We start from the raw sequence: 72,089 nt of genomic DNA, 5'->3' as shown, positions 1-72,089 counted from the left end.
GGTATTTTCTCAAATCATTATAAAACACTAGAAACTTTTTAGAATTTTCGCGATTTTCAATTAATGGGTGAACCCAATATTTCTTTTCCGATGACTCGTCTAATAGGCCGGCTTCGTCTGCTAACCACAGCACTTCTAAAATCTTCGATTTTTGCATTGTAAATTTCAAAAATTAGAAATCAAAATGTACACATCACATGAAAATAAATGATAGGACTGATGTAAATTGTAATAACCTAAAATTGCCAAGGTAAACAAAATTATTTTGTTTTGGTGGGAAATAAACCGGAGTAGTGTGGTCAAATAAAGATGTCTGGTTGGCCCGGACGATATATTACCGCTGTGGTTGAAACTGGACAGTGTGTTCCCAGCCTAAGAAATACTATTCATTATGAACATTTAGATTAGGTCATTATTATCTACGTTTTGATAAATATGCATATAGTATATTATATTTAATGTATGAGACATCAGAGCACGTTTCACTATCATGAACAATAACCGGAAAAAATAGTCCAAGGAAAAAAAATTACTTTACTTTACTCTACTGTAGTGTGTAATGTATACAATACTTGTTCAATTGTATTTATTTTTTATTATTTATTACCAGGACTCGGGACTTAAAGCATTTGCCTATTTTTATGGATTGACTTAAAATGTAGCAGAGTGCTATGGAAGTGTTTTTCGTGTTACAACACGTTCAATCATGAAATTTGAAAGTGCTTTTTTAACGATTTTTCAAAAAGATGCTTATTTCCAGTTTTTCTGTTTTTCTGTTTTTTGTTTATTTTTGCTTTTTTGACGAGTTTTTCTACTTATTATGTGTTTTCATGCAATGTTGTTTATGCATTTATGATAGATTTTAAATAAAAAATAATTTTTATTTTATCTATGTTATCGCGTAGTCCATCGTCGTCGGCGGTATCATTTCAGGATTAACAAAAATATTCCAACGCTCAAAATAGTACTAGATATAATTGAGTTCATATTTATTATGATGGGAGAGTGGCATAGGCGCAATTTGGGGGGTGCTTAGGGGTGCTTAGCACCCCCAAATGTTAATAGAATAATTGAATTTTTATTGGTACCATAGTTTGAGAACCGCTAATATAGATTATGTTATATAAAAATACCTAGGTATATAATATAATATTATAGATTTATAGGTAATTAATTGTTAATATTAAAATATGAGAAGATTTTATAGGACGATAGTCGATAACGATTACGGCATTACGCAGAATGCAGAAACGTCTATCGAGTATCGACTATTCGTCTATTCATATCTCACGATAGAAAGCGTGCCAGTAGCTCGTTACAGCTTATCAAGTTCTTTCGCTAATCAGTAATCTGGTAAATAGAAAACCCTTCTAAAAATAGAACGCATGCAAACAATTGTCGATCCGATGTGATCATTCCGATTGCATTTTTTCTACGAAAACACACAGGTCCCACTCGGCACACTCGCACCAACAGTCTTTTAACCCCAACAGTCTATTATATTATCTTAACCGTCAAGTCCGTACGTCGTACATTAGTTTATTATGGAAAATACTAAAAAGATTTTTAGTATTTTCAATTTTGAAAAAAAGTCAAAGAATGATAAACACCAAGAAGTAAGTTTTGATATTTATTAAATAAAGAAAAAACTATCTTTTTAATCATAATTTTAATTCTTATTATATTTTTACATTTTTGTAGTTAAATTCTGAGGTCGTTGATGACCCTAATAATAAAATTATAGAGAAAGATGTTACAGTTAATCAAACTGAGGCTAATTTTGTTGAAACATTACCGTCATTACCATCTCAACATTCTCAACACAACAAAAATGAACTCCAACATTCTGATTTAGGAGATCTTGCAACTGGACCTTACCGTCCGATTTTAAAAGTAAGTTAACACTAGATAGAAACCTAGTATAGATACTAATAATAAAATTTATTAGTATATTTAATATACCTAATTTAATAACAATATTACTAACACTGTTGAGTAATTTTCAGTAGGTGATATTATTTTTATTTATTTATTCATTTTACATATTAAATATTTATTTATTTTACTGGAAGGACCCATTTTACAATTATATAGTAAGTATTATTTATTAGGTATACTTGTTATTTATAGTAGCTAGTAGATATTAATATTATTCATTTAATATTCTAATACCTATATATTTAAAATACTTATATTTGTATGTATTTTAATATAATCATACTATCATGTAGGTGTATAAACAAAGTAGATTTGGTTCCCAAAACAGATCGTTTTGTAGCGATTGGTATAAACAATATACTTGGTTGGAGTATAGTATAAAAAGCAACGCAGCATTTTGTTATGCATGTAGAATGTTTGCTGATAAACTTGATGACGAGGTTTGGACAAAAAAAGGATTTTCGAACTGGCAAAAAGTAAGTATATGTTTTGAACTATTTTTAACAATATTACTGAGAAAAATATAACCTAGGTATTTATTGAAACTTTATATTTCATAAATTATGCACTTAATTTTTTGTTTATTTAGCTTAATGAAAAACTGAAAAAACATGATAAAACAAAGCGACATTTAGTTTGTCTATCTAAAATGTCTGGGTACTTGGCTTGTAAGGAATCTGGTTCTGTTATGGTAAAGCAGTGTAGCTACTATAAGGAACAAGTGGCCAAAAACCGTACCTACATTGGTACGCTTATTGATATCATATTATTTTTGGGGAAACAAGGTATTGCCTATCGAGGTCACCGAGAAGATAAAAATTCTCTAAACCAAGGTAGTTCTTAAATTTATTTTTAATTAAGTTTATTTTTTCAAGAGTATTTTTATATACATTATAATTTTCAGGCAATTTTAAGGAATTATGTAAATTGTTATCAAACTATCAGCCAGATTTTAAAAACAAATTTGATGAAACAACAAATTATACTAGCTGGTCTATTCAAGATCAATTAATTAAATTGTGTGCAGAGGATATCAGAGAAACTATTGTTAAAGAAATTGAAAAGATTGGATTTTTTGCTTTAATGTGTGACGAAGCTAGGTTTGTTTTATGCATTATTTTTATAAAACTCATATTTTTTAATGGTTCAAATTAATTAAATTTTTATTCAATTGTAGATGCTATAGAGAAGAGCAATTGTCAATTTGTGTAAGATATACCGTTGACTTGGATGTTTATGAAAGGTTTTTATGTTTTGTTGATGTTTCAAAAGGACAAACATCCAACCATATTATAACTGCACTGTTTGAATGTTTTGAAAAACAAAAACTGACCATGTCCAAAATTAAAATAATTGCACAGTCCTATGATGGCGCCAGTGTTATGTCCGGACACTTGCATGGTGTTCAATCAAGAATTAAAGAACACTATCCATTCGCTATATACACTCACTGTATGGCACACCGCCTTAATTTGGTAGTTGTAGATACATGTAAGACAATAAAGGTAATATTAAAACTTAGAAAAATCATCAAATTAATAAACTTGTAGATATTCTTTTATGTGTTATTATATTTTTCAGAATGCAAAACATGTTTTTAATATGCTTGAAGCAATATATGTACATTTTTCACAACCATCAAAAATAAAAAATTATGTGAAATGCAGGCAATTTAGGACTAAATAAAGGAAATTTATTAGAATATGTGATACAAGATGGGTGTGCAGATATAAAAATGTTGTTTGCAATGTTGAAAAATTATTCCAGTATTCTTAATATTCTTAACGATGAAATGAGGAACAAACAGATAAAGATGTTGTAGCACGTGCATTAGGTATTGTTATAGAACTTCATTTAATAAATTTTTTTTTAATATATAGGTGCATTTATAAACTAATAAAATAATAACAATGTTCACTGTTCTGATTGTAGGTATTTTAAGTTCTATTAAAAAATTAGAATTTATAATAGTTCTTCACATACTGAATAAGTGTTATCCATTATAATGTATTAAGCAATCAATTCAATCTAAATCTGCTACCTTAGGAACATCAAGTAGTATGATTCAAAGTGTGATTTCTACTTTTGAAAATCAGAGAGAACGAAGATGGTTTTTTAAAGCTTTGGGAACAAATTAAGGAATTTGCACAGGTTAACCAAATAACATTGGAATACAAAAACCTGGTAAGAATTATAATTTAAAATGTGTCAAAAAATAAGATGTTTTGTATTGTGATACCAATTATTAATGGTTTTACTATTATCTCCTTAAAACAAAATCTAAACGTAACGCCAAGACCCACGTCACTTGCAGAGTTATAATCTCGAGACCTTAACTGCTCACAAAGTGAGACAGAATGTAGAACAATTGGAAAAGAGCATTGGAAAATCATTTATTTTCAAATAATTGATGCTGTTCTTGTAAATTAAAATACCGTTTTTCGGGTGAAAGTTTAGTTTTAGCTAACTCGTTAGACCATTTCATAAAAATGGATTTTGAAAAAGGTTCATATTTTCATCAATCATTATAAGGTAAGTAAGTTATTGGACCTACCTGGTTAATTAATTTATTAATAAATTATAAATACCTAACAAAATATAAGTAACCATGTATATAAATATTTTGTTATTAAATGTAATGTATGTTAATTTTGTGAATAAAAATAATCATGTAAAGATGATATAATTCAGGATGTTGTTAAGTATTGATTTAATATCATTGAAAGCAGAAATGTTGCTGACAAAAAATTGTATTCAAAATAGAAATTTGGATTTTGATATAATTGGAATTAAGAAAGTGGTGACTAAAGATGTTTTTCCTAACTTGTTTAAACTTATTCAAGTAGGATTAACTATTCCAATAAGCTCAGCTACGTGCGAAAGGTCTTTTTCGTCTATGCGCCGAATAAAGAATTGGCTTAGGACAAGCATGGAACAAGCTAAATTTACAGATTTATCAATTATTAATATAGAAAGAGATCTAAGTAATACAATTTGACAAAAATAAAATAATAAATAATTTTGCATTATCTCAAAAGACGTATATCTTTAATATAAATAAAATAAAAATTATATTTACCTGTACACTATGTTGTTTTTTTTTTATTTTTTGTATTATTTTATTACAAACTTAATAATATAGATAATAAGTTAAATTATAGATGAATGAATGAATGGTGTTGTAAGGGGGGGTGTGGGGGCCAAGCCCCCACGGTCACGTTAGTCCAACATACATTTAGCACCCCCATAAATTTAGCCCAAATGCGCCTATGGAGAGTGGTTATTTTCATTTTATTTCATGTCAAAATGTTTATAATGTTTATATTGTCATTTGTCGTCGTTGTCGGTCCGAATCGTCGGTCGATGCACGCCGATAACGTACACAAAATAATATAATAAAAAACAGATCGAATTGTGAAAATATTAAAAATAGATTGTAAACATAGAATAATAATATAATAATGTCGTGGGTTACAGGTGTGATAAATACAAATGTTTTGATATCTAAGTTTAATAGTCGGTTATTTTTCACATTCGTCGCGTTGTTTTCATTACCGTATTTTTTTCGTTGTTGTGTGTGTCCGGATACTTCTGATATTCATCATATTGTTTTCATTTCTATACATTTTTCGTCATCGTTTGTATTCGAGTATTAAAATTCATTTAGAAAAGAAAAAACATAAAACTTGTGCTTCTCTAAAAAGATACATTTCTGAATTTGGATCTGATAATTTTTCCACAGACAGACATGTCTTATATTGTAAAATAAAATGTAATATATCCTAACATTTAAAAACTGATTAATATCAAAAGAGTATCAAACGTCAGAATGATCAAAAACAGAGAAAATTACAGCAACTACTAACTAACCAAGTTCAGCAAAATCTGATTTATATACGAATTTATATCAAGCAATGGTATCTGCTAATATTCCTTTAAAAAAGCTTTCTAACAATACATTTCGAATATTTTTAGAAAAATATACTGGTAAAAATATTCCTATGGAAGCAACATTACGGAAGGGTTATATTGATATTATTTTTAATATTAATATGGATAAAATGAAAATGAGTATAAGGGAAAATAAAATTTGGGTATCGATTGACGAGACATGCGACGTAGAAGGCCAGATTATTGCCAATGTTATAGTTAAAATTCTAAGAACTGATTATCCAGGACGTATGTTTTTACTGCATTCAAAAGAACTAGAAAAAGCAAATCATTCAACCATCTGCAAGCTGTTTGAAAAAGTTATGGGCATTATATGGCCTGGTGATATAGTGTAAAATAATGTCTTGTTATTTTTATCTGACGCCGCTCCCTGTATAGTGAAGGCAGTAACTGTTTTGAAAATTATTTATACAAAAACGATACACGTAACTTGTGCTCATGGATTTCATAGAATCGCTGAAGAAATTCGTGGACAATTTGGTACAGTAGACGAACTAATATCTAATATGAAAATAATATTTCGAAAAGCTACTTATCGTGTTGAAATGTTTATATCTGAGGCTCCTGGTATAAAATTACCCCCTGAACTAGTAATTTCCCGTTTTATTTTTATTTTTTTTTTCAGTAAAAAATTTGTTTTTATCATTTTGTTTTAAATAATTTTTTTTTTTTATTAAATATTTGTTCAAATTCAAGTTTTTTAAATGCTTATTTGAATGCTTATAATGATGTTTTTAAGAGCTTTTTTAAGCGCTTATTTTAATGATTCCCGAGCCCTGTTTATTACCAAGTAACAAGTACCTATAAAGGTATTCAATATTGCAGTTAATAATTCAAAAATATAACAATAATATTGTGTGTGATAAAAATATTTTACTCAATTATTGTATAATTGCATAAAACATAATAAATAAACAAAAAATATTTGTATTAATAAAAAATAATAGAATTTAAAAAAAATGCATCACCTACATTTAGCATGTATTTGTGAACAGTATAAAAATAATAGTTATTATAGTAATACTAGTATTATTTGTTTGTATATATAATAATATATAAAAATGCAAGTATAAATTGTAAAGTAATCACACCTATGCTGTTGAATAAAACAAAATTGATTCACTATAATATGATGAACTAATCACAATATTGGAATCATATTTAAGGGACTGGACGAGCCAAGAACATAAAATAATATGTACATCCGAACACCAACTTATTGCCCACCACCAACACCTAGAACCTTGATACTATATATGACACTAGAATAACTGGGTATATAGTGATGTTAATAGCTCGAACAGCAGTGGTCGGAATTACCGAGCAAATACTGTTGAGCTATGTAATACTTGTTATGTAAGATATATAAATGTATAAGTGTGTGTAAGACTTAAAACACCCCTGTGGGTGGGGGTTAGAATTCATTTTCGGTTGTTCATGCCTGTCCTAAGATGGACCTAGGAATGGGCAGCAGCGCTTCTAGTACTAAATGTAGATAAACAAGGTTTACTATGCTCACCAATCCCTAGAAATATGGATTGGACTGCGATGTGGAAGGCAAGGGGAAACCATCACATTACCATCCCTGGTTAGGTAACCAATATTCTGTCTTCTAATATGGATTCTCGCAGTGTAAAAAATTTGTCCGGCCGTAAAATTGCTCCCCATTAGGATGTCCGGATGGGAGCTACCATGTGATAAGAACAAAATGCAGAGAATAGGAACGTGGAATGTACGAACAATGCTGAAAACAGGAAAGCTGGAAAATAGAAAAATAGAAATGAAAAGACTAGATATAAACATATTAGGATTATGCGAAATACGTTTGCCAGATAATGGTAATTTTTGGTCAGACGATATCAGAGTTATTCTTACAAATAGTACAAAAGGACAAGCAGGTGTTGGAATCGCTCTCAATAATGATCTATAGTAGCAGACTATGTTTGGTTAAAGTGGAATCAACACCAAACAACCTCGCAATTATACAAGTTTATATACCAACGACAAAAGCAAATGATGAAGAAGTGGAAGAAGTGTATGTAGGCATTGAAGGGGTATTGAAACATACTAAACCACACGATAATGTAATTATCATGGGAGATTTAAATGCTATAGTTGGTGAAAACAGGGAAGGTAGAGAAGTCGGAGACTTTTGCTTAGGTAAGAGAAATGAAAGAATAGAAAGAGTAGTGGAGTTCTGCAGAGAAAATCGGATGATTATAACTTCTACCAGATTTCAAAACCCTAAGAGAAGAATATATACATGGAAAATACCAGGCGATATTGCCCGTTACCAAATAGATTATATACTGGTGAAAAATAGATTTAAGAACCAAGTTACATTCTGTAAAGCATACCTGAGCGCTGATTGCGACAGTGATCACAATTTAGTGATAGCGAAATGCGAACTCAGATATACAAAACCACAAAGACCAAAAGTACACCAAGAAAAATATAGTGTCAGATTACCTAAGAGAGCAGAGGTTGTGGAACAATATGGACGATACATGGATATCGAATACCAAAAAGAAAAATGTAGATGACCCTTAGAATAAAAAAATGGGAAAACATAAAATGAGCTATCAAAAAAGCAACGGATACTGTGTTGACAAAAAAAGAAAAGAAAAAACCTAGAAGAGCATGGATTAACAAAGAAATAGTAAAACTTATTGATGAAAGACGAAAATATAAAAACAATAACACAAGAGAAGGACAACAAAAGTATCGCCAACTAAGGAATCAGGTTAACCGAGAAGCAAGAAAAGCCAAAGAAGAATGAATGGCTGGAGCAGCAGTGTAGCGAAATTGACGAACTATTCAAAGTTGACAAAATAGATTATGCGTATCACAAGATCCAAGAATTCGTGGGAAAAAGAAAACGTAATTGCGCTAATACCAGAGATAAAAATGGCCAATTATTAGTTGATGATTAGAATATAATAAAAATATGGAAACCATCTTCTTATATTGAAGAGCTTTATGAGGGAGAAAAATTGAAGGCGTCCGTGCAAAAACCGGACAACTCCATTTTTTTTTCAAAATTGGGTTTTAATTGAATTTGATAAAGCAAAAAATTACGAGTTTATCGGTTCAAGAACGGACAAATCCCAACAGTATAGGAAATATAACGTATTTGGAGCTGTCTTGTTTTTTTTTCCGTCGAAGAAAAAGGTAGCTCCGGAGCTATCTGGTTTTTGCCATGAACTTTTGTCACGTTGTCTACACTGCATAATATTATCCTGTTGACGGTACTATCATTATAACTAATATCATAATATTGTTCTATATTGTATGATAAATGATTATATAATATAATTCGTTATTTTGTTGATAGGTACGTATTAATTTTTAAGTATAAGCATTATTTAGTATTATGTTTTAGTATTAACTACTAACTAGTCATTTTTAAGAAATTATAAACATGAACGAAGAGACGCGTATTAACGATATTATATTTGACTTGGATTCATCAACGTCGTCAGATGATTTCGATGATGACATTGCCGATCCAAATTTTGAAATTGTGAATAATAATGATTCCGATTTAGATGGCATTCTTTGTCTTAATAGTGATGATGAAGATGAACATACCAATGTCGACTTGAATGGTCCAAATATCATAGAAGATTCAAACGATGAAATGGATAATATTAGCGAACCATCAATGTCAACTGGCATTAAAAGAAAACAATGTAACCGTACATTGTGGAACCGAAACGTTGAAAAAAAGAAAAGAACTGAAGGTATTGAATTTATTGGTAATTATAAAAATAAAGTAGTAAAAAAAAGACAAACTGGAGTAGATTGTAAATGTCCACTAAATTGTTTTTCAAAATTTAACGAGGAAGAAAAAAATAATACGATTGATATTTTAAACACTATGGGTAGTAAGGAAAAACAAGATACCTATTTATGTGCTCTCATTACTGTTAATAACATTGTAAGGCGTAGACCAAAGACTGGAGATGGACCTACAAGGTCTTGCTCATGTAAATTCAAAATACGCATTAATATCAGAGAAGTCAATGTTTGTAAAAAAGCATTTTGCTCGCTGCTTGGTATTGGGAAATCTAGAGTAGACAGGTAAATCAAAAAAATAAAAATAAATGAATTTAGTCCCGTAGATTTACGCGGTAAACACATGAACCGTCCAAATAAGATACCCGAAGATTTAATTTTTAAAATACATTCACACATTGCCAGTTTTCCGAAAAGATCATCACATTATAGTAGGAGTGATAATTCTAACACACAATACTTGTCATCAGATCTTAATATTTCTAAAATGTACAAATTGTTTTTGCAATTGCATGATAAAGATACATATGATAAATTAGAAAATGGTGATTTAACATGCAAATCTATCGTAAAATATAAATATTATGAAAAATATATAAAAGAAAACTTTAATTTATCCTTCAGCTATCCTAGGACAGATACCTGCCAAACGTGTGATAGGTTGAAAATCCTAGTTGAGCATGAAATTGACTCAGAAATAAAACAACAGTTGGAAGTTGAAAAAGAAGTTCACTTACGTAAAGCAGAGGTTTTTTACACTAATTTAAAGTTATATTGTGAAAAGGCTAAAGCAGATGAATTTGTAGAAACATTAACTTTTGATTTTGAGCAAAATTTTCCACTCCCACATATCCCGAGTGGCGATGTGTATTATAAACGCCAACTGTGGTCATACAATTTCTGTATACTCTCGGGTAAAACAGGAAAATCGTATCACTTTATGTACGACGAAACAATTGAAAAAAAAAGAAAAATGATGTCATTAGTTTTATAAACTATTTTTTGAAAAATCTCATATCGCCTAATGTTAAAGAAATATACCTTTTTTTCCGACAACTGCAGTGGTCAGAATAAGAACAATGCATTGTTTCAATATTTATATACTATTGTGAAATCAAATTTATATGGGATAAAGCAGATAATACATAGGTACCCGGAGCCAGGGCACAGTTTTTTACCTAATGATCGATGCTTCGGACGAATAGAAAAAAATAGAAAACGTTTAGAACGAGTTTTTTTGCCTGAAACATATCATGAACTAGTTCGCAATACGTCGAAAAACTTTAAAGTGATTAAAGTTACACAAGATATAATTTTTAACTTTTCTGACAATTTAAAAACTATATTTAAAAAAACTGTATCTGGTGTTGACAAAAATAGCAAATTTTCCATTATGGCTTACAGATATATGGAGTATAACGCAGAAGGTCTATATTGTAGTATATCAGGTCATTCTACTGCGAAAGAAAAATTTGTACTTGAAAAAAAAGGACAAGAAGTAAAATTACCAGAAAATTTACCAAAATTATACAATGCAGTGTTAGGAATAAAGTCAGCAAAGTATACTGATGTTCAACTCTTAGCATCAAAATATGTCCCACCAGATTGTATTTAATTTTATAGAAATCTAGTTGAAGAAAATACCAACAGTGATGAAATATTATGTATGTCAGGTGATGATGATTAAAATATAATTTTTTGTTTTTGTTATGTACTTAATATTATTTTAAAAAATTGTTATTAATTACTAACTCTATATTATTTATGTTTGTAATACAATATTTTAGAGTATAAAATAATATCTTTGCTCAAAGTTATCAAGTTGATGCATTTATTAATATTATTACATTTTGTTTGGTTTGGTTTTTTGTTATGTACTTAATATTTAAAAAAATTATTATTAATTACTAATTATATAATATTTTACAGTAAAAATAATAATATGTGTGCTCAAAGTTATCAAGTTGATGAATTTATTAATATTATTACATTTTGTTTTGTTTGGTTTTTTGTTATTTACATTATATTTTTAAAAAATATTAATAATTATTACTTTTTATATATTATTATGTTTGTATACAATATTTTAGAGTACAAAATAATAATATGTTTGCTCAAAGTTATCAAGTTGATGAATTTATTAATATTATTACATTTTGTTTTGTTTGGTTTTTTGTTATGCACTTAATATTTAAAAAAAATTGTTATTAATTACTAATTATATAATATTTTACAGTAAAAATAATAATATGTTTGCTCAAAGTTATCAAGTTGAATTTATTAAAATTATTACATTTTGTTTTGTTTGGTTTTTTGTTATTTACATAAAATTTAAAAAAAATTTTAATAATAGTTATTATAGGTGGGTAAACATTTAAATGGTACAAGTTATAAAGAGTAAAAACATATATATTTTTACATTCAAGGTAGGAATTTAGTTTTATTATGTTATATTATTTTTGAATAGATGAAAAAGAATGTAATATTGAACATAATATTTTGAGATAAATCATTTATTCAATATTGAACATAATATTTTGAAATAAATCATTTATTCAATATTGTACTTGCAAATTTCTATTCTTTCTCTCTTAATTTACTACATTTCACTATGTTTAAGAAAATGAAACTAAGTTTGATATAATTAGAGTTAATAATATTAAAATATAATTATATATATAAATTTTAACAAAAAATTCTGGAGAAAAACCCAGGTAACTCCAAAAATTTTAGGATAGTATTAGCCCTCATTTCAAATCAAAAACGAAAATCGAATCACCTACTGTGGCATATTTTTCATCGTGGTCTAACATATCTAAATTGATATCAACATTATTTTTATCTTAAACTCAATATTTTTAAAATGGTTTTTTATGGCTCCTGAACAATTACTAAAAATGGAGCTGTCTGGTTTTTGCACGGATGCCTTTAATTGGAGGAAATTACAAAATATGAAGAAGAAACGAAGTAACTCATTTTAAAATCAGAATTTGAGTTAGTGCTCCATGATTAAAAACAAAACAAAGCTCCTGGGATTGATAACACTACATCAGAATTATTGCAATGTGCAAGTACAAAGATAAAGGACGCTTTATATCAACTTACTCAGGAAATATATGAGAAAGGAGATGTGCCAGATGATTACCGTAAAAGCATAATTGTAACTATACCAAAGAAAAGTGGAACAAATTTCTGTAAACAGTTTAGAACACTGACCTTACTGACACAATCTCAAAAATCCTAACAAAAGTAATAAATCGAAGAATAGAAGGAAAAGTGGAGCAGTACTTAAAAAATGATCAATATGGATTTAGAAGACAAAAAGGCACATGAGAAGCCATTATAGGACTGCGAGTACTAATTGAAAAACAGATCGATAGAAATAAAGCTACATATTCGGCCTTCATAGACCTGGAGAAGGCCTTCGATAAAGTAAATTGGAACAAAATGCTACTCGTACTATGAGAAATAGGTGTTGACTAACGAGACCTAAGAATTATCCACAGTCTGTATAAGAATCATACAGCTTGCATTAAAAAAGGAGAATTCACAACTAACGCTCAAATAAAAAAAGGAGTTCGACAAGGATGTACGTTATCACCACCACTGTTTAACTGCTACATCAAAAAAGTTATAAATACAGTAAAAGCAAAACTAACAAGACTAAATATTGGAATCAAAATTGGTGGAGAAATCGTTTCAATGACACGATTGGCCGATGACATTGTGGTAATAGCAGAAAATGAAGGGGGCATACAGCATGCAGTTGAAGAAATGAATGAAATGATCAGAACAACAGAAATTAAAATAAATAGTACAAAGACGAAGATTTAAGTCTGCGCCAGAGACTCGAAAGTAAAAGCTGATGTATACATAGGTAGTCAAAAACTAGAATAAGTAGAAGAAATGTTATACCTAGGGAGCAAAATCACATCAGATGGCAAGAGTGTCCACGAGATAAAACAACGCATAGCATTAGCAAAAACTTCCTTTAGTAAAAAACATAAGTTACTCACATTAAAAAAGATACATCTCAATATCAAGAAGAGACTTATCAAAACATATGTGTGGAGTGTTGCAACATACGGATGTGAAACTTGGGTAATAAATACCGAAAAGGAAAAACTAGAAGCCCTCGAGATGTGGTGTTGGAGACGTATGGAAAGGATAAGCTGGATAGAGCGGAAAACGAATGGAGAAATACTTAGAACAGTGGGAGAAAAACGTACATTCATAGATGCGATTAGAGAAAGACGATGGAAAATGGTAGGATATTCCATGAGACACCCAGAAGAATTGCATAGTATAATATTAGAAGGTATGATAGAAGGAAAGAAAACTTCAAGAACCCTCCGTAACTCCTATATAGGACAAATTAAATGTGATGTAAAAGTTAAAACCTTTAAGGAACTCAAACAAAAGGCGCGTAATCAGTTATAATAGAGAATTGGAGTTGTTAACCAACCTTCAAGTTAAAAAAAAAAGACTTAAAAACTATAGAACACGGGTAACTCAAATAATGGTAACGCAGATTGTAAATATGGTAAAAAATATATAACTTTAATATTTACGGACCTTTTGGCCCAACAATGAAAAATAATAATATAATAGTTGCTGGTTCGGCACAATCAATAATAAATAATAATGCATAATAAAATATCAATGGCACTACTATAAAAAATACAAATAAAATAATAATTTAGAGAAAAAAAAACTCATAATTGTTGGAGCTCGGCTGGCCAGCTGCTGCCTAATCTAGGCTATATAGTATATAATTAATAACACACACACAACAAAAATATAAATAATAAAATGCGGCGATTCGCGTCGTTTATATAATAATAAGAATGTGGCGATTAACGCACACAAATACATAAAAAAAAAAAACAATAAGGCGATTCGCGCCCTGCACTAATTAATCACCAAAACACTGGTGGTGATGATATAATAAATTTAAAAAGGTATGAAATTTTAACGAAACTAATTCGACGCACACCGGTGCCTACACGACGTACGGTACGATATCTTATTGAGACTGATTGAATTACGGCGGACATGCTAAATATTCGCGTTCCAGCCGGCCAAACGTCGGATGATAAGGCGTCCTTGCATAATATTATATGTTATATAACTCACACGACAGTAATAATGATTAAACAAAAATAAAATAATAAACAATGATGATGTGTGCGTGTGTGCGTGACCAGCTATTTCATTATACGTTATTAAAGTATATATTATAATATATATATATATATATATATATATATATTTTACGTATTTTATATTACATTTAATCCCTTATGGGGTCAGATAGGGACCATTAGCTCACTTTTATCCATTCAAATCGATTCATTTTAATGAGCTAAATCGCACGAATTAGTTCACCAAATGAATTGAAAGTACTCGTCACTAATATTAGTAATTTTGTTGGTGCCCTTTTTAAAGATGGTGGCTTGATTAGTATCTGACTTCAATTTTTTATCACAGTTAGCAATCTATCTTTTATTATAGTGTTGTATTATTTTAGATTTTCATTGATTATAAGATAACATAAAATCATACACACAGATCTCGGACTAAGATACACAGGACTGGATACGAAATGGTTGGAGGGTATGAGAGGTACGTCCACCTTAACGTATAGAATGAGCGGAGTACGGGGGGGCTTTGAGCTCTTGTCAACACTAGCGCTATCTAGGTATACATTAAAAGCAATTAATAAATCGACATACTAATTTTTATATTTATTTATATTTATCTGAAAATCACGAACCACGAACTAACTACTAAGATATTATACTTAGGTACATAGGTAGAAGGTAGTTACATCTTATTACTTAAATCTTAGTTCGTGGCGTTCGTGAAGATACACATAATTATGGGAAGGTGTTGTGTAATAAATTGTTCATCAAATACTCAAAAAAATAAAAAATTTTCATTATTCACTTTACCAAAAAATCCAATAATTTGTAAAGAATGGATTAACATACTATATAAAGTAAATGGTGAAGATATATTATTAACATCACGTGTGTGCGAGTTACATTTCAATCCATGTGATATATCTCGGACATATTCGTGTTGGAGCAATATCAGTTCTGAAACAACTCTAGAATCATCTGACACACTAGAAACTAAAGAAGTACAAATGAAACACTTATAATTGTTCTTATAATTTTGAGCTTACAGTAAAAAGTATTTATAATTTTCAGGATTGTTTATATAGGAGTATGAAGCCCAAACTAAAAATTAATGCCATTCCAACAATATTAAAACAGAAAATTCACAGACAGTGCCACAATCTTCGGAAGTTTGCTGTAAAAAACTTGATTGGTCTGATGAGCCACTTAAAATTAAACCACAAGCATTATTTTTAAATGAATCAGGTAATCACAATAAATCTAAAGAAGCTATAACGTGCCACGTACAAGCAATTGGATGATGTAGTATCGAATGGAATAATTGTAAAAAATGAAGACTGTGAAATATTTTCTAAGTGTTTTTTATTAGAAAAATATTCTAAGTCCAAATGATTTAATAAATTAAACTGTGAAAAATATTCTAAGTCCAGGAGACATAAAAATTGAACTGAGTGACGTGAAGGTGCTCGCTCTAACCCTGGTGGATCACGTCTAAAATGTGCCTAATCTGGGCCCCCTTATATATCATCCAGGGACTCCCGCCCCGCGGTACCTTCAGGTCCCTGATGGTCAGCGTTAGCTGCATCCGCTTCTACCCACGCTTTGCGTTATCTGAGCGACGCTGTGCGTCAATTATACATGTATAATATTCTACCGGGTGGGTAATTACGTACCTAGTATGTTCTACCGGGTGGTGATGTATTCATTACATGCCTCCGGCAGCAATCATATAAATCAATAGTTATTATATTCTAGCGGGTAAAAAGCATACGGGCGATGATACTTTTGATTAGTTTTTACCTTTTGTTTTTAGGTCCTAATTTATTATACTCAATCATTGCTTGCTTGGCTGCTCACCCTTAGGCCCGTTTCACATGGACGCGTATCGTACGCGCGCGTTTCGTACGTCGCGTTCCGAATTACGTTATTAATATTGACCGTTTCACATGGACGCGTATCAAACGCACGCGTACAGGCTATTACATGCAATGACAGGTTTCACATAGGCGCGTTTCATACGCGCGCTGATCAAATTTTGAAAATTGGTCAATTCATATTTTGTTGTACAAGTTCACCATCAAGTGCAGTTCTTCTTGACACAAGACCATACACCGAGAACTTATATACCTTTAATTAGACTTATTAGGATATTACTATGAACTCAATGGACACAGAGCTCATAATAATTGAGGTACAAAGTCGTCCCAATCTATGGAATCATGCTGATGAAACTTATAAAGATCGGGATTTAAAAATAAAAGCGTGAAGGAAGGTGTAACAAAAAAAATAGTGTCCACATATGATACCATGTCTAAATCAGATCAGAAAAGAGCAGGTAAGTAGAACAAAAATTATTCAAGTATTTGTTCCATACTAAGTAAAACATAATTAAATATTTAATCATTTATTATACAACTAATTATTTAAACTGAGTAAAAGACAATATCAATATAATATTATATACATGTAATATCACGCATTATACATTTTATATCAAGATAAGTTCATAAAAACAAAAGATCAAATAAAATTATAAAAAACAAAAATAAAGAAAAGTAAGTAATTAAATGTGATAATGTGTAATTTTATAATATATTTTATTATTGAACACCTACTTAGAACCTCAATATGTTAACTTTTTTATATTATTAACGATTTAAGAACATATCAAATATATTTTTATTCAAATTCGTTATAATAATCAGATCTTATTATAAATACATTTATCTTGCCATTCTATTTTTCCAGCATCACTTATAAAATAATTGGCAAACTTGTCTCTTATTGTATTACCACATCTAGTCACATTATTATTTTCTACATTAACTCATCATATTTTCTAACCTTCAATGCTAAGAGTGTTTTCAAAATTAAATCCATCTCTAACTCGTATAAAATTATACAGGATACAGCATGCTTTTACGATGCATACAGCCCAACTCAACATTCACATCATTGGTTTGTGAAAAATACGAAATTTATTAGATAATATTCCCAAAACTACATTCAATATTTCTCCTTGCACGCGATAAACGATAGATAGTTAAAAATTTTTTTTTTATAGTTTAAATTCTTTCGCGCATAAGGTCGTAAAATGTTTTTTGATAACCCGAAAGCTTCATCCGCAACTATTACAAATGGAAACTTTCATCATTATCGTTTCCAGTAAAAGGCATAGGGTTGGGAATATTTAAAGCATTAGTTTCAAGTTTGGTAAAATGTACTGTTTTTAAATACGCTTGAATCACAAAATTTTCCTTGCGCTCAACATCCACAAAAGTGAAACAATAATTTGCATCACATATGGCCATTAAAACAATTGAAAAATAATGTTTTTATAGTTAATAAACAACGAGCCACTTTTTGTTGGTTTTATAATCCTTACGTGTTTTCCGTCAAGGGCACCAATACAATTTGGAAAATTTGCTAATTTTTGATAACCATTTGCAATTTCTTTCCATTTATCTTCAGTAGGTTCATTCAACCATGCATTCAGTTTTAAGCTCCCAAATATTCTTACATACATCTTCAATGATACCACTTATTGTTGAGATACCCATACGATATGTGTAATGGAGATCAGTCATCGTATTTCCTGTTGCTAAATACCTAATCAATAAGTATTAAATAATTAACAAAAGGACGCATGTGGATTTAGAGTAAGTAATTTAAACAAAATACAATTAATAAAAATATAAGTAGTGATTTGATAAAGAATTACTCAAATCATATATAGTTCATAAAAAGTAAACATATATTAATAGTAATATATTCGCTTTTTTGCGTATAAAACGAATGAATATTTTTTTTCTTATACATTTTAATAAATCATAGAGGTTTTGAAATTAGTAAAATTATTTTTAGGATTATTTTATGATTTATGGTTTTATAAAGAATTTTTTAACTTTTAAATTTAGAAACTTATCATCAATTTTTAAACTAGGTACTAATTAGTAGTAATATTATATTAATTTTATCTAAATAATATTTTTAGAAGTAAATTCATCATTTAATTGTATTTTAATTGGTGAATTGCATGATCTATATCAACTCTTTTTTAAAAAAACAGTTGAAAAAGTCCAACAACGTTGGAAGAGTGCGAGAGACGCCAAAATGAGATCTATTGCCGCAAGAAAAAAAGTAAGATCAGGATCAGAAAGAAAAAAAATCAAAACTTATATGTTATGACCAGCAGCTACAGTTTTTGGAATCATTAACTGTACCCAAATGTATGTAAAATATCTTGTTATAATTTGTAATACACCATGTTTAAAATTTCCAATCCTTAGTTATAAAAATATTTATATACCTATTTTAACTAGGTACAAAATAATTGCTAATTTTCGTGATTTTGATGAGTTTTGTCAAAATACTAACATTTTAGACGATCATAAAAAAAATACTGTGCATTTGCTTAACTTTTTTTAAATTTCACGAATAATAATAAAAACTCACGATGAACGTTTCAAAAATACTTAAAATATATTTTAAATACATATAATTATTTTTTTATAAACACTTAACGTTCAAATGTTGATAAAATTCGTTAAAATTACGAAAATTAGTTAATTACTTTGTTGTTAATAATATATTTATAAAATGTTCAGTTTTTATAGCTGTGACTTTATATTACGTAAAATCGAATTATTTGTTTATTAAATATGTAATATACAAAATACAATTTTCAGGACGGAATCTAACTTTAGTCCAAATTTAAATCAAATTCTTGACAATTCGGACGTCGAAGATAACAATGAATTCAACGGCGAAGACGATCCTTTAGAAATTAATATAACTTCCGATGGAGATCCTTGGGCAAGGAAAAGAAAGAGTACTTCGACGCCAAAAAAAAAAAAAAATAATTTTGAAGAAGATTATTTTCTGGCAGCTATTCGACAGTCTTCAATGGAAGACGAGGATAGGTCTTTTTTTGAGTCTCTATTGCTAACAGTTCGCCAATTTAATACAGACCAAAAACTACTGTTTCGCTCACGTATTTTAGCGTTAACAATAGAAATAAAAAATAATGGTTCTAGTAAAACTCAAAATAATTATCCTTCAATATATCATAATAACTCTATAAATCCCAATGATCCGTTTTACTTTACACATCAGCAGCAATATTCTAATTTTTTACCAATACACTCACAAATACAATCTTCCACGTCTATGCCCGATACCTCCTCCAACTTTAATTACCAATCAAACCATTTACTACCTATATATTTTATAATTTGATTAATATTATGTCTATACAATTTAAATATTAATTGTTTATTTTTGAGTTTATTTTGGTTTTAGTTTAATTTCGATTTTATAGTCATAGGAAATGATAGTTTTTATTTTATTTTAATTATTATAAAAAGGATGTTTTGATTTGGTTAATAAAAAAAATTTGTTTTGATAATATAACACATAGCGTTTTATACAAGTTATAATAAATATAAACATTTTTTTCATGTATTATAATAAGTAATTTAAACCTACACGTAATTATTTGTATTGAGTAAGGTATATGTTAATTAAAAATTATACTTGACATTATTTTTATCAAAACTAAAATAGAGGTAATTCAAATTTAAAATAAGCTTACCTTAACGTTACACACAATCGTTCTGCAGGAGTTATTGGTTCTCTGATACAATATGAACGTTTTAAATTTTGTTCCAGTTTGTATAATAGTTCGTCAAAACTTCTGATAGACATCCGGAAATAATTAAAAAATTTGTCTTCGTGCTCTCGGAGGTCAAAAAACATTGTAGCAATGCTCCTTTTAAAGACCTTTGGGCTATCAAAGGATGAACCCAAAGTCTTTTTATACGATTTTTTTTAGCTATTTGTTTTTTTTTTTTTAATAATAATACCCCGTAAAAAGCACAAGCCTCTTTTCTCCTTTAATATTCATAATTAAATTTTAAGTTATAAGTATTATAAAGTGATGTGTTGTCTATACTGAAGTAAAACCTCAAATGACAATATTTCCACCTAGTAACTTTGATACGCGTATCGCGTTTGGTAGCGTACATGTGAATACAAAAGAGTGTCGCGTTTTGATACGCGTCGTTCTCGCGTTTTCATCAGCGCGCGTATGATACGCGTCCATGTGAAACGGGCCTTAGCATAATTATAAGGATGTTTGTTATGCCCCTAGTGTTATGGTTATTGTTGGCTACAGCATATAGTAATCTATATATTATATTTAATATAAGTGTCAGAGCACGTTGCAAGGCAAATTCGCAGGTAAGTATATTTTATCACACAAGTTTTGGTTTTTTATTTTAAATTATTTAATTCACCTTATATTTATTTGATCAGGTGGTTTTAATTGACACATTTAAAAAGTTGCTAGAAAATGTAAGTATCATACATTTGCCTGTTGGTTGGAATTGTTTTTTAGACTTATTATTTCTTAAAACATGAATGTATTCAAGAAGTAAAAGCTGTAATTTAAAGACAAATTGTTTTAACTTCAGAATCTCTTATACATTTTTATGCTTATAACAAATTAATTGATAAAGAACAACTTTTGTTCAATTTACTATATCCATTTAATTTATCAAACTTAGAAAGAGTTATGATTATGTTTTCTCAAAAGTTACTCTTTGTGGGTAGACCAAATGCACTAAATTATCCAGGTTAATAATAATACAAATATTTCTTAAGTTAATAAAAATAAGTATATATTGTGTGTGTAATTAAATATAATATAAATAATTGTATTGAAAGGTATCACAGATAGAAATTCTAGATTAGAAACTTACAATGTTTGGCATCTTTTAAATTGCCCCCGTATAATTTCTACGAAACGAAAAAGGAGTGTACAATGTCAAAAACTACTAGCAAAATTCGGGTAAATAATAGTAAATTAAAAAACTGTGCTAGAAAATGTACCAATAAATGAATTGGATGTTTGCTTACACTAAATAGAAGACATTTTTATAATGGTATTTTAAAAAGCAAAAGAAAAATAATTAAAACAAATATGTATGTAATATGTATATTGTATATCATTATGTAGCATAGGTTTATTACAACTTTTTCAAAATGCAAATTGATTATAATTTGAATCAAGATATTTGTCAAAAATTGTAGATCTTAATAACAAGCTTGGAACTTTACAAAATAAAATTAAATACATAACAGATGATTTTTTTGAGACCATAGTTAATGACAATAATTTAAATGAATCACAAAAAAATATAGTCAAAAAAATTTTTAAAACAAGTAAATTGAATAATTCCAAAAATAAAAGATATTCTAAAGACTGGATTTTGTTATGTATTCTTTTAAATATTAGGTTTGAAAATATATTTAATATTTTTTTTATTTAACATTTCATTATTTTTTCGTACTTGCTTTTAGATCACCTGCTGTTTATACATTCTTGAGAAAGCAAAACATTTTACCTCTCCCGTGTCCTCGAACAGTTCGACAATATTTATCACATATTAAGTCACCCTGTGGTTTTGATAAACAATTCTTTCAGCTTTTTAAAAAAAAAATTTCAATGCTATCTGAAAAACAAAAGCACGGAGTAGGTACTTGGAATTTATGAAATCATGCTTCGTGAAAGTTTAGGAGTAAATTCAAATACACTGACTTATACCGGTTTGGAAAATCTTAGCAATGAATTATCATCTGACTAGGCAGGTGAAAGCTAATCATGGATTAGTATTTGTATTTAAAAGTTTAGGAGTACATTTTTGTCAGCCAATAGGAGTTTTTGCTGCAAAAGGTTTAGTTAAAGGTATTTATATACTTAATAGTTGTGAAATTATGCAGGATTATCAGATCCAAATGTATTTTATGTATCATGTGCATCAGTGGCGGCTCGAACTTTTTCGACAGTGAGACAAAAAATGTTAGTTGCATCACACACCTCCCACCTAATGTACCTAATAATATATAAATTATTTGCACAGAGCCGTGGGAGGCTACGACCTCCACACACCCTATTATATTTCTATATCAAATTTAGCTTTTTAAAAATGCATCTTACGGGTACTACAATAAAAATAATTTGTATTAATTATATAAATACTGTTTTATTAATAAATCATTGAATGTACAATTAGGCGGCGAGCATCCTACCAATTAAAAATATTATCCAAACATTAATTCTTTTTTCAATACACTTGATGACAATCCAAATTTATTTATAACTTCATTGATATCAATGGGTATGTCTCTTTCACAAGATATAAACATTAAACTCTCCAACCTTTGTTGGGACATTGTCGACCTTAGTCTAGTTTTGATCAATTTAACCTAAATGCAACAAAGTTAGAATTCAAGCATAATTAGTTAACAGAAAAAAATGTAATGCAATTATTATACCTTTGAAAAGCTTCTTTCCGCTGAGGCTGATGAGGCTGGAATTGTACATAATGCTTTATAAGCACAATACAAATTTGGAAAGGCACACATAATGTCAAAACTTGAGAGAATGTTTATTATAGTTTCTAGTGTTATGTTCTGTTTTGGTTCGCTCATAATATTTTGATGTTCATCTTCAGAGTTAATATCAGATGATTCTTTGGATTGATTATCTGGGAATTTCATTCCAATAATCAATTCTTTTAAGCTTTTACTAAATAATGAATACTCAGTTTTAAGTTGATATGGATTAATATCAGTAATCCATGTAGCCAAATCTAAAAAGCATTTATCTGGAAGATCCATTTCAGATTTATGTTTGGCTTCAATTAACCGCTCTGTTGGTAGTAATGCAAGATCTTTCATTCTGTCTCTAGCACTACTAAATCTATTATCTATAGATAAAATTATTTGGTCTAAACATTTGTAATATGTGTTCACTCTAAACCTATAATAAAAGTTACATATTCAAGAATAAAATGATAGAATTATTTTAATGCTAAATAATTTACCAACCTGTCTGATGCTGAAGAACTGATTTCATCCTGTACATTTTCTCCAGGCATTCTTTTGGTTCCTCGTTCGGACTTTTTTAAAATCATTTTCACAGAGATTCTGTTCATTAGCAAATTGTTTGGTATTTTGTACAAGTTCTTGAAAATATTTGCCAGAACGCAATTCTAATAATCTTTTTTTAGTTTCATCTACCAATTTAATGGCTTGAATAAAATCAATGATTTTTGTTTGCAGATAACATGAAGTTGGTGTAGTTATTGTGAATATACTTTTCATTAGCTTAAGAACCAATACAAAATGAAACGAAGAAATTATTAATAAAAATGATTTTGCATTTGAAGCAGTTACTCTGTCTGGATTCTGATAGCAATTCTAAAGTATTTTTTAAAGCATCATACTTATCATGTATTACTGTTATAACACGATCATGGGACGTCCACCGTGTATCTGAGAAATTTTTGATTTTTCGAATTCTATCATTAGCTTTAGATCCAATGTTCAATTTTTTTTGGCATTCATAAAATGTTGCAGTTCTTTTCCTGGCTCGCATAAATGTTACAATTCCATGCAAGTCCCCAAAAAATATTTTTGTATCAGTTGTAGAATCTAATGTATCGACAATAACTAGGTTAAGCAAGTGTGCGAAACACCACACATAAATTGATTTGGGATTTTCATTCTGAATATATGTGCGTAATCCTGAGTACTCCCCTTGCATAGCTGCAGCACCATCGTATGATTGAGCGCATAATTTTGTTTTCCAATCAATCTGATACATTTCTGTAATAGTACAAAAAGTATTATACAGCCCTTTTCCTGTAGCATCTGACGCTGTAATCAAACTTAATAAACGTTCTTCGATGTTTCCTTCATGAACATATCGAACAATAAAAGAAAATTGTTCCAGTCTTGCCACATCGGTCGTTGTGTCAATGATAACAGAGAATAATCCAGCTGCATTGAGTTGTTTTACAATTACAGATCTAATAATTTCTGCAATAATTAATAATAATTTTTTTTGACTTTCATGAGACATGAAGGTAAGTCTATTATGGTTGCTTGAATTTATTTTTTCTAAATGGTACTGAAGTGTTGAGTTATGATGACTCATCAGCTTAATTAATTCCAAAAAAATACCACGATTTTTACTTGAAAAATTTTCATTGTGGCCCCGTAAAGCAATGTTTTTCCTAGCAGCGAAAATGATTACTTCAATATAACTCTCAACACTTCTCTATTTTCCGCGATATGTTGATTCTTAGAAAGACGCAGGTTCAAGTCAACTCTATTATTTTTTGAGAAAAGTCCACGGCTTATTTCAGACTGTAAGTGCTTAATAGTTTGTTCGCGAGTCTCTAAGTTACGTTTTAAATTTTGCCAGCTTTTTGTTCCTTTTTATGCTAAAATAGCCTTTTTAGCCTTAAGTAATCCAAATAATTTACAAGATACACAATATAACTTATTTTGGGAAGGTGAATATGATAACCAAGTTCGTCGCACTTGAATATTTTGTATAATTTTGTGATAGTAAGATTCGTGAAAACTTCTTGATACACCATTTGGATCCTTGCTTTTTGGAAAAATATTTGATGGTAGTTCTAATGGAGAAGGCTGACATGGTCCATATTGTATGAAATATGTCAACAGTTCACTTGACATTTCTTCAGGAAAATTTGCAGGATCGTTTGGATACAATTGAAAATCTAAAACGTGATTAAATTTTAAAATTATATTATAATTTAAATTATTGGTTATTATTACAATAAAAATGAATTATTAAAAGTACCTACTGCTAATACAAAATTACAAAATATTAAGAATATTCACCATGCATTCCAATTGAGATATCAACCGAGCGGGTAACTTTTGATGTTGATGGATTATCAAAAGCTGAAAAATAAAAATGATTGGTATTTTGACAAAAAAAAAAATAGAAACATGAATATTTATCATTTACCAATTTTTTCAATGTTCACCTGATGTTCTTGAACATTATCGGTGTTTTCTATTATTGATGTTGATGGATTATTAAAAACTAAAAAATTTTACAAAAATTCAAGCACATTCACACAGTATTGTTAAGATTAACCTTTTACAAAGCCGTTTGCGATATAGGAACTGGACCAATAAATGATTTACCACAGTTGGTAATTTAATGGATTTAAACATCAAAAGTAAACATTTTAAATTTTAAACTAATCAAGTAATATAGTTTTAGAAGCACTTCTTAATGGTGTATTTAATGATAAATGTTTAATATTTGTTACAATCAAAACTTGATATGTACCTACCTAGGTACGGAAAAAATACAATGAAACAAAAATGTAACTAATTACTAGTGGCCACAATGATATTTATAAAAAAGTTCAGTTTATAATAAGGCATTTGTTAAATATAAATACTTTTATACACCTATAAACATGTAATTTAATAAATAATCTAAAAACAATTAAATCAATAGTAAGTAACATTTTATGTAGGTTCTAAAAATATAATGTAATTGTTAATTTAAAATTACATAACAATAAGTTACAATTAATGGTGACAGTTTTGACTTTTGTAATTTGTTTTAAAGTCCAATTTAAAATTTAAAACCTTAAAAATACACCCGGGGATAAATCCCCGACTCCCTCCCCTCCCCACCACTAGATCCGGTCATGCATGTATTACAACTCAGTGGCATAGTAAACAATTTTAATAAATAAAGCAAAAAATATTTATTCAACATTTCAATCACCTATAAAACAACTTAAATACCATAATCGAAAATAATAAAACTAATTTATTAATAAATAACTGTTAGTGGAGAAATTTGTGTATTTTTAGCTGATTAAACTAAGTTTGTATAAATAGCCAAAATGTATAAATTTAATAAATTTCATTACTATATAATATTATAATATTGCAATATTGGAAAATTATATGTTTTCAATTTCAAATGGTTAATGGAGGCTAAATGTAGTTGGCTATTTATAATTTATTTATTTTTAATTTGAAGTTTCTATCAAATATTACATTTAACCAAAGATAGGCAGTAACTAGTAAAAAAGTTAAAAGTTACTTGTTTTGATAACTATTAACTTGCTAGTAACTGGTAACTAGTTAATATAACTAATGTACTAATTTTTAATAACAAATGCAACTGTTCATGTTATGATCATAATGTACTAGTTATTACTAAATATTAGCAAATAGCAATAGATTAATTTTGTACAGGGTTTTTATAAATAATTAATTTAAATAACCAACGATAATTACTAATTACAGTTTAAAAGTGTAAATATTTTTAACAGATTAAATGTAGTTTGCATCACAAAGTTACTTACTTGATTGTTCAAATTTTGGAAATTTTCCATCACGTTCTGTAGGTTTAAAAAAGTTTGAAATGGAACTTGAAGCACTTCTTTTAACAGACTTTATTTTTTTTTTACAAGATTCCTTGTGTCGAATCCAGTTGGTATTGTTCATTAAATCACGATTTTTTCCACAACTGGGACACAGTGAATTCATCTTTCAATAAGTAGTGAATTAACATTAACGGATGTGTTAATAAAATAACGTAGGTAATACGTAAATAAAATAATAATTATAAAAATGAATCCAAGTTTCTGCTTGAGAGTTGAGACTGCAATAATAACATTAATAACAGCAAAATACTGTATTACTGATAGAATGTGAACACAAGTCACCAACACACAGTCGCTATTCATAATTATTAATACTAATAAGTAATTGGACGTTTCGGGTAAACTGCGGAAAATACGTCAGATAAGCATTTGTTTTATTTATAAACTATGTTTATGTCTATATTCTATAGTCTATACTCTGTATAAATATGACTATTTATATATTTATTTATTTGATACGATGTGTCACTCAATATTTTTCAGAACTGACTATTCACTATACCCAGACACTCAGTACCCACCACCCCTTTTAGCTGTGAGACAATTGTCTCACAAAAACCCTCTCGCGCCGCCACTGATGTGCATTGTGTGGAGAAAAAATCTTACAATTTAATTGCTATCCTTATTAATTACAGTCCACAACTACAGTAAAACACCTATATTTGTTATGTGATATTATTTATTTGAAATAATTTACTAAGTTATTGATATTTGTTTAGTTTTTCGATTAATAATAATATATTTAGCTAAATGTCTAAATGTGATATTATATTTATTTATGTATAATGTGATATTTTGTAAGTAGTAATAGTTATATGTTCAAATAATAAAATTATATCGGTACTAAAATAAATAAAAAGATAAATGCTTGTGTTATTTTGTGTTATGTTTATGGTTTTGACAAGGTAATATTGAATAGCTTATGTAGTCAAATACGAAGTATGTTTTTAAGTATGATTTTAATCTTTAACTTAAATACCTTATTCAATTAATGTAACAATAAATAATTAATAATGTCTTGAATGACTTTGTATTTAATGTGATATTTGCATGTTTAAATAAGTTTCATTTGATGGTAAATAATAATGGAAAAGTAGTGTTAACATCATTCTTTAACCTGGTTTTAAAGGTGTAGTACTAGCTCAATTAGCAGTGCCACCACTACAATTTTGAAGCTCAGGTGCAAGCTAATTTTAGAGGCCTCTGTAGTAACCAGTGATGGCTGCTGCACGCTTCTTTTACGACGAAGGCACGTTCCGTCGTAGGTTGGAAAGAAGAGGTATAAAATGTAAGCAATAAATTAATAAGACAAATTGAAATCTTTTATTGACTGTTAAACACTAAATAAAGTCTTTCGATAGCTTAAGCACGTATGTACTTAACTACCGGAGAGCAAGTAATTAAAAACTGTGACTAAGTCTAACTGACTCTTAACTAACTCTAACTCTTACTCTAACTAGCTCTATGATGAGGACTTCTATTTATATGGGATATGCCGTGATGAGGAGAGGATAATTGACGTCCAAGGAATAGCGTGATGTGCCTAAGCCAATCAGGAGGCAGCATCAGTGGTCCGACTCGGTGGCATGATATAGTTCTAGACCACTGGACTTTGAACTTACGTGTTTATGTAAAAAACGTCGGTTTACTACATCCCTTATTGTCAGTGGAGTTACCGGCAATGTTAGGAAAATTATACATGTCCTGAAAATATCTTTGTAAATAAAGGCCACATCATTCTCCAATAGACATTGCCAAAGATTTTTTATGCTGTGGATTGTTTTAAGAGAATCTTTATATACATTTTTAATACATAACATTTGCCTAGTTATATCTGTAGTGATCTCATTTTTATAAGATAGTTGAAAGACATAAGTTGCTTTTATAATATCATGTTCACTTTAAAAGACTTTAAAATATTTTGAGGTACCAGAAAATTAAATTTTGTTGGTGACTTCGTATAAACCTATAAACCTTTCTTTAAGTTGGACGATCGTTATATCGACGAGTGGTAAAAATACTGTAATACGAAGATTTTCTTAATTTACATCAAGCCTCCTATCTCCATCTACGTCCCCAAAAAACCTTTTAGAATAAACACGACGATAAATAGTTGGTTGGATTGGTATGCCCCATTTATTGCATTGGTCAGTTGCAGATGAAATCAATTCTGCATACTGGTTTCTTAAATTTGACATTGAAACAGTAGTCCGCTTTAAAAATTTACATGCATCCTGGAGATGAGTATCTGCGCCTTGCAATTTTTTAGATACTAGTTGGAAATTCCTTAACACATTTTCCCATATTGTTAACAACAAAATAAATTGAAGTGATTCAATTTTTTTTTAGCCCAGCTGCCATTAATTTTTCATCAGATTTATTACTAGTTAGTGACATATTTGTTAATGATTTTAATACAGCTATAAATCTAATTTTTAGTGCATATATAGCTTTGTGTTTAGATTCCCATCTTGTAGTACAAACTTTTTTTAAAACTATTTTAGCAGTCACTTCCTAGAGCTAATGAAGCCCATGTAGGAGCTGACTTACTAAAGAATAAGAATACATCTTGCACGATTTCTCTTCGATCTAACTGGGACATTTTAGGCGTCGTTTTGGATAAATCACACAATACTAAATTTAAATTATGTGCTGTACAGTGAACATAAGAACCAGTTGGTATAATATCACAAATTCGTTTTTGGAAAACATAATAAATTCAGCTCATGACGGCAATGCTGTCATAGCCTTGCCCTCTATATTTATTGAAATCCAAATTGAACATATTTAAGACATATTTTATTAAATTAAAATGGCTTTCTGCTCTATGGTTATCTAACGTAAAGAATCCTAAAAACGACTCTTTTATTTGAAATGTTCTATCAATATGGTTCACAACTACATAGCGTAATATAAAACTAACTTGATCTGCTTTGGTTACATCTTGAGTTGAGTCCATAATAATGGCAAACATTGTGCAGACCTGATTTCATGGCATATAATTGTTCTCATATTTGTAGCTAATAAATCTATCAACTCATTTTGAATCTTCCAGCTTAAGTATTGGGTTCGAGATTCTTCTTTATACAATAATTTATTTAATACTGGATCAAAATCAGCTAATAATCTTACAGTTCGTAAAAAATTACCTTCATCTCCTGAATTTTCTGTTTTTCCTTCATTCCCACGAAGTGCAGTGTTTCCAGAAGTTAAAAAATAAAATAATCTTTATTAAACGTAAAAGAATATCTCTCCAATATCGTTCTTCATCGGAAATGTGTTCTATACTCCATTCCACGAGAGAGTGCGACCGCCACGCGCATCGAAACGAATTAGCTCTGACTGCCCGAGGCCAAATTTCTCCCACCATGTGGAGTCAAGCTTTGTGCATACAGCGGCTAAAGTAACACACCATAAACATGACAGCGAATAATTCGAAAAAAGTATTATTGGGATGATTTTTTTTTTAATTATTCAAATAAAAATTATTGAAATGATTTTTTTTAAATTGTTCAAATAAAAATAATTATAATAATTATTTATTCGAATAATACTGTTCGATATATTTGAATAATTTTCAAACATAAATACTAATACAAAATACAAATATACTCAAATTCTTTATTCTTCAGTTTCTTCTTTAGATAGTTCTTTTTTTATTTTTAGTGTTTTTCTATTTATTTAAAATAAAAGAAGATTTACAATCGTCAATTTATAATACAATGTTAACTATTGTTTTTTAATACGTAAATGTTTTAATTACCAAAATACCAACCATATACTAGCTAAGATAAAATTACTGAAAATTAATCGAATAATATTTGAATGAAATATTATATATATATACATCCAAGTAAAATTTTATTTGGATGATGTTCAACTCTAATATCAGTATAAAATTTATTATTATGAAACAATTTACAAGTATAATTTATCTTGAATATTACTTTTTTATTATTAAAACTAACAAAAAAAAAAAAAAATATTCGTCACATACAATTTAAAGTAAAATAAAATAGGTATATAAATAAATAATTTAAATATCTTCGTCGTCGGAATCTGAAGTAGTTTGGCCTGTAATTGTTAATACATGCTTTCCTGTTTCAGGTTCCACGTCAAAAACTTCATCAGACAGAAAATCGATTTTCCAAAATCTGTCCTCTTCTTTTATAACATGGCCAACAAAATTTGTCCACATTTGACTAGTTACGTTGTCCACGGCTTTTTTTAATAAATCATGCACATCGTTCAATTTAAATGTGGTATTTTTCATACGTACATAGTTTTTTATCCAAGACCGCGCTAGTTCTTTAAGATTTAGTTCACAGTGGTAAGGAGGCAACCGTAAGACTATAGTCTATTCAGTTTAAGTTGACCCACTTTCACGCATGCATACTGAGCCGCCGAAACAGTCAAACCCCTCTGGTCGGTGAATGGTGTTCTGTGATTGGCCGTTACCGTCGCCGATCATCGTTTACTATCGAAGTCGATGGCTTCCGCCGAGCATACGACAGCTGTCGTCGTGTATACAGAGTGTTAAAAAAATATCATGCTTTTATCTTTTATACATTTATTTTTCATAATATCTATAGTATCATTCTTTAATATACACATTTTTTACAATTTTAAAACATCGTCACATTTACATACATTTTACAGTTAATATTTGTTTACAAATTATATGATTTTAGTCAGACTTGGACTCAGAATCTGACGATAATGTATCCTCGGTAATTGTCATTCTCAAATTTGATATCTCCGCTGCCTACACTTCATCTACAATATTATCTATTTCCCAAAATTTTTTTTCCTCTTTTTTCGTATGCTCTATAAAGTTTTTCCACATTACTTGATCTACTCGTTCTATACCCTCTATCAATAAATTTTTTACGTCTGGTAATTTAAAAGTAGTGTTATTCATTTTTACGTGATTCTTGACGGATGACCATGCGAGTTCAATGGGATTGAGCTCGCAATGATAAGGAGGAAGCCTTAAAATTGTTTTATTAGTAGCTTTGGCGAGTTCGTCTATCACATACTTATTATGAAGTGGCTTAATTCTCTTAACAATGTCCAATAATTCTGGGATAACCATGGTATTGTCAACGACCTCGCCTTTATCTTCTAACCATTTTATTATATCGGCCTTCCTTGAGGACGATGTTGGCGATTTTTCTTTCTTTACCGAGTGATACGGCGCATTGTCCATCACTATAACGCAGTTGTCTCGCAGTTGAGGTAAAATGTTTTCCATTCATAAAATGTCTGGCCGTTCATTTCCATTTCATCATGATAATCACGTGAGTTTTTTTTTTTTTTGGATTCAAAACATAACAACCCACCGGGAACAAATCCATCTTCGGAACCGATGTGTAGAACAATAAGGCGTTTACCTTTGCCACTTGGATTCGGAGCACCGGTTGTGAGCCCCTTATGGAATGCATCACGTTGGGATTGTATTGCTGAATCGACCCATACCTTATTTGGGCATTCACCAGCATTAACCCATGTCTCGCCTAAATAATAAATGTGACGACCCTGTTCTCGGTATTCTCTTAATGTCCTTAAATATCGTCTACGCCATACAACAATTTCGTTTTTTCGGTTAGAGCACTATTACGACTGCGCTTACAATAATGGAAATCCAGATCTCTTATGAGTTTGTATAAATTGGTTCGCGATATAGCTGGTAAACTGTTATCATCAGACACTACTTTATGAATTTTATCAATGGTCGGAATTTCATGTCGAAACCAAATACTATGGACATGTCTACGGACTGCGTTTTTCGAAAAGTCATAGTATAAATGGAAAACATTTTCTCTTACCCTTTTGCGTTTCGGAGATGTCACTGTATTTGTCTCCTTGTATTCATTGATTGTTCTATGCACCGTTAACTCACCAATTCCCATATATTTTGAAATAATCTGTCTCATACTTCTCATGGACATGTTAGGATCTTCTCCAAATTTGCCTTATACATATTTATAATTCTTAAACGTTCAGAAGAACTTATTATCTAAAATAAAAATATTTTTATTTTTTAAATTTGTAGGTACGTTAACAATAGTTTAGGAAATAAATTGGAAAAACGTGTTGTATAAATTATACAAAAGATATAAAATAAAAAAAATAATAAAAAATAGGACTTAACATGTAATACCTAAATATATGTTGCATAATACTCACTTTTTCTCGTTTATTGTTTTTTATTGGTGACGGACCAGCAGTTTCTGTGTTGTCACTATTATCCATTGTTATAAATAAGTTGTAGAATAAAACAAAAATTAACAAAAAAATAGGTTAAAATGTTTAAACGAATCAGCGGAGTACATAGGTGTAAGAATACGTATACACGCGGAATAAACGCAAAAACATTGTGTTAATATAACACACGATGTATTGTGTCATATTCAACAGGTGGTAATGCGACATCCGACACTAGCGCTGCGAGGCATGCGTGAGCATAACCAGTTTTCGTCTGATGGGTGGGTCAACTTAAACTGAATAGACTATACTTTGTCATGTTCATTTGCTACTTCATCTATCACATACTTCTCGTGCGACGATTTATATTTTTGGGTGATTTCTAAAAGTTGAGATTTAACCATTGTCTGAGTAATTACCTCACCTTCCTTTTCTAGCCAATTAATTTTTTTTTGTTTTGTCCAAGACAGTTGGAAAAGGATTTTTTTTTTACTAAATGGTATGAGGCATTGTCCATTACAATGACGGCGTTTTCTTTTAGTGATGATAGGATTTTTATGAACCAATCGTAAGACGTGTCTCCGTTAATCTCGTCATGATAGCCCAACGTGTTTTTCTTCGATTCAAAAGATGGAAGGCCTCCAGGAACGAAGGCGTCAGATGACTCGATGTGTAATACAATTAATCGTTTGCCCTTCCCTAATGGTTCTTTTTGTCCAGTTGTAAATCCTCGAAGGAATGCGTTCCGGGGCGAAGCGATTGTTATGTCTATCCATGTTTTTGTGTTCGTTTCGCCAGCATTGACACAGGTTTCGTCAAGGTAGTAAATTGGTCTACCACTTAGTCTAAAATGCTTTATGTTGTTCAAATATGTCTGACGCCAACACACGATATCGTTACGTTCGGTAAGTGAACTATTCCGATTTTTTTTTATATATTGAAAGTCAAGGTGTTTTAAAATTCTATGTAGAGATGTCTTCGAAAAAATTGGCAAATTGATGTCTTCATTTACGGCAGCTAATATTTTATCTGAAGTAGGTATTTTGCGATTAAACCAAAAACTGTGAACCTTTTGAATCAAAATCGTCTGTTTTGTGAATTATTGTTTCTCTAAATTTTCTTTTATTCGGCGATGAAACTGTCCCTTTAGTTTTATATTCTGCCAACGTACGTTTTTAATCCAAGACCACTCATTTTTAAAGTTCTTTGGACTATCTTCTTATACTTCAGTTTCATATTTTCTTCTACGGATTGTTGTTCAAACATTAAATTTTTGTAAAAATTGATAATGATTTCTTTTTGACGTGAACCAACAAACTAAAAAAAATTACAAACAATTATTAATACAATAAATATTTAGAATAAAACAATTTATTTTAAATATGTTTGTTTTATAGACCGTTTTGAATACTATCTAATAGATAGATTATGTATTTTATGTAAGAAACAAATAATAATATCATCGTAAAATTAAGAAGATGAGTGATTTCCGACATCACAAAAAATTAAAACAATTTTTTTTGTAAAATATTATTTAATATAAACACTTACCTTTCCAGGACGATTCCGTTTTACATGTGAAATATCAGCAGTAGTATAAATATGGGGCATCTGGCTCCATTTTTCAGCGGAGATGAATAAGTTTGAGGGGGTATTGTCTTCTTGCAGTGTAAGGAATTCCCGCTGTAAAATGGAGCCAGTCGCCCCACGTTGTTTCAATTGTTTAAATGTTTAAAGCGGAATGTCCTTCTTTCAGTATAAAAAATCTCCCTATTACTTTTACTGAAAATAAAACAGGATTAGTTATTAGTTAAACGAATCATTTTCGTTTAAATTTCTGAAATAAATAAAAACATTTTTTTTTTTTTTTTTTATTATCATTTTGTTTATTTATTTTAAATTAATTAATAGTATTTAACATCAAGTATTTTAAATAAATCAGTTTTTTTAATATTATTCACACTAGTTTTCTTACTTCTCTAGTAAAAGGTACATATTCAACAATGCGATCATGAATTAATAAACAATAAGCAATTACACCTGTAAGAGATTCCGATGCTTTAATTTCCAATTGAACATCTACTGATGATGCTGTAGCCGAATCGTTCTGTTTTTAAGTATCGATAACTACAATTGGTGCGTTCGATAGAAAAGTAGAGGGACTTAATATGGGGTTTCGTATATTTTTTTCATAGTTCGATTCTTGAAACGATGTATACATATCATATAATAAGGTGAAATTATTTTTCGTAAAATCTAAATTCAAATTATCATATGGATAAGCTATTGAGTTAAGAAATACTTTAACGTTTGTTATATTACAGTGATCAAATATACTACAATCTTTTTCTAACGAATTTTTACGTCCTTTTTGTAATCCAATTTTGATAAATCGTGGTTTTTCTAATTTTGATGCTGTCTTCAAGTTCCACACTACTTTTTTTGTGGTTCCGAGTTCAGGATATTCAAAAGTTTCCAAAGATCTGAACGGGATAAACAAACTTTTTTCTTTTTCAATAAGTTTTAATAATTTTAACCTTTCTTCATCATCAACAGTAATATGTGTAACCTTCCAAACTATTTTATTCAAAACAACTTTTCCAGAATTTGTACTTGCACTGGTTATTACTTTTAGAGCGTTTAAATCGCTATGACATCGAGTTAATATTAGTTCTAATCTAGAATTAACTAATATCTTTTTAAAGTCTTCAAATAGACCTAACCAATATTTCAACGGAATGCATACACTAAATTCTCCATTATTATTTGCTGGGTTTGAACTATTTTTAAAAATCCAACCAGTATTTTCATAACAATTATAATTATCAGGTGTACCTGATGGTTAGATAACCTTTTAACGAACTGGTAATACCAAGTACACGTGTACTATCTACATTCTTCCATTGATTTCAAGTCGTATTTGTTCAAAGAGATAGGAAAACCCGTTATTAGTAAGTTTTACTTTTCCAGCATCTGATACTTGACCTTCTAAATATATAAAGCTTTCATTCAGATACGGATAAACATCTGTTTGTTGGATTGATATACGTATTTCACGGTCTTAGAAGATAAGGTCCGACGACTGTCTCCCTCCCGCCCATTATCCGGTATCCGCTTGTTGAGGCAGTTTTAGTTCCTATTTAACTCACTAGCGCTGCAGGTTATACTTATTTGAGGTTATGTATTTAATTATTAAAAACGATCATGTCATGGCCGGGCCGGCAGACCGCTGACAGCAGACACAGCAGTGCCGCAGTCCTCTAAAGAACTAAGAAGTAAAGTCTAAATTCTAATAGATCTAGTCGATCTAGATCTAATGTTTCTGAAAGTATGAACCGTCCAGTTTACTGTGAAATGTAATAATTTATTAAAAACATTTTAATAATTAATATTTTGAATAACGTGAACATATGAAAACATTAATATATAAAATAATAAAATATGCCATAAATACTACTACAGTTGTTTCTTATTATATAATTTTAAATAGGTTAGGTATGGTGTTTTAAGTTTTACAAAACTTCGCAACTTTTTTTTTATTTCTGTTATCTGTTTTTTTATTTTTATTTTCCTGGTAAGTGAATTGCCTCATTCTCATTCTCACGTAATAAATAACAGCAAATGAAATAATATTTTCTCCATGAGTGACACAAGGGAAATTTGTTATATACTTTTCATCAATCATATCATCAATTATAAGATCAAAAACATGAGTTGATGAACAATGTTTCATAAAACTTTTTTCAATTTTCTGAATAAAATTGAAAAAAAATATATTTGGATGAATTAATCGACCTTTGGTTTTCATATTGACCAGTGTTGCAGACAATTGCTGAGAATACACCTGTGGAGTGGCAAAAGCTGACTTACAAATTGTACAATCATTTATGTACTTCAACAGTTGTTTTGATAGGTAACCTGAAATAATTTTAAAACTTTTTATTTTGTGAATCAATTAAAATTGTTAATATGAATATAATATGACCTGTTAAATAATAAATTAAACAATCTATAATTTCCGGTTTAGTATAATCATGTTCAACAACATCATTGAATTCCCATTCTTTTTCTTCAATGATATTGTTTAATTTAGTTTTTAAATTTTCAACTAAGTTATAATTTTTAGGTTGATAAATATCTTTCAAATCTGTCATAGATATAATTGGTTTTAATGGAGAATCATCATGTACAGTACAATTTCCATTCTTGGGAGGCTTTAAAATGCTGTAAGTAGATAGTAGTTTATACAATTGGAAAAATTTGGGGTTGAAGGATGATCATTTTGGCCAGCAGCTTGCCGAATTGTTCCAAAAAACATCTAGGTAATGCATAATTTTTATTTAATATTAATGATTATAACTTCTTTCTGACTGTACTTACTTCAAGTTTGTCTTCCCTGTTAATAGATACTTAAAGTCCCAGCATGACTTTAAATAACTAGAAAGATCAAGAGTAGATTGAATTGTAATTCTTAACCCACAAGCAGTACTATCAGATAAAAATTCTGATTTTTTTACCTCACCATCTGTATATTGTTTTTGCCATTCATTCAACCAAACCAAAAATGATTGAAGAAACTATAAATTTTAAATTTAATTATTTAGGTATGCAAATGTATGTTAATCTAATTTTAGTATGAACATAATAAAATATTTATTTTTACCTGATAGTCTTTGCCGTTAACTCTTAGTCCTTCAGCACTAAATTTTCTGTTCAGTGCATCAAAACAATCATTGAACTTTTGACAAAATTCAGATGTTGGATCACAATCATTTAAGCCAGGAATATTATATTTTTTATAAAACATTAAGCCTTTAGCAACAGAATTACTCAATACCTGAATTATGTATAAAAACAAACCAAAAATCTATAAGTAATAAGTATTGTATATTTATTAAATATTTAAGTATTAATTATTATTTTATTATATAGATGAATTTAAAAAAAATGTATACTTGGGTAGCTAGCCGTACTCTCATTTTATCAGATACACTAAGATGTACATGGTTTCTGGATAATTTTGGACAAACCCTTAAATTTCCTGGTAATTTGCTATCTTGTTCGTATAAAATATTAATGTGATTCCAATGAATATATTGACCATTAATCTACATAAAGGAAGGTTAGTAGAATTAATTCATTTCCTTTTTTTATGTTTATTATTTAACATACATACCTTGGTACAAAATATAGCTCCCATTGATCATGCAAATTTAACAAATAAACACATATTAATATTAATTAGTTAAAACAAATATTTAAAATAATTACACACAAAGTTACACATTGCTATTTTCTATATTAAGTTATTTAACACCAATGAACAAATACATGTAAATCTATGTAGAATAATATATACAAAATGCACAGTGCTTCACATAAACTTAAATTTATTAGGATTAAAATTTTTTTTTTTTTTTTATTTCATAGGAATTCTTTAACTGGCTTTCAGCTAGTATGAAAGACAAAAATCATATTTTAAATAAATAAATATTAGACTAATTGTTAGCACTAAACAAAAAACGAGTTTCAGTATATAATTAAATAATACAAACTTACCTTCAATATTTTATCATTGTATAATTTATTTCTGACGTTCTTAAATAGATGAGGTGTATCAGAAAATGCATATATTTTCCGATCTTCATGAAGAGGGTGTTGAAACCAATTTTAAAAGGAATCAACTTGGCCACTAATTCCAAGCTCACACCACATTTTTCTGTTTGTCTGAGCTCCATCAGAGACAAATCCATGTATAATAGCACCTGCATGCTCTAAAAGAATTATACATTTCAACATAAGTTTTGCTAACTCTGTGCCGACTACAGGTCCTCTAGATGCAAATACGGCTACAGGTTGAGAATAAGTGGCTGCAAGTGGCTGGAACATAAATACTAAGCAACTTGTTGCTTTTTCAGTTATATCACTTGCTTTATAATCTTCACCAAAATCTACAAGGCCTTTATAAGTAAGACTTTTGGAGCATACAGTTAATGCTTCTCTTACTGATATCTCATCTACAAGAATAATACCATGTTTTTGCATGGTGGATTTATTTTCTAGGTGTTTTTTAAATAAAGCATAAAATTGTTTGTCAAATCCACAAGATGCATCTATTAACGAGAGATAACGCCTAATAGTACTAACATTAGGCAATGGCATTATATTGTTCTTCAAGCAAAAATTGTAACCACTTGGGGAACGTATATGAAACATTGAAACAACATACATAGGATCAGCCATTCATCAGAATACCGTCTACCTTTAGAGTTATTAACCTAGTTTACAAAACAAAAAAAATAATATATTAATATTCTGATGATATTTTAAATTAACATATTACTTTTGCTGCTGAAAATATTTCTTGAACAATTGTCTTTTGATTTATAGGGCAGTTAATTTCAATCAGTTTCTCTTCAATAGATTTTTGAGAAATATTACTATACTCAGATTGAAGGTTAAGTAAATTTTTTTTTAATAAACTAGCTTGTTTTTCAAAACGATTATTTTGTCTTCTGAGAACATTGTTTCTTTTTTGTAACATTACCAACTTTTTTCTACTTTTTGGTGTAGTTTTAAGGGAAATTCGTTTAGGAGATGATAGTAAAGTAGATCGAATTTGTTTTTGCTTTACATTTCGTATGGTTCTTGCACAGTATGAACAATGTAAATTATTTGAAATTAAGAACAAACATTCCTTATGTCGTTTCATTTGCATGGTATCGATTAAAATATTTTCAGAAATAGAAAAAAATGATTCATATCTATAATTGAGAAAAAAAATTTGAAATTATTTTATTGTAATTATTCTTAACTATTTTATTTGTTACTTTTTAGAACTTATTAAATCCAATCCTTTACAAATTTTGAATAAAGCCATTTCTTTAATTAAACTTTTTAACTTATCTATACTTTTGAGATTAGTATCGGCATTTACTAATTTATCATTGCATATATTTTTCCCCAAAATATTGCAAGTAATTTTTAAATTTTGATTTATAAATATACTTTTCTGTAAAAAGGAATTTAACTTGCCTTCTTTTTCTACAAAAATAATTTCAGATATGCCAAAGTACTTCTTTTCATAAGAAAAATATTTGTGCCAGTTAGGGGGTAAATGCAAGTCTAAAGTATTTAATTCATTAAATGAAATTGAATTACTTTGCTCTTTTATAGTTGTTGACATATTCTATAAATAAATTTAATTTCAAATTTTAAACTTAAGAAAGTAATTATTTATACATTAATATATTATTTTGATAATATCTATGTTTTAAATTTCTTACTTTTTGGCATATCATAGTTTTATTAACATTATACTTTGCAACGGAATCTTCTAATTGTAAATTATCATTAGGCTTAGCAAAATAATTATGATCTAACATTATATCCACTATATTTTTATCAGGATCACATTGGTAATTCTTAAAATGTAATGTTTAATTTAAACAAAATATAAAATTTTAATAATAAATGTATTATTTATCAATTTATAATTACTGTATCAGAAAATATAGGAACACTGGTTTCTGCAACTTTGCCACTACAAGGGTCCATCAATAATTCCTCTCCAGGGGTCTAATAAATATTAAAATGTAATACTTAATTATAAATATATGTATTTACATTTTTATAAATTACTTTACTTTTTCAGTATTATCATCAAACTTTAATTTTTTCCTTGCAGAAAACCTAAAAGGAACTGCATTAGGTAATAATCGAGGACGTAACAAAGGAACCTAAACAATCATTTTTCATCACTCATGAGATATACTTTCTAAATACTATGTGTAGTCTACATAATGTCATCTATAACTTACTGAGCATACAATATTCCCCACTTAATCAAATATATCTTTTTTTTTTTGTATTTGGTCTGTACGAAAATGTTTTTCACAGACAACATTATTATCATACAAATTTTGAACATCGAGGGATTTTAACCATTCGTTTTTTAAAAGTTTGTCTTTTGGAATGGAAAACACAGAAAGTTTTTTGTTGGTATTACAACCAAATAAACAAATATTGTTTGGCATAATTTATTCTTTAGTAACTAAAAACTAATTGTAATAAAATAGTGTGTACAATAGTGAATTACTCGGTGAATAGAAAAAATATTTTAATTATTTTCTATGGACTAAGTTCAATAGCTGAGTTTAGATTTTTGGCGGAATTTTGAACCATACCAAAATAAGAATAAATTAATAAGTTCATAACCTCAATAAGTATAACCTGCAGCGCTCGTGAGTAACGATTGAACTAAATCTGCTACAATAAGCGGACAACTGATAAATACAAGTCGTCGGACCTTATCTTCTAAGACCCTGACGTATTTCATCGTTATTATTAAATGAAGTTGTATACGGTGTATATGAATGATATTCGATTTTCGTAATTTTAGAATCGGTTTCAAACGGCGAACTTATATCTAAAATATCACTTTCAGGCATTCTGCTTTAATTTATAACCTAAAGCCTTTAAAATTGTTTTATTTTTCGTTGTTATTTTGTTTACTTTATTCGATGTTACCGGTACCGCTTTAGTCTTTTGACTAACAAGATTTATTTTATGTAATGGGCTTATATTAAATTTTAATCCCATATTAAGATCCGTAACGTTTAATATGTAGATTGATTGTTAATTTCTCACCTAAATTGTTTATCGGATTATGATCTTGATCAACTAATTGTATAGTTATTGAATCGATATTTGTTTTATTTAATTTGTAATATATTAGGTTATTTGGTGTTTGAATCAGCTTAGACCCTATGTTCTCACTAGGGGAAAACTCATAAATTGAATGACTTGACATGTGGTTGTTGAATGGACCTTGAGCTATATTACACATTACTTTTATTGAGTTAACACTGATTAAATTTGTCACTTTCTGTGATCGATGACCATCAATGTGCATATTGTGTGGTTCATAACTTTTTTTTTCAAACCCCAATAAAGGTCCTATACTGTTCTTTACGTTAAAACGTATTATACCATTACTGAATATGGTTGTTCTAAAATCTATTTGATCAATCCCGATATCAAAAGTCATTTTCTCTGTCGATTTTATTCTAAAGTAATCGTTATCATTATTAAAGTCATCTATTTGGGTCAAAATTTGATTTTTAATATCCTTAATATCGTAACACCCCTTTTTCAGTGTGATATAACAGATTGGAAATTTATTATTATTTAGTAAACGATCGGGGTTTTCTAAATATATTTCGAAGTTGTTATTAGTTTCGTTTATGTTTGCAAATGTATTATATGTTTGTAAATTTAACAAAGCAATTTCCGAGTCATCGTATACATCAATTGGTGGACAATAATGTACAGATAATGTGGTTGTATTACCAGATAAACTTAAAGTAACTGATTCTTGCATTGTAAAAAATTAAGACATAAATGTCCACAATTAAATGAATTAAAATCTTGATAATTTGTGTAGTTATATTTAATTTTGTTTCCTTTAAAATAGTTTTGTAGTTCAATCGGTGGAGGTAAATCACCGAAGCTATCAAAATATTCAACCTTATCTTTAATTTTATAAAACGCTACCCAATGACTTCCATTACCGGAAGATACGTCTAAGTTTAATATACCACATTCGATTGCGAGAGGTTTTTTAGGTAAGTTATCACGTGAAAATACTCCGCTGAAATGACTGATATTAAACTTTGTAACGTATTTTATAATATCTCTAGAAGTTAGTGGTCTGTTAGGTAGCGTATTCATCAGTTTTTTTTCCTTGATCCATTATTATTTAAATATAATCCATTACCTTTCTTTCTTTTTGAATTTTATATTGCATTATACACACTGGCACTTCCAGACATTAAACTACCAAGTGCTGATAATCCTGCAAAAATAGGTATTAAGGGAATTGCACCACCTGTCTGACCTGGTGTTAAAATCAACCTTTTACCAACATTTTTTTTTTAACGTTTTTTTTTTTCGCTAACATTATACCATTTATTTTTATTTTTGTAGTACGTTTCCGTTTACGTTTACAACCCATTCCTATTTTTCTTTTAGCTTTCATTGCGTTTATTACGGTGTACGCAACGATTTTCTATTTCTAGGTGTATCTTTTGCTTTAAATCTTTCCCAAGCCCGAAGTTCTAACACTTTATGTCTATCTTCTAAATGTTTTCTAGTTGCATGCAAAATATCGTGATCGTAACATGCAGTATCCAACGGGTTTATTCCTTTATCAACACAATCTAGTCACTTTTTTAATTTTGCACCATGTCAACAATACTAATAGTTTGAAATACGAGCTTCAAACGGATGACTATTTATAAGTGAGTTTACAAATCCTTTACCAGTCTTACCTGATTTACACTTACGAGTTGAACGTATCATTTATAACTGATTATAAAGTAAAAATGCATGAGTATTTATACGAAAAAATGAACTTGATTGAGCAGAAAGATAAATTAGATATTACAAATGTTGATGTTCAGATAGAAAAAAAACCATCAAAACATGGATCATTATTACCTGATACCATACGTGCTATATTAGTTGGTCCTAGTGGTTCAGGAAAAACAAATATAATGTATAATTTAATTACCCATGAAAACGGGTTAAGATTTGAAAATATTTATCTATACTCTAAAACCTCAAATCAAGAAAAATATGTTTTGTTAAAAAAAATAATAGATGATATAAAAGGTGCTAATTTTTTCATTTTTACAAGTGCTGATAAAATTATAAAACCAAACTTAACTAAAAAAAATTCCATTATCATTTTTGATGACGTCATATGTGGTCCGCAGTCAGTAATCAGAGAATACTTCTCAATTTGTAGACATTCAGGTGCTAGTTCAGTATTTTATTTAGCACAAACATATTCTAAAATACCAAAACAGTTAGTAAGAGATAACTCAAATTTTTTAATAAAACTAAAACAAGACGATACAAATTTACGACATATATTCAATGATCATTCGTCTACAGATATGGATTTTATTGAATTTCGGAAAATTTCCCATTTATATTGGAATCACAGTGATTATGGGTTTATGGTTATTGATAAAATTCGTGAAATGAATGAAGATATAGATGTGGTTTTCATACTTTTATTAAAATAAAATAAATGTAAGTATAAATATAAATATAAAGTATAACTAAAATTATATACATTGTGTTGTCAATAGTCATACGATACAGTTATATTCACATTATTATTTGAAATGATTAAAGAAAAAGTTTTATTGGAAAATTTAATAACCTCAAAAAAAAATATAAAACGAAAAATAATGGAAATGAAACGTGGTATCATAGATTCCGACAACTATTTTCGTGAAGCATTTAAACCAATAATAGAACCATTGAGCCCCAAACAGAAAAGAATACACAACCGGCTGATGAATAAAACCGAAACTTCAGACGTTAGTGATGATGATAATGATAACGAATTAATTCATCATTTTCAAATTTTTTCAATAAACGTCCTACATCAAAACCATATGATAAATCATATGGTATGTATTATGATAAAGCCAGTGATTCATATAAAATAGGAGCCACTCTGTAACTTTTAGTCATAGTAACTTACAGTTATTTAATAATACTATCCATGGACTGAAGGACTATGGTCTTAACTATCTGAGAAAGAACAAAAAAATACAACTCTACAAGATATGGAATCTTATTACGATATTTTAAAAACTTTCACGAGCTCATTTAAAAGCAGATGGGAAACCTAAAACCTCAAATTTCATAAATAGACGAATGTTGTAAAACCTCTATACGATAAATGAAAAATGAGGAAAAGCAATTAAACGAAAAAATAGATAAAATAAATAACTCAAGAACTCCTCGATTAAGTTTAGCACAAATTACCGATCATTTATCTAGATCTAACACTAACGTAGTAATATTCATAATAATACAACTATAACCAAATGATCCATTTGAATTTCGTCCAACAGCAACAGTTCTATGACTACAGATTCAAAGATGAAAAAATGTTTAATTTTACTGCAACCCCAAAGGTTAAAGAGGTTCTGGTTTATATAAAGATGTAATACCTCAAACAAACACATTAGTTTATTATGACGATCCGAATGAACTAGTAACTAGATTAAATCTTCTAACATCATCACAAAATGTTGGTAATACTGGTGTCAATAATGAAATTATATCAATTTAGAAGAATTACGCGAGAGAAATATTATAGTATAATGACAAATCTTACCAGTTTAGCTGAGGAGTTACATGGACCAGCGAGAAAAATTTCCCTAGACGAAGCGTAGTAACACGGTTTAAGATGATCTCTGGCAAGCTGATTTAATAGACATGCAACCACATTCTAGACAAAATAATGGTTTTAAATTCATTTTAATTATTATAGATACATTTACCAAGTATGTGTGGGGTAGAAGCACTAAAAAATAAAACAGCAAAGGAGTGAACAAAAGGTATAATAAAAATATTAAAAAAAATCCAACCAAAATTATTACAAACAGATAACGGAATAGAATTTTAATTACAATATGAATTCAAGTATAATGAATAAGTATCATGTTAGGCATTATTCAACATACAGCAGTATAAAGGCTGGTATGGTGAACACGTTATAAGAACAATAAAAAAAATTTACAATATTTTTACATCAACAGGTTCATGGAAGTGGATAAATTCAATTTTAAATAGTATTAATTATAATAATACAAAACATTCAACAATAAATGTCCCACCAAGCAGAATCAACCAGCTGGGTTACAATAAAAAGAAAAACATTACAATTAATACATCACATAAACTTAAATTTAAAATAATGACAAAGTAAGAATTGTAAGTACAAACATAATTTCAGTAAAGGTTATACACCAAATTGGTCAACAGAAGTGTACACTATTCTAAAATTTTAAATACAGATCCATTAACTATCAACTAAAAATAGTTCAAATAATAAAATATTAGGCTATTTTTATACACAGAATTAAAAAAAAACATTTTTTCCCGACACCTTTCTCATTGAACGTATTATAAAAAAAAATAAAACAAATTATATGTTAAATGGTTAGGTTTTACACAGTCATAATTCATGGATTGATGTAAATGATACTTTAAAATAGTAAATAAACGAAATGTATCAATCAATATTTATTATTTTAATTGTATAAACCATCTTATTATTACAATGTTGGATCTATTTCATTTTATGTTAATTTATTTTTAATTGATTACGCATTTTATAATTGAATTAAATTCGTTAATCTTTTTACACCATATCCCTACTAATCTGCCAATCGATGTAAAACTGTGTCTAAAATAAAATAGAGTTCACTCAGATTTTCAATATCGATTTCTAATTTGGAATTATAGGTTTTGAACGAATATTTGGTTTATCAACAATTATTCTAGGTTTGTTCATTCTGAAAAATTAAATGTTATACTGTTTAACTAATTGTTTAAACATGCATTTTAGTAATAAAAATAAAAAAAATGAATAAATAACATTTTTTGTTTTTTTTTTTAAATGTATTTATCCTATACTTTAGTTAATTAATATTATTATTTTTATTGAATACTATATCAATTTTACATAATTAAAAAAAAAAAAATAAACTATTTTTTTAAACGATAGTGACCATATGCAATAGTATTAATACCATCACGCATAATAATCCTTGTATCGTCATTCGCACTAAGAGCAATTTTATCTATAGGTTTAGAATAAACAAAATGGTGTTTTGATTGTATAAAATTCATAGACTTCCATAATTGTTGACTAGCTGAATTATTGATATATGCATTTAATATATTTAAATATTCGTCAAACTTCATGTGATTATTAATAACATATTTTTTAACACCTTTAGCTCCTTTTACTTCATCTTTATTTGTTTTATATGCATAGAGTTTAGCATAAACGCAACTAGGGGGGGGGGGGCTTGGGGAGCTTAGCCCCCCTAAATATTTTCATAGCCCTCCCAGATAAAAAATATTGAATTTCAGATTTTGTGATTTTTGTGATACAAATAATAATGTATAATCTTAATTTAATTTTAATGACCAAATAAATACCACAGAATAGAATAAATAGAATAGTGTTTTTTTCAGTTTTGTATTTTCGACTCGTTTTATTATATATATGTTATATAGTTATTTATAAGTAACACTTGCGTCAGCAGGTCAGCTCTATCGGCTAATTTAATTGAGACAGCCATATATTGTTGACACGTTAATAATAAGATATTAATATTCTTTTCCCGTAATAGTTATACCTTATACAATATACAGTACGTCGACAAACGGCCAACAACCGTATTATATAATTTTTTATCAGAAATCATTCGTATTTATATTTTATTCTGATTATTTGTTCATTAATATAACCTCGTGGCAGTGAATATTTTATTAAAACGTATTATATTTAACACTTTAATTAAAAAATTGTATTTTACTATTTTTTGTTACTTTTTGTTCATTTTATTTAATATGGAAAAACGACATTTTTAACATTTTCAAATTCAACAAAAAATCTAACACTCTACCAAGATCAATACACCAGAAAATCATGAAAATATATTCGATGATCCTATAAATCAAGTGCTTCTAACGACAATGTTTTATATTCGGGTGACACAAATAAGACGATCTAGGTGATTTAGTATCTGAACCTAATAGACCATAATAAAGGTAAATAAAAAATACATTTGGTACCTACTAAGTAAAAACAAGAAGTACAATTGTTAATAACTATTAATTAATAAGTTATATAACAGTGGTCAGTGTTACAATAAATAATGATTAATGAGCATATTTCATAGGTAGGTATATTGAATTTTAATGTGGTTTATTATGGCTTTTGCTTCGCTTAGGAATATCCAAAATCAAAATTTGGTTCACAAAATCGAGCATTTTCATCTGCTTATTATGCTAAGTTTGAGTGGTTAGAGTATAGCATCAAAAAATGCTGTATTTTGTTATGCTTCCGCATGTTTGCTAACAATTTTGTTATACTGAAGATACATTATCAAACGGGTTTAATAATTGGAAAAAAGCAAGTTCTTCTAATTACTATTCTTATACCTATTATACTTTGTTATTATCTATTAAATTTTTTTTTATTTTTTTATTAAAACAATTTACAGTTATCTTTCGAAACTTATGTCTCATACTAGTACTAAATACATGTACTATGTACCTCAAGATTGTCTGAATATACATCCAGTAAGAATTCAGGGTCTGTTTTATCAAAAATGTGTACAGCTAAAAAGTTTTAATAGAAAAAAATAGAAAATAATATATCTCAGTTAATAGATATAGTTTTATACTTGAGCAAACAAGGCATTGCATTTAGAGGTCACGATGAAACATCTAAATCGATAAATAAAGGTATACATTTGAATACTTATAAATTAAATTAAATTACCTAGGTACCTGTAAATATTATTATTTAAATTAAAATTTATTTAAAAACTCAATTTATTTTTGTAACCTACTTCTTTAGGAAATTTTAAAGAAATGTGTGAATTATTGCCAAGCACCTTCCAAGTTTTAATGAAAATCAACCTAACTAGTTGGAAAATTCAGGAAGATATAATGAAATTTGTGCAAATTTAGTAAATAAGAAATATTTAAACAGATAGTGGAAACAGGTTTTTTTGCAATCATGTGTGATGAAGCAAGGTCTAATAATTACTATAACTCTAGGTAATAGGTTCTTGTTGAATATTTTGTATAATTAATTAATATATTAAATATATGTTTTAAAGAAGAACAGCTTTCAATTTGTGTGAGATATTCAGTTAACTATCAAGTGTATGAACGATTTTTGGGATTTGTTAATGTATCGAGTGGGCAAGATGCTACACATAGTTTTCAGCCATATTTAATTTTTTTGAAAAACATAAAGTTGACATGAATATTGTCAAGATTATTGCCCAGTCATATGATGGTGCAGTGTCATGTCAGGTCATCTTCATGGAGTCCAATCAAAAATTAAAGACCTTTATCCTTGTGCAATTTACACCCACTGCATGGCACACCGACTTAACTTAGTTGTTGTTGATATGTGCAAAAATATTAAAGTAAGCCTTTAGCTTATACTAGTTAAATTTATAAATATAAAATATTTACTTTAAACTACATACATTGTCATTGTTTGTAACGTCACAGAATTTTAGGCCTTATTATTATAACAAACCACTGGGGATACCTAGTACCTATAATACAATATCAGTACACCTGTCGGTCCGTGACCATCCCAGTAATTATAGCGCGCCCGCGATTACCACTATGTTATGTAATAAACGATCCCCGACCTCCCCGCCTGCAGCAGTGTTCACCGTCGTCACCACAGCATGCCGCCATCGTCTGCCGTCAGCGCCTCTGTCGCGTCCGTCGGTGCGCTCGTCGCAGTGCAATTAGCGAAATTATCCATATTATAGTAAAGTCCCGTAATATACCTACCCTGACCTCCCCCACTACGACATCAATTGGACAACACCGACCAGCGACCGGACGCCGTTGGCCAGCCGTCTTCACTTAATTTTTCTGACTGAACCAGACACCACGTCTCAGCCGTTTACCGTTGTTTTTTTTGGCTCGCTCAACCTCGTGGTCGAACGTCCGACCGAATAAACAAAGTCTTGTTTATTTTTATTATTTTTCATTTACATCAACGCTGTAACGTCCGCCATGAGGGGCTAGACACCAACGCGGGCCAGATGTGGGTGAAGCCGCCGTCCTACCAGTGATTGACGCCGGTAAGCCATGTCGATCACGTGTATGTGTGTCGACGGTCACCCGACCAGCCTACAACAGCCGTCGGTCAACCACATCAACAACTCCAGTCATCAGCGTGGAGGTCACGTCAAACGCGTAATATATCTCTCCGAAAGACCATGTTCCCCCCAAAACCCTTATTATATTGTTCTCTAAAATGCATATTATTTAATAGGCATGTTTTTTTTCTTTTTCTCTCCCGTATTTACCGTCCTTAGCGATATGCCGGACGGTAACCCAACGGTCGGCGAGGTAACATAATAAAATATCATCTTCACAGTCCGTCGAACCTCGCGGGCCGATCCGAAGATTCGCTGTTTCCTCATATTATATTATTCCTAATGTTTGCCAGGTGCCTCCCGTAATTATACTAAAACTGTATGCTCCCTTTTATTATCAAACTATTGTAATTCTGTGTGCGAGAGCCACATTAACTTATTAATTCAAATATGTTAAGCATGTAAATTATACCCACGTGATCACCCTAATATTCGGTATTCTTATTATTTATTAATGTTATATTTTTGTTTCCCCTTTAAATAAATCTTTGGCGTTCATTCGTCACTGCGTGTATCAAAGCCTGTGAGTTCCACCGACTTGGCCCTTGGGTCATCACGCGGTGCGGCTCACAGGTCGTGAGTAAAGTGTTCCCCTTTACTCATGGGTGGTTTATTGGGACCGTAAAAATCCCGTACTCTCACATGTTTTTTAGGGAGCTCGTACACTATTTAATGTACTTGAAGCTGTATATGTCCATTTTTCGAGACCTTTAAAGAATTCAAAGTTGTGTGATTTACAATCTAAATTAGGTTTAAAAAAAGGCAGTATGTTGAGGGTATGTGATACTAGATGGGTTTGTAGGTACAAAAATTGTGAGGCTATGTTAAACAATTTTAATGCTATTGTTGAATATCTTGAAAATGAAATTAATGAACAATCCGATAGAGATATTGCTCAAGCTATTGGTAATAAACTTATAAAGTAATAACTAATAAATATTCAATTTAATAATTAAAAAATAATTTTAATTTTTCAGGCATATTAAATTCTATACAAAAATGTGAATTCATTATTTTTCTTATTATTCTTAAAGATGTATTGAATATAACTAACATATCAGGCGCGTATCCAGAATTTTATTTCGGGAGGGGCTGATTAACATTTATAAACATAGTAATACAGTAAAACAAAAAAATTATATTTAATGATTTAAAACACAATGTATACAATGTAGGTATTAGGTGGGTACTATATAATAAGTTTTAAACGTCTAGCTCGTCCACTGTTGGCAAAATTGTCTAAAACCATATCGTCCGTTTTTTACAAATATCTCTATGAATATTTAGTAATGCTAAACCAACAAGACGATTCTCTGAAGTTGAGTTTCTCAAATATGTTTTTAACCTTCGCAGTGTTGAAAAACTGCGTTCAGCTGATGCAGTTGACACGGGAAGTATGGCAAGTATTTTCAGCAGTTGGGAGATTAGGATATAGAGTTTTTATCACAAGAAATTAAAAGCGTCTGTGGAGGTGGAAGGTCTTGATGATGGTTCTACTAAGGTCCATTTAGATATCCATAAATCATACTCAGCCTCAACTGTATCTTGAAAACCTGGCAAATCATCCATGTAAAAATCAACTGCTTCACGAATAAATAAAAATGATTTACTAATACAAAGAGAGGGTAAAATATACTGTAACGAAATAATAGTTTCTTTTTGAGTCATAAAACGATCATTTAAAGATGAAATTAAATCATCTAAGTGTGGGATAAAAATTGTTCTCATATAGTATTCTTCAGTGGAACTATGTGGAATATTTGATCGGTTTCTTTGATTAACACATATTCGTGGTTTTTTTTCCTCGACATTTAATAATGTTGCAATAGCTTTTGCTTCTTTGTAAATATCACCAAATACAGCTGAACAATTTTCTCTCATTTTTGAAATTTTAATGTTATGGTTTCTATTTGTTTAAGAGCTGTAGCTAGATCTAAATTGACTTTTGTAAGTATTGTGACAAATTATATGTATATATCCTAACATACTTGAAATATTAACTGCTACAATAAAATTAAAATTACATATGCAGTTTAACATACCGTTAGTTCTAGTTAAATCAGTGCCATGTGTTCCCTCAGTTTGTAATTGTTCCAATGCAGCAACAATGAGCTCCAAAAATTCTTTAAAAAGCAAAAACCGATTCATGACGTAAAACCCATCTTGTTTCACACAGTGATTTTAATTTTGTAGCTTGAACATTTGGTTTTATTTCCAAAATTTTGTTTTTAAGAATAGTAGTTCGCTTAGCAGAACAATTAAAAAATGAGCAACAATCAGATATCACCCCAAAATTATTTCTAATATCTTGTATTTTTGCTGCGTCTGATAAACAAAGATTCAACGAATGAGAAACGCAATGCGTATACAATGCTTTTGGGTATTTTTCTTTGATAATAGCTTGAACTCCACGAAAGCTACCCCTCATTGCCGCAGCACCATCATATCCTTGCCCACGTAATTTATTTAGATCAAAGCCAAGTTTTTCTAATGTATTTTGTAATGTATTGGCTAGCCCTAAACCAGTAACATCATCAACTGGGACAAACGTAAGAAAATCTTCCCTGATTTGCATTAGAGTTTCATCAAAATATCTTATACATAAAGAAAACTGTTCTACCTGAGTTATGTCTGTAGTTTCATCTGCAAGAACTGTAAAAAATTTTACTTTAGAAATTTCATTTACTAAGTGAGATTGAATAAGTTCTCCAAATATTGTAATTATCTCATTTTGTATTATAGGACTGGTATATAATTCTCGGGAACTGGTAGTCTCAAGATGTTCTTTTAAAATAACATCACCACTTTTGGCACGGTACCGTAAAAGACTACGAAAATTACCATCATTTTTGTCCGGTTCATCCATCGTTATACGTCCCCAATCCTCATGTCCTCGTAAAGCTATTTGCTGTCTTCCACAAAACCTGATAGTCTGAATAATTGGTTTCAATTTTGCTCGGTTAACTGATATGTCCTTTACTCGTTTTGTATCAAGCTGTATTATAATACTATCTTTCTTTTTATTCAAAATTGACATTATATTTTCAGCAATTTGAAAAGCATACTGATGATAATTGGTTTTTTCATGATTTCGAAATGTATCAAGAGCATTTTTTAAGTTTGTGTGTGGTCTTACAACTAGTGTACCTACAGCAGTATTCAATCCCTTGCCAACATGATGCGAGTTCAAAAATAACACACAAAACTTACAGAAAGAACCATTTTTATTGTTTGAATAAGTCAAGCCATTTCAATTGAAATGTCCGTTTAAATTTACCATGATCTACAGTTGGGAAATTATATTTAGCATCTGGAGTCCAAATATGACTTAAAATTTCAATTTTATCTTCATCAGTTATTTTTTTTTTGAGGAATTGATATACAAACCAATATCATATTTTGAGTGACTAGAAGATTGAGCTGGACAACTCTTTTTTGCTGTAATAAATTATAACTTATGAATTAAATTAAAGACTATAACTATCTACATTCAACATTTTTACTAGTACCATTTGGCTTTGACGCAGTTAACATGCTTGAAGAATTGGAACAATTTGAATTTTTTCAATACTATCATCCGTAACCAACTATTTAGTTAAAGCAAATATTAAGCAAAAGAAAAAATAATTGCATTTTATTTAAATTATTAAGCAATTATACATTAAAGTATATAATATATAGTAGAATCTACTAAGTAGATAATAGCATAAAATATAAGAAAAATATATTATTATAAAAAAAGCAAGAGAAACATATTAAGCATGCCCAGTAATAGCTAGTTAGCCTAAATATGTGTAAACAAAATCAATTATAATCAATTAGTACACATACTTATAGTATAAAGTACATACTTATAGTACATACCTATAGTATACTATAAAATATGGGATTAATAATAATATATAGAGTAAAATTAAAATTAAAACTTCTTATAACATATAACCAATTTTACTTTTTTAGCCGGAGGTAAGGACTCATTTCAACTGTAGCCGGATCATCAGGATCGGAAGTGGCTCCGAGTTGCATTTTATCCTATATTGTAAAATAAGTTGGTTTAAGTTGGTGAATATACTAACTAATTTTGTAAATTGAATATATAATATTAGGTATAGAGTGTATTTTATTGACTTACCTTCGCTTTTCGGATGATAAATTTGTCCATTTTTTTAAATTATAATAGTACAAACTCAGTTCAGTACAGTCTCCAGTAGTTCAGTATAAATATAAACAGCAAACAAACAACATCATTAACAAACACACAGGCTAAATTATTGTGGTAAACCATAGAGTAAGAAAACTACAAGACACAAGTACGCTAAATAATAATATATTAATTATTGATAAAATTATTTGTACGGTTACCGGTTACTGATTGGAAATTTAAAACTCGCAAACAAAACTGATAACAGGATAACAGTTGTTTATATCACACAGATATATATATACTGTATCTGCGCGACTGTGCCCATGAAAATTATCAAAATAATATATTTATGTACATAATATATATTGTGTAGCTCTATAGTGATTGGCGATCGTTATCGAAAGGTTTATAATTACTTATTAGCACGGTTTAAGATAGAATGGTTGAGCGACGATTCATACAATACCACGGTACATTACGGCGGAAAAGTTTCTTATCAAATAAATGTTTTTACTCACTGCATACTAGCGCTTTCAGTGCCAACCACGGTTTAAGATATCTTAAACCGTGCTTATTAGTATCTATGATTTCCAGTATCATCTCCCGTGGTAGTTTTGTCCATGAATGATAAGATAGGCTAACAAAATAATACGAATTTTAAATCTATAAAATGGAATTTAATAATTTTGCATTGACTTTCATAGACCATGAAAAGATTTTTTAGATTTTCTTAAAATTTCGGGGGGGGGGGCTGTAGCCTATTCAGCCCCCCCCCCCATAAATACGCCCCTGTTACATATTGAGTAATAGTTTACAAAGTAAAACAGCAACACTTGGTAAATCTAAAATTATTATTGAGTCCACTATAAAAACATTTGAAACATCAAGAACAGATGAGGAGTTTCATAATGTTTGGACAAAAATAGTTAAATTTGCTGATGAAAATATATTACTTACAAATGCCAACTATGGTAATTTATATTTTAATATTATATGCTAAGTTATGTATTTATTTTAAAAGTAATTTAATTTATATTTTTGTTTAAATTATTAATAAAGGATCCAAACGCCAGAGAAGGGAAACTCAAAATTTACAAGATTATGTAATGTTTACAACTACTGAAACAGAAAATGAAGTAGTAGATTCAAATACTACAGTTGAAGTATACTGGCGAAGAGTAGCCTACATGTCTGTTATTGATTCTGTTATAAGAAACCTTAAGTATAGATTCTCCAAAGAGAGTTTACTCATGGCAAGCTCAGTTGAAAGTTTTATTAAAATGGATTTTCTTGCTAGTTTATATTTTATAAATCATTACAAGGTATATTAACCTAATATTACATTTTTTTTTCTAAATACACTTATTGTAATATTTAATTGTTTTAGAATGTTTTAGTGGTAGATATTCATGCTTTAAAATCAGAAATGACTGTAGCAAGAAACTGCATGGATACTATTAAACCTGATTTTGATATAAATAATATAAGCAAAGTGATCGAAAAACATGTTTACCCTAATCTTTATAAGTTGTTACAAGTAGCAATAAGTATTCCCATAAGTTCAGCGACTTGCGAACGATCGTTTTCTTCTATGAGGCGTATTAAAAATTGGTTACGAACCAGTATGCTACAAGACCGTTTTACAAATTTGGCAGTTCTCAACATCGAGAGGGATGTTGTTGACTTATTAAATAATGAAGATATTTTAGAAGTGTATTGTACTAAAGATAGAAAATTTATGTTAAAATAAAATTTAAATTATAGAGTTGAATTTGTATATATGTATTATTAATGTGAACTATAATAGATATGGGGGTGTGTTGTCTTGATCCTTCTAGCCCCCCCCCCCCAAAATATAAGTTCTAGTTGCACCTATGGAGTTTAGGACGTAAAGTAATAAATTCTAATAAGATTTCAGATTTTAATTCGTCTTTAAAATAACCTGGTTGATTTTTTCTACGATCACTAGAACAATAGTGATTTTTCGGATAATTTGAAGTATCAAAGTAAGAAAATAATTTTCGTTTTATGTCATCAAAAAGTTAGAAGTTCTTATTTCGTAAACTAACGAATCAGTATCTGAATACACAATGTTAATTTTATTTCTATACGTATTTTACAATGAAAATCATACATTATTGACTTTGAAATATCCAATATTGCAAATCCTACATAAATAGGCTTATCAAATTTAATTTTTTCCTTATTCATATGAATGGCCATTAAATTTTTTGTGTACATAGTTCGATCTTTAAATGTTGTTTTCGACATTAATCGATGTGCTTTTTTTTTGTTAGATACTAGAAACATTGACATACGTCTTCTTACATTTTCCATACATTTTCCATAGACACTATTCACTAACAGTTTCCAGAATTGTCGCTCAAACTCATTCCTTGACTTAACCCTCATATTTGTACATAAATTTATATATGGTGCCATCCAACGAGATTAAGAAAAACGCAGAATCCTATGAACTTTTTTCACTTTTAATCCATTAACGATGGCCTGTTTCAAATTTCTATAGTGAACTACATAATTAAATTTCAATTCTAATGTTGTTAATAGTTTTTTTTACTTTTGAATTGGGAGGGCATTTATTCTCAGGTAAAAATGGAAATCAAAATCATTATGATTGTCATGTAATTGTTTTGGATAAATAACATCTACTTCTAAAATATAACCATATTCAGCATCATCTTCAATTTGTGTTATATCTATTGTCAAATCGTTAAACCATTCAAAATTTTTATGAGGTAAAGCAGATAGCATTGATTTTCCATAGATTTACACAGTCCAAGTAAGCTAACCACGTTACAGGTTTGTTTGAATCATAATTAATATTTTGAATATTAGGAATGTTAGATTTTACATGTCTTTTAACTGAATGACAAATTCAACCACGTAATCCGTTCTCCAGAAAAATTTGAATATCATACTGTTTAAGCCGTTCTAATTTAACATAGTATGTTTTAACATACAATCGAATGCATCCTGGAGCGGTCATAAAATGTGAAGCATCGAGTTTAAGTGTTTGTAAACAAGATCTCTAAAATTTTCAAAAACATCATAAAGTAAACATACATCTGTTGCTATATAAGTCACTATATTATCCTAATATTTTTATATTAAATTTTTCCAAACCTTATGAGCATGCGCATAATCTTTATCACTAATATCTTCATCTTTTAATGAACTATAAAAACTGTTTTGGTGGTAAACAAGTTTCATTTAATTATTAGGATGGTCAATATATTCATAAGGAACACACCTTTTCGTGTAACTAAATTTAATGTCGACAAAGAAAATATTTTTAATGTTTCTCTAAATCTAGTTTTGTCTTCAGATAAATTATCAGCTAGTGAACTAAGAGACTCTGACATAAAACGAAATGTGTCAATAAATTTTATATTGAATTTATCTTGAATAGTTTTACTAAATGATATATATTTTTCTGATGAATTAGGTAATACATGAATATCATTTTCATTACAACCAAGTTCACGAACAATGAAATGACTGTCATAGACTAAGTTATGAAAGTATATTGGAATAAATGAAACATTAGTTAATTCAAAATTACAATTTAAACAAACAGCTGATCTAAAACGTCCTGTAAAATGATATGATCTCTTACTTTAAATAAATTATAGTTTTTAAATGATTTGAAGCAGCATTCACATAATCAAGCATTTTGAAATTTATGCTCTTCATCAACAGTTAATTGGTCCATGGGTATATTTATCTTATAAAGATACACACTTTTGAACCTATATCTATCATTGTCTTTATGAAATGTTTTGCTGCATTACGGTTTCTATAAACATGAAGTTTTGTTGGAATTTTATATTTTTTTATTAAATATTTAGGTATAGTCATAATCTATTTTTACGTAAATGCATAACTCATAGGTTTATGTTTATGAGTTATCAATGTCTTAGTTTTAATGTCTTGGTTGTTTATTATAGGTTTTAAATAACATTCAAAATCAGAATAAATTACTATAGGTATTCGTTGAGATCTTTTAAAATTTTTAAAATAAATAGTATCGTCATCACCGTTATCAAACATTACAGGTCTTCCAAGTTATGTTTTCCACAACATTTTTATGTTTTTTTAACCCATTAATACCCCATAGTTTGAATTTACAAGGAATATTACTAAAAACTAAAAACTGTAAACATCTTTTACATATAATTAATTTAGATTTATGTTTCGTCTTTTGATTACGAATAAGTCTACAAAAATCATTAATAAAACAATAATGTGACGTTATACCATTATTATTAATTAAAAGTAGATCGAAATGGTTTTTACTTTCCACATTATTCATATATAATGGGAAAACAACGTTTTTATTATCTAAACTAAAGTGAAATACAATCGGAAAGTAACGTTCGTATTATAACACCAATAACACAGGAACATATTACGTGTTTTTCGGATAAATTTGTTAAAAACGAAATTAAATTTTTAATTGATAGTGGTTCGGAAATGAACATTATAAAAATTTCAAGTTTAAAAGGACACATAATCGTGAATGAAAAAGATAAAAAAAAGATTAAGGGCATTAATGCAAGTCCAGTAGAAACAGTAGGATCTGTGGTAATTCCAATTTACATTAACAAACAACGTTTTACAGTTAAATTCGATATTGTATACCATGATTTTCCAATACCTGAAGCAGGTATAATAGGCATAACATTTTTGAAATTAAACAAAATTGTCTTAGATTGGGATAAGGAAATATTAATAAAACCAGAAAAAAAAGAAATCGATAATAACGAGTTAATTATTCCACCGCGAAGTAACTGCGTTTTACAAATTAGAGCGGACGAACAAATTAAACACGAATTTATTACGATAAAAAAATACGAGATTAACGAGAACGTAATTATAGCTAATAGTATCAGTCCAGTAAAAGGCGATAAAATTATAAGTAATATAGTGAATATATCGGAGCAACCATTTATTATCGATCAATTAACCACGAGTAATCTAAAGTGGGAACCTTTTAATGATTGTGTTTTTATTGCTAGCGAAGAAAAATACGCGGATAGTAAAATTAGAAAAATTAAGGAAACTATTAAAACAGAACCCCTTAACAACGAGGAACGTGATAGTATAATAGACCTTTGTAGCCGTTTTTCTGATTTATTTTTCTTTGAAGGTGATCAATTAGGTGCTACTGATATAGTTACACATAAAATTAACACTCCTAGGTGCGTTAAACCGATAAATATACGTTCATATAGGTTACCACATGCATATCAAGATGAAATAGAGAAACAAATAAAATAAATGAAGGAAGCCAATATTATACGTGACTCGGTATCACTGTTTAATTTTCCTTTGGTAGTAGTTAAAAAGAAAAAAGATGCAGAAAGGAAACAAAAAATGCGAGTATGCGTAGATTTTCGGAAACTTAACGAGGTCACTGAAAACGAAGCGTATGGGTTACCAAATATTCTAGAAATATTGGAATCATTAGGTTCATCAAAATACTTTTCGACTTTAGACCTTGCGAGCGGTTATCATCAAATAATGGTAGATAAGGGGGACACGCATAAAACAGCTTTTTCTACAAAATCAGGTCATTACGAATTTTTGAGATTGCTATTTGGACTTAGTTCTGCGCCTGCAACGTTTACACGGGCCATGAAAGCAATTTTAATGGGTTTAGAGGAGTTATGTACCTACGGCGTATCTAGATGACATCGTCGTCCATGGGTCAAGTTTTCGTGACCACCAAAATAAATTAGAACAAGTATTCACACGTCTGAGATCGCATAAACTTAAGTTACAGCCAGCGAAATGTGCATTCTTACGTAGAGATGGTATATTTGGGGCATTTGATTAGCGAAAACGGGGTAACACCAGATCCGAATAAATTAAGTTGTATTAAAGATTATCCGAGACCTTTAACTGAGAAGAACGTTAAATCCTTCTTAGGTTTACTTAATTATTACCGCCGATTCGTTGACAATTTCACCAAAATTGCTAAACCTCTAACGAACTTATTTAAAAAGAACACACCATTCGTATGGACTGACATGTGCGAAGACGCTTTCCAAGAATTAAAAAAAGCAGTAATGAACCCACCTTTGTTAGTATTCCCTAACTGGGAGAACGGGAATTTTAACTTAATGACGGATGCAAGTCAATATGCTATTGGGGCCGTCCTTTCACAAGGGGAGGTACCAAAAGATCAACCAGTAGCTTATGCAAGTAGAACGTTAAATAAGGCCGAAACAAATTACAGTGTAATTCAAAAGGAATTGTTAGCAATAGTGTGGGCAGTTAAATATTTTAGGCCGTACCTATACGGAAAAAAATTTAAAATAATAACTGACCATCGACCATTGACATATTTATTTAATATAAAAGATGTTTCATCGCAATTAATGCGCTGGCGTTTACAACTCGAAGAGTACGATTACGAAATTGTCTATAGAGCGGGACCACAGCATGCAAACGCGGACTGTTTATCACGTATACACGTAGTTACAAATAATGAGCCAATTAACGATTTCGATGAATTTAAAAAGGCGGAAAATAAACCGATATTTAATTCTAAAATAAAAGAAATAGAAGGCAGTATTAAACACGCAAAACCCGACGAAAACGTAATTTTACCTATAACAAGAGATAAAATAATAACGCATCCGGCGATAAGAGAGATTATTAGTAGTAACAATTTGCTAGGTAAAATAACGTTTAATGAAAGTAATTTTTTTGTTGTTAAGCAATTAGACAAATTAATAATATTTTACAATTTAAAAAATAATTATTATACAGAGATGAACGCAGAACAATATAATAACGCGATAGCCGAAATTAAAGTATTCTGTGTCGGTGAACAAATTAAACAATTTTCAATCATTAGATTAGAAGGGTTAACGACATTGACCTGTTTCGAGCGCATAAGCGCAATGTTTCGTTTTATTTTTAAAAACACTGATATAGAAGTAACGATATATAAAGAACAATGTTTTACGGAAGACGAAAAAAATCAAATAATTAAAGAGTATCATGACACATTAGTAGGGGGGCACCAAGGTACTTTCCGTACAATAAAAAGATTAAAAATGAAATATCAATGGAGAAATTTAAAACAAGATGTAAAAAAATACATTAAAAAATGCATTATTTGTCAGGGAAACTAATCGGGTAAAAAAACAAAACAACCTATGTTAATTACTTCTATCGTAACTACTACGTTTCATAAAATATGTTTAGACATAGTAGGACCATTACCCGTAACAAGTTCAGGTAACTCGTATATTTTAACTATACAAGATGAATTGTCGCGTTATGGCGTAGCCATAGCGTTAGTCTCCACAGACGCAACGACAGTAGCACAAGCATTTGTAGAATGTTTTATATGTATCTATGGTATACCAGTTACTATCCTAACAGATTGTGGTACCCACGGCCTTAGACTATTAGGTCTGGTGACTCGTGAACTAATAATGTGCCTTTAGTGTCCAGGACCCCGTCGAGTGGCGCGCTCTATTTGTGAAACTTGATAGTTTATTTAGGAGATAAAATTAAAATTGTCGATGCCAAAACGGCTCCAAATTGTATTACCTAATGATAGAGACATAGAGTGTTAAATAGAAAAAAAGCACCACTATAACCATATAAAATTAGTTAAATAGTTAAAAAAAGGTGGGTCAAGGGGGGAGAAAATTCTGAGATATATCTGTCTCTGCAATAAGTGCAATATATACTATTGAGGCTTGAGTAGTGAGTACATTAATCAAGTTTCTAGACAATTAATCGAGCCATCCATTATTTTATACCTTCATACATAATTATTTTTTTTACTGTGATCATAAACTTATAAGTTGTAACAATGCCAAAACGATGTTCATTTTGCGATTGTTCTACTTTAAATGTACCTACATTTCGTGTCACTAAAAATCGCATTGAAAATTGGACATCAAAAACAAACAAAAAATTATTTATTGGTGACAGAGTATGCCAATCCCATTTTCCCCAAGAGGTTTTAAAAACTCATGTTATTAGTAACTTGCAAGATAGTAAATTAAGTTCTAGAGTAAGTATTTATGACAATGATTAAAAAAAATCATGTCATAAATTAAAAGATATTTCTTCTTGCAGACAATTTTAAAGGAAGGAGCTACTCCTCTACTAGTCCAGAGACCTACTAGTATCGATGATAGTGTTGATGAAATTATGGCTTTGCCTCTTATACAAAATTCCCCTGATTATCTAGAATTAAAATCTGATAGTTTTGAACTGGTAAATATTAATAAAACTGTTGCAAAAATATTCTAAATACACATAACTACATGAGGATACTTTTTAAAAATAATACTTAACTTGTATAAGTATATTAAATTATTTAAGAAGGTACCTATATTAAAGAAAAAACAAATTTTGATTATACTATTAAGTAGGTACCTACATAAATAATTTAATCAGAAATAAATTATAGAAAAACAGTATTATAAAATAATAATAAATACATTATTTAAGATAAAAAAAAAAACAATTAAAATTGCCTGTAAAATTTTATTTTTGATTGCTTTATTTAGTATTTTATAACAACATTGAATTATTAACATTTAACACAAACTTAAATATAATAATAAACATGGTATTAATTTTTTTTTAATAATTGACATTATTTTAGAAACAGTACACTAACAAAAGAGTAGCTACAAGAATATTTGTGCATTAAGCAAAAAAAAATTGCCAAGAACTATTTTCACCAGTTGAAAATATTGATGATGTAAATACAATTTATAAACAAATTTATTTTGATTCTAAATCTATTAATTTTCCTCCAAATTGGCAAAGAATTACTCCTGCAAACAAAAAAAGTGTAATATTTTGTAAAATTTTATTAAAAGACGATTTAACACCATACTTTGAAAAGGCAGTTATTATTGATGAGCAGGCCACAGTTAAACTGTTTTTATTCAACAGTATCCAAGTTAACATTGAGAAACTTGAATTCACATCAAATATAATTTTAGATCTTCATGAAGTAGAAGATATTATTTTAAAATTTTCCAAAGCTACTATTTGTACTGGTACTTTTATTCCTTCAGAATTGTTGAAGTATAAACCTAATACAACTTGGCATTTTGATAATGATGAAAAGTTTCATCATTCAAAATGCTTACTAATTAGTTTACCATCAAGTTTCCATGATAATTCTTTGAATACTCCTACACAAACAACAAAATGTAAGTTCTGTTTTTCTATATTAGATTCTATTAAGAAAAGAAAAAAAAGGGAAACAAATACAAGAAAATGTAAACGAATATGTATTAAGACAACACCTAATAAACATAGTAAATTAAAACTTTTAAGGAAAAATAAAGAATATTAGACAAATAAAACAAAGAACAAAACCCAGCTTCAAAAATTAAAATTGCAAATACAAAATTACCAAAAGAATTTGAAAATTTAGATGGTTCTGTTTTAATAAAAAATGTTGAGTCCAAAATTCCACAAAACCAAATTTTAATAATTAAAGAAATGTTTGCATCATCTAATAGAAAAAATCCAAAAGGAAATCGCTACACCGAAGATTGGATCATGCTGTGTATGTTATTGCATATACGATCACCAGCAGGTTATGCATTTTTAAAAAATAATCAATTGTTACCATTACCTTGTGTCAGGACAATAAGAAAATATTTAGCACAAATTCCCACAACGTGTGGATTTGATAAATGTTTTTTTGAATTGTTTAAGAAACATTTGTCTGCTAAAAATAATTTTCAAAAACATGGACTTCTCATCTTTGATGAAATATCATTGAGGGAAAGCATTTCTGTCAATTCTAAGACATTGAGTTATACAGGTTTAATCGATTTTGGCAAAGACAGTGAAGAATTGGATAATCTTCCAACAGCAGTAGATATCAATTCCAAAGCTACACATGGATTAGTCTTCATGTTCCAACCTCTTGCTGATTCGTATACACAACCAATTGGAGTATTTGCATCGAGAGGACCTGTAAATGGATTAACACTTGTAAAATTAATAATTAAAGCCGTATTATTGTTAGAAAAGTCAGGTGCTTACGTCCATGGTTTTGTATCGGATGGAGCTCAAACAAACAGACGTGTATGGACAGAACTTGGTATTAGTGGAAAATTAAACTCTTCTACTTTTTATACAGAACACTTTGTAGATGAAAACAGAAAGTTCTTTGCTTTTTCAGACACTCCACATTTAATCAAATGTGTGAGAAATAGATTATACAACAACAAAAAGCTGAAAGTACCTATACCAAAATAATTTATATTTTAGTAGTGTTAATAATTCATTTTGTGTAATAAATATAAAAATTTTTCAGATTAATCCAAATGAAAATTATGTTAAGTGGGAGCATTTTGTGACTTTACATGAACAAGACAAAAAAATTGTAGCAGTCAATTAAGGGTTTGTCCGAAGATTACAGCTAATCATATCAGTTTAAATAATTCTTGTTTAAAAATGAGAGTTCGCTTAGCTACACAAGTTAGAAAATTACCTTCACAATTTTTCTTTAAAGTTATCATCCAATATTTATAATAAAATTATATTTTAGATTCTTGGCAAATCAGTAGCTGATGGTTTATCATTTTATAGGAAACATAAAATTCCAGAAATGCAAAATTGTGATGCAACAATCAATTTTTGTCTTGTTTTTAATGATATGTTTGATGCCCTCAATGCTAAAGTTCCTTGTCAGGGAGTCCATCTAAAATCAAAAAATTATGAGGTTGATTATAAATGTTGGGCTTTTATTGTATTTTGCTTGGCTTTTTGTGTGCTTTGTATAATAATTTATTATGAACCCATTAAATGTTTTTTGTTTTTTGTTTTATAGTTTTAGTGCAATAACAATAATACATGTTTGTGAGCATCAATGTGAACTATATTATAATGTAATATGTAATAATTATTTAAAATTCAAACTTAACATATTGTGATTTAATTTAAAAATATATTACCTTTATATCTTAGATACTTCAACGTTCTTTAAAATGGTTAGATAACTGGGAATCAAATGTCATATCTGGGAATATAACCGAAAGTGAATTTTTAACCAAAAGCACGGCAGAAGGTTTGAGAGTTACCATAAGTTCATGTATAGAACTGGTAAATTACATGAAGGAAAAATATGATTTTGACTATATTCTCACAGGGAAAATTAACCAAGACGCCCTTGAAGTAAATATTATTAAAATTTAGTGATTTAAGATTATATATACTTCTATTATTAATAGATTTACATTGTTTTTCCTTATTTTTAAGCGATTTTTTGGTACCGTGAGAATGGATTCTGGAGCAAACGACCATCCCTCCACACCTACATTTTTGCAAGTGTACAAATTGCTTACAGTATATGCCATCTTGAAACCTCCCAAGTACGGAAATTGTACTGTAGAAAAAACAGATATTAGTAGTCATCTAATAAAAATATCAGATATACAAAGTATTTATACCAGTACAGAACCTTCAGCATTGGAAAAGCTACAAAAAAAACTTGATGACTTTGTAAATCAAGGTGAATGGGAATTTTCTGACATTGTTGAACACGATTATTCCATTGCGCCTATTGTTGACTGTTTGAAGTACTATGTGGCAGGCTACTTAAGTCATCAAGTAACTAAGAGATCAAGTTGCATAAAATGTAAATCAGCATTTACTGTGGTATCAAATTTTAAACCAGAAGCTGATCTTACAAATATTAAAAGCAGAGGATGGTTAAAACACCCAAACCCATATTTGTACAACTTAATAAGTGCTATTGAAGATGAATTTATGAAACATGTGAATAGCAATACAGTTATTGATGATATTATTGAAGGTTTGATTACTCAGTATGGTTCTTTCACATTTCCATGTATTGAACATAAAGACTATATAATATCGTTTACAATAAAATATTATATTAATATGCGTTTAAGACAATATACAAGACAATCCAATCAAGAAAAAGTGAAAGAAAATGCTAAAAAAAAAAAATTATCCAAATTTTGTACTTCTTAGAACTTTTAAACTATATATAATAATAAATTAAAATATGCTATGAATTTTAAAAGAAATAGAACTCTTTTAATAATGTTGTGTTTATTTAATTTAATTATTTTCTTCTCTGAGTTACCTAGGTACTGGCTTTGTTGAAAAACTTATTTCCTCAATTAATTGTTGTTATATTATTACTTATTCTTTGAAACGATCTAGTTCTTGTTATTTTCTCTTCACGTACTAATACTTACAAAATACTTTAGTCTTTATACATTATACGGTGTATAAAGTATTTGGTATATAATGTAAATGAGAATGACATTTATTATGATAGACGATAGTATTATAAAATATAAAATATAAATTTAAAATTATAATATAGGTAATATGGTTCCACATTATTTTTTTTTTTATCAATCACAAACTTTGACAAGTAGAGCGCGCCACCTGACCGGGTCCCGGACATTAACGGCACATTTATTATCGTGTTATAAGACGAGAGTTGCATAGGGCTGGTGGTACCAATTTCTTATCAAATTTGTTTATAGACATGTGTAAATTATTAAAAATCGAAAAAACTAAAACTACTCCGTGGCATCCCCAATCAAATTTGGAACGATCACATTTAACTTTGAAAACGTACTTACGCAGTTTTGTAGACAAAGATAATAATTGGAACGCGTTAATTAGTTATGCTATGTTTTGCTATAATACCACTTTGCATACTTCAACAAATTATACTCCATACGAGTTAGTTTTCGGGAAAAAACCAATAATTCCGACACGTTTTTTTCAAACGACTGAACCACAATATAATTATGATAATTACGCGTTAGATTTAAAAAGAATAATGTAGGAAACACATAAGATAGCAAGGGAAAATCTAATTAAAAAGAAAAATTCCAATAAGCAATATTATGACCAAAACGCAAACATATTAGAATTACACGTAGGAGATAAAGTGTTACTAAAAGAACAGAACAAGAAAAACGCATTATGTTTTAATTGGTCAGGGCCATACGAGGTGATAATGATTCACGACAATGAGAATATAACAATAAAGAAAGGGAGGAAAGACTACAGGATCCACATTAATAATACAAAAAAATATTTCGAGACCGATTTATGAACACTTAAGGTGTCATAACATATTTATATATATATAGCTGTAGGATCCTCTAAGTTTTTTTATTTGTTATAAGTAGTCATAGTCATATCATTATCATTAGTATTATTTAGTAAATGGGTTTTTGTTTTAGAAATATAATTATTCTAAGTCACATGTCTGTTGTTTTGTTATAGTACAAATAAAAACAACAAGTTCGTTATTATGGATTTTGAATTCGGAATGCTTGACAGAACAAACATTGTACTAATTTCGGGCGCTTTGTCTAACAGTCTGAACCGTTATAGGACAATCAAAACTGAGGGGAGACCTCTACTCCTTACAAAAAGTAGACAAGTCAAAGGTATGGGGGGAAATGATGTATTAAGGGCAATTAAAGAAATCTGTAGAATTTTCAAAGATAAAGAAGAATTGCTATTTCCGGTTTTAAGACAAATGCGAGAAAGCATAAATACGGGAAACAGCAATCTTAACGTTAAATGCATTAAGAGATATTTAGAGAAGAACCAAACTAAACCAATTATTGTATTCTGGAATGGAAGTACAAATAAAGAAATAATGGAACGTTTAGGTCTGGGAAATTACCCTATGTTAGAGATAACTAGTTATGATGAAAGGAATAATCAATTTTTTTATTTACAACTAAAAAACATAAGAACTAAACAAGTAATTGTTTCCGAAGAAATAGGGCACGTCGAGAAAAGAGGAAGGTTACTTAATTTAACGGAAACGCATAACCAAATATGTAACAAAAATCATGCGATAACATACGCGCATGACCCTTGTACCGACGTGACCATTACTAAATGCTTGTTTGATAAATTGTTCCTCGTATGTAATAAAAAACAAATTAATATCGTAAGTTATTTATAAGAGGAAAAAAAAACTATTATAATTATATACATATTAAGAAAAATATTCAATTTAATTTTATCTATAATGTACACCATTTTCAGAATAACGTTTGTATTATTGGTTGCTTGTTGTTCCATTTACGGCATCAAAAGATATGCTGACGAGAGAATCTTATCATATTCCGGTTTGTTTTTTGAAAACCAGGGTCCAATAAAATTTATGACGACAAAATGGGACCTTGTGGCTTTCTATGATATCTCATCATTTCACCAACGTACAAAATTAATTAACAATTTCATAGAGACAACCAATAGTGTGTGTGCTCTTTTTCAGGAACAAAAAATTGTTCAAACAAATTGCGAAACCAATTTCGAGCTAAGTAAATTATTGGTTTATACAACAGAGGAAAAGAAAAGAGTAATTTTCGAATCTATAAATCATTCTCGAATTTCGAAAAAGGGGATCCCATACAAAGCAATAGCGAAAGCAGATCAAATTCTATTTGGGTTGTGCGATCGATTCTGTGTTCAAAGAACAAATACTGTTGTTGACAAATTAATCGATAGTAATAGTACGGAAGCTAATTTTCTAGAAAAGCAAGTTAAAGTAATCAAACTCGACAGGGATGAGGGCCCAGATGTTTTAATTAATAGCAACAAAGATTTAGTTGAACTGCGAAATATGACGTCCGAAGCTAATATGAGAAGCTTTCTAGCGTATCATTTTATTCAAATCAATCTAATATTAAAAATATATAAAACCGAGACCGATATATTATTCAACGTCATACAAGCAGCCAAAGTAGGATTAATACACCCAAGCTTATTAACCCCCAAAGAGTTACTAAAACAGCTTTTAAATATTAAGGTAGGGATGCCAAGTGGTACAGACTTACCCATAGATTTAAATGAAAGTAATGTACAAGAAATGATACCCCTCTCAGACATAACGATATATTATTCAAATGACAAAATTGTTTTTATTTTAAATATACCTTTAGTGTATCAATACGAATTGACACTTTTTCAGCTAATACCTTTACCAGATTGTAATAATAATAATTGTGTTTATATAAAACCTAATTATAAGTATTTAGCTGTAAGTAAATCTAAAGAAATGTATTCCGTCTATGATGAAATTGACCAAAGCCTTTGTAAACATGCCGGCGATTTCCTTTTATGTCCTGAAATTTATCCTTTACATCCTAGAAACGGACGTCCTATATGCGAGGTGCTTTTACTACAAGAGCCAAAAGAGGTTCCAGACAGTTGCGAAATCATGCAAGTGCAGTTGCGAGCAAAACTATTTCAAAAATTGAAGTTCAAGAACGAATGGATCTATGCTACACCAGGAGAAACCATATTCATTACATGCGACCTAGACAAGAGAAGTACAAATCATTTTCTAGAAGGAGTAGGTATACTATCTTTAAACGAAACGTGTAAAGCCTATGCGTCACGCGACCTATTGATTCCACATAAAGTCGAAACAGATATCGAACTAATTGATTTTGTACCAAATTCTCAAATTAAAGAACCTGAAGATCGATATGCGAGGTTAACGACTAATATTTTGGAAAATAAGCATATTCGAACCAACCAGATGTTCGATTTAAATATAGTCGCTAAGTCAACATCAGAAATTAAGGAAATGGTGATCAAAGATGCCAAAACAGAACAAATACGAAATAGTAAACGCAGACACGACTATTTATTGTATGTAATTATTACAATAACAATTATCTGTATTGTTCTAACTATAATAAGATGCACAGAAAAACAACCATGGTGCACAATAAACGGTAACAGGAGATCCAGACGAAATATCGCAACAGATCCAGAAGTAGAATTATGGCATTTTCAAACTCCAGTACAAGTCGAAGAAACATACCAGACAGAACCAAACGAAGACGTCCCAGCAACTAATCGAACACAAGACCAGATCAAGGACGACATTATTCCATTGCCATCCGCGCCTCAGATCAAGACAAGGTATTCCGTGTACCCCACCCCGATGTGATACGGAGTATCGTCTTATAGGGGAGGAATGTAGTAAACCGACGTTTTTAGTATAAAAACGTAGTTCTAAAGTCCAGTGGCCTATAACTATATCACGCCACCGAGTCGGACCACTAATGCCGTTTCCTGATTGGATTAAACACATCACGCCACTTCATAGACGTAGATCATCCGATTCTCCATCACGGCTTGTTCCATATAAATATGAGTCTTCATCATAGATTTAATTAGAGTTAGTTAAGAGTCAGTTAGACTTAGTCAGTGTTGTCACTTGCTCTCCGGTAGTTAAGTACTTGTGTTTACGCTAACGAAAGCCTTTTCATTTATTGTTTTAACAAGTTAATAAACGTATCAATTATCTTATTAATCTATTGTTAACTTATATACCTCAACTCTCCAACCTACGACGGAACGTGCATTCGTCGTAAAAGAAGCGTGTAGCAACCATCACTGGTTACTACACTGTGTTAACACATGTACATAAACACAGTCGAGATATAAGTTAAATTTAATACTAGTTTGTTGAGTCATTTTTTTTAATTTACAAACAATCATTTCAAAACCGTAGTCAAAAAATTGATTAAAGTCTATAAAATCATAATCGTTTTTTAAAACAAACGTTTTTGAACATTTTTTAAACCGATTTAATTAAATAAGTCCGCTTCCAATTACGTTCATACGTTATCTTTTTGATATTACATTTCGTTGTATTTTACTGTAATTAAAAATAAATAAATAATAATAATAATATAAAATTTACCATTAAATAACAATAAATAAATTATTATTACTAAATAAAAAAACCGTATTAATCATTCATGCTTATTAAGTCATTACTTATTATAATTACAATCGATAGCGTTGACCATTGAACGATCGAGGTTAATTTTTAAAATATTACTGTGTTACTAATTACGATTCATTGTTATTAAAGATAAGTCAATATAATTTTATTATTTTACTTAATATGAACTGATAATATTGCTTTTTTATACATAAATAATTAACTTAGTAGGCTATAACTTAAAGCTGATCTGGTTTTTTTTTCAAAATTTTTTTAGTTTCAAATCTCTGGTTTATATATATATATATATATAATATATATAATATATATATATATTATATATATATAATCATTAATCTTATTCATCCATCAAGTGATATTATGAAAGGTGGTTCTCAATGTCGTTTAATTTTAGATTTAACGTAAGTCTGCGATATAGCTGTAGAAATTAAGTATTAAATCGACATGTTAATATTTGTTAAAATCAAAATCGATTGTAATTATTTTTAACGGATGAGGTTAATTTTTCAATATTACCGTGTTACTAATTGCGAACTATTAGTATTTTGTAAGAACTTATATTATTTTATTATTTTACTTAATATAGGTAAACTGATAATTGTTTTTTATACATAAATAGTTGAAAATACATTTCGTTAATTTTACATCACTAACTGCGTCGTGTATATAAGTTATATCATGGTTTTGATTACAAATTGAATCATGAGTTTCCTTCAACGATAAAAATCTACCATTTTTAATTATATAACCTAATTTATGGTTTAATATAATTTCATTACTTTTAAAATTAATTAATTTTAAATAAAATACTCTATTATTATCAGTATCGTATGCAGTCATATTCAACATTATATTTGTATTAAAACCTAATCTTTGTAAAATATTTTTATCTGAATTACCATTCCATAGTAAAATAATTGCATTTTGATTATTAAAATCAAGATAGTTTTTTAAAAAGCTTGTAGTTAGGTTCGACGTTTTTGATTTCATAGCTAAATG

At 29.2% G+C, this 72,089-nt stretch overlaps 9 protein-coding genes and 3 pseudogenes across 9 annotated transcripts; 5 read left to right on the top strand and 7 right to left on the bottom strand.

Moving 5' to 3' along the window:
* The first annotated feature begins 1,544 nt into the window (after positions 1-1,544).
* Positions 1,545-3,488, top strand: LOC126551131 (zinc finger MYM-type protein 1-like). The gene is made up of 6 exons (XM_050203902.1): positions 1,545-1,616; positions 1,702-1,893; positions 2,232-2,414; positions 2,528-2,771; positions 2,843-3,038; positions 3,116-3,488. The coding sequence occupies exons 1-6, from the start codon at positions 1,545-1,547 to the stop codon at positions 3,486-3,488; spliced, it is 1,260 nt and encodes a 419-aa protein (XP_050059859.1).
* Positions 3,489-7,724: 4,236 nt separating this feature from the next.
* LOC126551130 (craniofacial development protein 2-like) lies at positions 7,725-8,432 on the top strand. The gene has a single exon (XM_050203901.1). The coding sequence runs from the start codon at positions 7,725-7,727 to the stop codon at positions 8,430-8,432; it is 708 nt and encodes a 235-aa protein (XP_050059858.1).
* Positions 8,433-16,986: 8,554 nt separating this feature from the next.
* LOC126551474 (uncharacterized) lies at positions 16,987-20,009 on the top strand (annotated as a pseudogene).
* Positions 20,010-22,934: 2,925 nt separating this feature from the next.
* Positions 22,935-23,809, bottom strand: LOC114122905 (uncharacterized). Its single transcript, XM_027985697.2, has 3 exons — positions 23,724-23,809; positions 23,169-23,655; positions 22,935-23,099 (listed from the first exon to the last, which is right to left on the bottom strand). Exons 1-3 carry the CDS (start codon positions 23,807-23,809, stop codon positions 22,935-22,937), a joined length of 738 nt encoding a protein of 245 aa, XP_027841498.2.
* Positions 23,810-24,003: 194 nt separating this feature from the next.
* Positions 24,004-24,759, bottom strand: LOC126551129 (zinc finger MYM-type protein 1-like). The gene has a single exon (XM_050203900.1). It carries the CDS (start codon positions 24,757-24,759, stop codon positions 24,004-24,006), a length of 756 nt encoding a protein of 251 aa, XP_050059857.1.
* Positions 24,760-25,118: 359 nt separating this feature from the next.
* On the bottom strand, positions 25,119-30,104 carry LOC126551128 (zinc finger MYM-type protein 5-like). The gene is made up of 5 exons (XM_050203899.1): positions 30,054-30,104; positions 27,050-27,233; positions 25,681-25,758; positions 25,551-25,613; positions 25,119-25,426 (listed from the first exon to the last, which is right to left on the bottom strand). The coding sequence occupies exons 1-5, from the start codon at positions 30,102-30,104 to the stop codon at positions 25,119-25,121; spliced, it is 684 nt and encodes a 227-aa protein (XP_050059856.1).
* Positions 30,105-31,166: 1,062 nt separating this feature from the next.
* Positions 31,167-32,339, bottom strand: LOC126551127 (uncharacterized). The gene is made up of 2 exons (XM_050203898.1): positions 32,058-32,339; positions 31,167-31,487 (listed from the first exon to the last, which is right to left on the bottom strand). Exons 1-2 carry the CDS (start codon positions 32,337-32,339, stop codon positions 31,167-31,169), a joined length of 603 nt encoding a protein of 200 aa, XP_050059855.1.
* Positions 32,340-36,842: 4,503 nt separating this feature from the next.
* Positions 36,843-37,641, bottom strand: LOC126550625 (uncharacterized). The gene is made up of 2 exons (XM_050202479.1): positions 37,323-37,641; positions 36,843-37,255 (listed from the first exon to the last, which is right to left on the bottom strand). The coding sequence occupies exons 1-2, from the start codon at positions 37,489-37,491 to the stop codon at positions 36,843-36,845; spliced, it is 582 nt and encodes a 193-aa protein (XP_050058436.1). The 5' UTR covers positions 37,492-37,641.
* An 11,324-nt stretch (positions 37,642-48,965) lies between these two features.
* LOC126551126 (zinc finger protein 862-like) lies at positions 48,966-51,065 on the top strand (annotated as a pseudogene).
* A 137-nt stretch (positions 51,066-51,202) lies between these two features.
* On the bottom strand, positions 51,203-52,020 carry LOC126551125 (52 kDa repressor of the inhibitor of the protein kinase-like; annotated as a pseudogene).
* A 244-nt stretch (positions 52,021-52,264) lies between these two features.
* On the bottom strand, positions 52,265-53,005 carry LOC126551124 (52 kDa repressor of the inhibitor of the protein kinase-like). The gene has a single exon (XM_050203897.1). The coding sequence runs from the start codon at positions 53,003-53,005 to the stop codon at positions 52,265-52,267; it is 741 nt and encodes a 246-aa protein (XP_050059854.1).
* Positions 53,006-54,722: 1,717 nt separating this feature from the next.
* Positions 54,723-56,033, top strand: LOC126551123 (uncharacterized). The gene is made up of 3 exons (XM_050203896.1): positions 54,723-54,753; positions 55,343-55,605; positions 55,671-56,033. Exons 1-3 carry the CDS (start codon positions 54,723-54,725, stop codon positions 56,031-56,033), a joined length of 657 nt encoding a protein of 218 aa, XP_050059853.1.
* Positions 56,034-72,089: the final 16,056 nt, after the last annotated feature.

Source organism: Aphis gossypii, chromosome 3 (assembly GCF_020184175.1).
Source record: "Aphis gossypii isolate Hap1 chromosome 3, ASM2018417v2, whole genome shotgun sequence".
Taxonomy (NCBI): domain Eukaryota; kingdom Metazoa; phylum Arthropoda; class Insecta; order Hemiptera; family Aphididae; genus Aphis; species Aphis gossypii.
Note: the sequence above shows the minus strand (reverse complement) of the source record. Positions and strands in the feature narration are given on the sequence as shown.

What these genes read in the sequence shown, in the direction of transcription:
- LOC126551131 (XM_050203902.1), top strand. Translation starts at nt 1,545, where the DNA reads ATGGAAAATACTAAAAAGATTTTTAGTATTTTCAATTTTGAAAAAAAG. An exon ending in AGAATGATAAACACCAAGAA is followed by an intron (nt 1,617 to 1,701) that starts GTAAGTTTTGAT and finishes ACATTTTTGTAG; the next exon opens with TTAAATTCTGAGGTCGTTGA. An exon ending in GATTTTCGAACTGGCAAAAA is followed by an intron (nt 2,415 to 2,527) that starts GTAAGTATATGT and finishes TTGTTTATTTAG; the next exon opens with CTTAATGAAAAACTGAAAAA.
- LOC126551130 (XM_050203901.1), top strand. Translation starts at nt 7,725, where the DNA reads ATGGTAATTTTTGGTCAGACGATATCAGAGTTATTCTTACAAATAGTA.
- LOC114122905 (XM_027985697.2), bottom strand. Translation starts at nt 23,809, where the DNA reads ATGATTTTAAAAAAGTCCGAACGAGGAACCAAAAGAATGCCTGGAGAA. An exon ending in AGTTCTTCAGCATCAGACAG is followed by an intron (nt 23,656 to 23,723) that starts GTTGGTAAATTA and finishes CTTTTATTATAG; the next exon opens with GTTTAGAGTGAACACATATT. An exon ending in CGGAAAGAAGCTTTTCAAAG is followed by an intron (nt 23,100 to 23,168) that starts GTATAATAATTG and finishes TGTTGCATTTAG; the next exon opens with GTTAAATTGATCAAAACTAG.
- LOC126551129 (XM_050203900.1), bottom strand. Translation starts at nt 24,759, where the DNA reads ATGTCTCATGAAAGTCAAAAAAAATTATTATTAATTATTGCAGAAATT.
- LOC126551128 (XM_050203899.1), bottom strand. Translation starts at nt 30,104, where the DNA reads ATGTTTGCCATTATTATGGACTCAACTCAAGATGTAACCAAAGCAGAT. An exon ending in ATGTAACCAAAGCAGATCAA is followed by an intron (nt 27,234 to 30,053) that starts GTTAGTTTTATA and finishes ACTTATTGAAAG; the next exon opens with ATGAATTCACTGTGTCCCAG. An exon ending in TCCAAAATTTGAACAATCAA is followed by an intron (nt 25,759 to 27,049) that starts GTAAGTAACTTT and finishes AAAATTTTTTAG; the next exon opens with TTTTTAATAATCCATCAACA.
- LOC126551127 (XM_050203898.1), bottom strand. Translation starts at nt 32,339, where the DNA reads ATGGACAATGCGCCGTATCACTCGGTAAAGAAAGAAAAATCGCCAACA. An exon ending in GGTCATCCGTCAAGAATCAC is followed by an intron (nt 31,488 to 32,057) that starts GTAAAAATGAAT and finishes TAAACTGAATAG; the next exon opens with ACTATAGTCTTACGGTTGCC.
- LOC126550625 (XM_050202479.1), bottom strand. Translation starts at nt 37,491, where the DNA reads ATGACAGATTTGAAAGATATTTATCAACCTAAAAATTATAACTTAGTT. An exon ending in TTTAATTTATTATTTAACAG is followed by an intron (nt 37,256 to 37,322) that starts GTCATATTATAT and finishes AAATTATTTCAG; the next exon opens with GTTACCTATCAAAACAACTG.
- LOC126551124 (XM_050203897.1), bottom strand. Translation starts at nt 53,005, where the DNA reads ATGGATGAACCGGACAAAAATGATGGTAATTTTCGTAGTCTTTTACGG.
- LOC126551123 (XM_050203896.1), top strand. Translation starts at nt 54,723, where the DNA reads ATGGTTGAGCGACGATTCATACAATACCACG. An exon ending in ACGATTCATACAATACCACG is followed by an intron (nt 54,754 to 55,342) that starts GTACATTACGGC and finishes TTATTAATAAAG; the next exon opens with GATCCAAACGCCAGAGAAGG. An exon ending in ATTTTATAAATCATTACAAG is followed by an intron (nt 55,606 to 55,670) that starts GTATATTAACCT and finishes TAATTGTTTTAG; the next exon opens with AATGTTTTAGTGGTAGATAT.